At 44.3% G+C, this 72,089-nt stretch overlaps 2 protein-coding genes across 2 annotated transcripts; both read left to right on the forward strand.

The window, feature by feature from the left end:
* Positions 1–33,950: 33,950 nt before the first annotated feature.
* LOC143984160 (protein NYNRIN-like) lies at positions 33,951–37,574 on the forward strand. The gene has a single exon (XM_077484466.1). It carries the CDS (start codon positions 33,951–33,953, stop codon positions 37,572–37,574), a length of 3,624 nt encoding a protein of 1,207 aa, XP_077340592.1.
* On the forward strand, positions 34,926–40,713 carry LOC143982960 (uncharacterized). Its single transcript, XM_077482126.1, has 2 exons — positions 34,926–35,069; positions 37,600–40,713. The coding sequence occupies exon 2, from the start codon at positions 37,604–37,606 to the stop codon at positions 39,875–39,877; it is 2,274 nt and encodes a 757-aa protein (XP_077338252.1). The 5' UTR covers positions 34,926–35,069; positions 37,600–37,603; the 3' UTR covers positions 39,878–40,713.
* The last annotated feature ends 31,376 nt before the right edge of the window (positions 40,714–72,089 follow it).

The following is a 72,089-nucleotide window of genomic DNA, read 5'->3' on the forward strand; positions in this document are numbered from 1 at the left end:
CACACACAATCACACCAAAGTCCGACGGATTTGAACGTGATGACGTACGACTGGACTAGAATAAGAAAGTTCATAGCCAGTAGCCAATAGCTGCCCTCGCATCGGTTGTTGTCCGTCGGACTAGCATACACACGAGAGGATTTCTCGGTAGGAACTGGGTCCGGCGGAGTTCTGGCGGAAAAATTTGAAACATGTTCCATTTCTAAAGTCTGTCAGACTTTTGCAAATCAAAAGTCCGCTGCAGCCCACACACGATCGAATGGTCTGCCGGAATTGTTCCTCGGACTTTTGATGTTGAAAAGTCTGGTCGTGTGTACGCAGCATAACATATTAAAAAAAGATAAAAAATAAAATTGTTTTACCTTGTGTATTTCTACATTATCACTGATCTTTCTTGTTAATATTAAAGATAAGTGTTTAATAGGAGATAGGAGTTTTGCAAGGGAAAACAGTTGGTTACTTTAGAGAAAATATAGATTACAGCAGCAAAACTGAGGTTTGTTTACGACCTGAAAATATTTCAGTGATTTTATTTTAAAAAAATATTACTTTTATGCGATATATCAAATATTCAGACTAGACAATAAAATGGTTTTTGAAAGGCTCAGTCTGGTGGTGACAAATATGTTTTATGAGTTATTCAAAGGGCAATCAAACCTTTATACAGTACTTGCTTCCAAAGGAAATGGTAAAATCAGGTCAAGTGTGGGAATTTGAGATTCTGGTGGATTAAAGTTTATTAATGAAAGAAACTGTAACCTTAGGAATCTGTAACTCTAGCCAAACCTTCCTATCAATTTATGTACCATATGCATATAGATGTTTGCTCCAATTTAAATAGCAGAACAAGCTGTATCTTTTAGTTTTAATACATTGATATTTGTGCAATGAAGTATGCTATACTCCCTATTTAGTATACAAGCTTTACTAAAAATGCTTTGACTTTAGTGAAATAGTTTTGGATGAATGAATCTTGGCCCAGCTCACCTTTCCTATTTTCTCATTTCCTATCTATAACTATCAATGCATATATTACACAAAGATTGATATCTAAACAATCACTTTCTTCATAGAGATTATGTTAGAAGAAGTTAACGAAAACATTAATTTGATAATTGTCCAGATGACTTCAGTGCATCTTTTAAGCAGTGTAGAAGACACTTACTTAACCAGTTCCCGTCTGGCTCATAGACAAATTATGGCCAGGCAGGACATTCACTGTATCGGGTGGAAGTCATATGATGTCCTTCCGGAACGCGCCATGTGCGCACCTCACAGGCTGCGATGCAAGATGATCTGTCACCCGAAGTGCCCACCAGTATCATGTGATTGCTGTGACCAATTATGGCTGATCACATAACAATTGTACCCAATGGATGGCTTTCGTTCTTGCCATCCATTATGTACTATTGTGTTGATCTCTGTGAGTGTGTACAATAGTAAACACTAAATGAATTGATTTCTTTCAGTAAAAATGATTGCTTATAACAGTAAAATTCACTGGTATAAGCAATCATAACATGTTAAAAAAAAAGAATCCTGATCACTTCCCCAGAGTAGTACAGTGTTACTATGGTAACACCATATTGCTCTGGTCACAGTGTGTTAAAAAAAGAAAAAAAATGCAATAAAAAGACAATTTTTTTGCTAAATTTTCGTTTATTTAGCAAAAAATAAAAAAACCAAGTGGTGATTAAATACCACTAAAACAACGCTCTATTTGTGTGAAAAAAATCTAAAAATGTATATGGGTATAGTGTTGCATGACTGCAAAATTGTCACTCAAAGTGCGACAGCAATGAAAGCTGGAAATTAGCCAGGAAGGGGGTGAAAGTGCAGGTATTGAAGTGGTTAATCTACACCTCAGGAAATAGAGTATGATAAAGAATAAATAAGCAGCAGAAAAGTATGATTGTGCTATTTATGGATTAGGATAAGTGTGTACTTATATAGGACAATGCAAGCAGGCTGCCTGTTAAGAGATACCCAATATAAACCGAGCTCTAAACTGGATATGTAATAAATTGCATGTGTTATTTTCATATGGTAAGTGTTAACTTTTTGGCCATATTTTTATTCAAAATCAATTAAAAAGCATACTGTCTGGGCTTCATGAAGTGATTTCTTCGCCATTTGGCCTCAACCTCATGGCATGATTTGTGTTTGCAAATATAATAAGTATGAACTTTTAGGTACTATCCTGTGAACAGTGCAGCCTAAAAGCTTTCTGAGTATATCTATCTTGAATTAAAATATATTCAAAGGTGATACCATTGGCTATACTTTCTCCTAGAAAACAACCTCACTGTATTGTTCTACATGAGTTTATGAATGCTAAAGTCCTTGCCCTGATATCATTTTGAGTTGAGGCATTACATGGTATACCCCACTGCCCACAACAATGTTATACTTGTTCTAGGGAAATAATTGGCCTGCTTACATTCTTTGAATTTACCATTATAACAGGTGACAGGGTAAATAGATATAATCTAACAACCCTCCTTTCCTAGAACTCTGCTTTGCTTTCACACCTTTCCACAAAACACCATTGCAAATTACTTTCAAACCCCTTGGAGCATGGCCTTCTATAGTGAGGATTGCTGGCTGCCTAGGCTGTGACCAGGCTAAGGACATCAAAGCATTTACATATTCTTAACAAGAAGTTAATGAGCTTTAAAAGAAAAATTCCTTGACGTCTGTAGGTTCAGGCACTGTGGAGCAATTCATCCTGCAGAAGCTCTGAAGTTGTTCAAGTCCTTTTCCCTGTAGCTTAGCCTCTCCCTTGCATTCCCTCCCAGCAGTGACCCAGCAACATTTCAACTCTCTAATCTCCAATGTAAACCCAGAACTGGTACTCTGAGAAGGAGAGCAGGGTAAAGCTTAGTACACATAGCCCAAATATCGAGTGACATCGGCCGGTAAAAAAAAAAAAAACGCCGACATTTGGCCTGTGTGTACTAGGCTTTACTTTTACTTGAGCAAGTGCTTCTGTTGTAAACATAACCAATTGCTTGCCGTAGACAGTGCCTGCAGTGCCTGCAAATATTCCAGTCCAGTATATATATATATATATATATATATATATTTGCCTTTATGTTTCTGTGTACAATATATTTACATTTTACAAGGCTATCTCTGTGCTGAAAAGATATGATGTGTCAATTCTTCTAAATAAAAAAATAATAAAAAAAATATGTTGTGTCAGGTTTTCCAGAATCATGTTACATTTCTCAAATAATAAGGTGTTCTGGCACATTGGAGTATTTTACTGCTTAGTTTGTGTATTTCTCCTGTTTTCTTGTTTCAAAACAATTATGTGAATTTAATTAATTGCCCTCCCCCCCCCCCCCCCCCCGTGGATATGGCATCTGACCAGGAATAGAACCAAATTGTCACTGAATAAAATCAAAAGGGAAACTTCTATAGTATCTGCACATTGGAAAGTGTGCAAGCCTTTAAAATGGTTGAGTTGCAGAGTCTAAGCTTACACATTAGATCTTCACCAGACCACCCTGCAGAGATTGATGGACTTTCCAGGTTGGCGTTGCAGGTTGTGACCCTAAGAGACAGTTTTGCAGATGTCAGCTCACCAGGAATAAAACCAGAGTGTGGTACATAGTCAACAAGCAATATCAGAAACAGAGACAGGCAAAATGTCAAGGCAGGCTGCAAACAAACATAGTCAGCTACAAGCTGAAGTTGGTAAAGGGAGAAACAGTAATGCAGGAAATATTATATACTGGAGCCTGGGGCAAGGAAATTAACATAATGCACAAGTAACAGGTGTTAGTCTGAGTACACCTAAATAGTGAGTTTGACTAGCGGGCTGGGTGGGGACTTGTAGGCATTGTATAAAATTTCAGATGAGTTCTGGCGAAGCCTAGCCTCCCAGTTCTGGAAAAAAAACATGCTGTAGCAAGGAAAGATAGACCACAGGTTAGTAGAACCAAAAGTAGTAGATCTGCTTTGCTGTTGGCACAGATTAGGTCTTATTAAATAGCCTGAGAGGAACAACGGACAAGGACAAGATAGAAAAGACAGAAACTTGACCTTTGCTTGTGGTGAGAGCCAAACGCTGGTCCAGACCAAAGCATTTTCCCATCCTCTACTACGTGTATACCTATGGAATGATCTTGCTATGGCTCTGCATTGATAACAAAGATACTCCACAAAGATATTCTCCCAGCACCCGCTGTCAGAATTTAAAAACAGTGTGGCCATGCAGGGCCCTGCTTACATGGCCAAATCATTTATTTACAGATTTGTGTGAATGAATGAACTGCAAGTAGTGTCGGCCTCTGTCAGCCTTTTTACCACTTCAATACCAGGCACTTATACACCTGCCTGCCCAAGCCAATTTTCAGCTGTCGCAATTTGAATGACAATTGCATGGTCATGCTACACTGTAACCAAACACATTTTTTTATCATTTTGTTCCCACAAATAGAGCTTTATTTTGGTAGTATTTGATCACCTCTGTGATTTTCATTTTTTGCGCAACAAATAAAAAAAGACCGTAAATTTTGGCAAAAAATCCCTTTTCTTTGTTTTCGTAATATTTTTTGTAAATAAGTAAGTTTTTTTCTTCAATGACGAGCACTGATATGACTGCATTGATGGGCACCGATAAGGCAGCACCAATGGGCACTAATTAGGTGGCACTGATGGGCACTGATGATGGGCACTGATAGGTGGCACTGATGGGCACTGATATGCGGAACTGATGGGATCCTAAAGCACCCTGCCATGTTGAGGGCATGTGGCCTTGTACCAGGAGGGGGGGTGTTTTCTCTCCCCCCTTTTCCTGCAGCCTGCCAGGTTGCATTCTAGGATAAGGGTCTGGTATGGATTTGGGGGGGGGGGGGTTCCCACATAATTTTTTTTTGGCGCAGGGTTCCCCTTAACCACTTCAATACACTGTGTTATATAAACTACACTGCCTGCATTGACTGAATATAGAGTCTACAGTGAATATATAGGCTACACTGAATGCAGATTGTATATATGTTGAGCTGGACGGTGAGCCCTGGTCTGCTGGGCAATATGCCAAGAGAAGGGCGCATACCTTAAGAAAGTAAATGGATGTTTCTGTAGAGAAGCGTGTTTTAAGAGAAGTACTCTGAGAAGGGAAATGGGTGGGTGGGTATCTTGCACTGGAACCGACACAGACCGCTGTGGGTGGTCTGGTTAAATACCCTCCAGGCTCCTCCCATAATTACAGGCCACCATACTGGCCCTCTTATTTATGGTCGGAGCCCTCCGCTCTAAGAGATATGAAAGAATACATAAACACGTCACAAGACTAACAACATAAAATAGACCTGAAGCGTGCCCTGGCCTGCTGTAAGGTAAACCCTGGGGAGCTGGGTGGTGAGCCCTGGTCTGCTGGGCGATATGCCAAGAGAAGGGCACAAAAGACTTGGTTAGGGAGGTAATTATTAATTTATGTACAATAAGACACTACAGGGCAAGGTTGCTGAAGGCTCATGACATTTCCACTTGTGGATTGGGGATGTATCGAGTAAAGCAGGTGGATTCCCGCCTGCCCATCTTTTGACCACGTGGTCTGGGACCCCATTTCGTGAGGCTGCTGATGCTGCTACAATGTGAAAGAATGTCCAAGAAAATGGCCAGGGTCAAAGCCTAATTTGCTCAAAAGGATCCTGACGTGACTAATGAACTGGTTGCTGCTTAGGGTACTTAATCGGGAATGGTAGTAATGGGCTGTCCTGCGAGGGATCAGAAAGGTGAGCTAATAACTGATCTAGAATGGACATGGGGCAACAGGCTTCGAGAGTTTGGAAAGGTTTGATATCAACCCCTGGACCGGACTGTTGTGTTTTGGACACCCTGAGGTGCAAGATGAAGTAAGTCTGATGGCGTGTGAGGTGGCGTCTACGTAACACCTTACAACTGGGACGGTGACTGAATTCACTGGGGCGTGAGAAGCCGTAGAAAGCCAAGTAGATGGCTGCTTGAATGACTAGGCTGAAATTAACCAAAGGGGAATGTGACAGGATGAAAGACACGTCTTGGAATATGGCGCTGGTGACGGGTAGCCGTTTGATACTGGTTTGGGGTCATTGCCTGTGAAAACCACACAACATAGTCTTGACCGTATGGGCAGCAAACAAGACGGTTTGTTAGGATCTCGTAAGGGGATGAAATACTGGATGTCAGCGAAGTAGAGTCTAATGTTATTGTGTGACAATGCCAACTGTGTGTGGCGGCATGATATGAAGGCCAGGATGTGATGGAGATCTCCTGGTATTGCCCTGGGGTTTGAGGCTAGTAACCTGTCATAGATCTTCTAGGCTGTACAGTAGGCCTTAAGGGTGTTGTGAGATAATGATAGATTAATAAGGCAGGTAGCGTCATGAAAGTGTTGTTTGAATCCGAGGTTAGCTACGACCAATGTGGGATAAGAGATATGGTCGGGTCGGTTCCAGGTTCCTGCAAAAATAATGAAGCAAAGTTAACGGGTAGTGCATCGGCCAGATTATTGCGTTTGTCTGGGATGTAGACACAGAGGACGTTAGAATGGTGCTGTGGGGATAGTGGCACCAGCCTGCATAGGAAGGCCATGATGGCCAGCGACTTGGACCTCCTTTATTTATAATACTGGCTGTGGCTTGGTTGTCTGTGGTAAACGTCACTCTTTGTCCTGCCCAGTTGTTGCACCAGACTTGAGCTGCTGTGACAATGGGGTAGAGGTCAAACAAAGAGGAGGACTAACTGAACCCAGGAATCAAGAGGATTTCTGACGGCCGTGGCCCTGTAAACCCAAGATGGCCAAAAATTGAGGCGAGAACCTGTGGAGGCTGTGGTGTCCATGACTACCTGAGGTGAAGAGGGAGATGCTGAGGGAATGAACATTGGCATGCCATTCTAATTTGTGAGAAATTTGTCTCCCATGGGCAGATCCGCTATAGCTGGCACATCTAATTTAAGGATTTAGTCAGGGTCTTGTACCTGGGAGAGAAACACTAAAAGGTGGAAGATAAAGAATCACCTTGAGTCTGGCTGCTGCCTTGGCTGAAAATGAGCGGTGATAGTCAAAGGATGAGCACCCTGCGCACTTGTGACCTAGATCCAATGCTGCATGCAGATATGGGTCCAATTCTACCCTCCTGTTGGGGTTGCCCTGCATAGCACGTCTCTGACTGTCCCCAAGGCTAGCACAAACTCTGTGACAGTGAGCCTGCGATTGAGTAAAGGGTCTCTGGCCTTCAGGATGACGGAGACATCTCCCCACGAATATGACTTGTTCTAGGCCAAGTTGTGTACTGCTATGGGGAGGGATGCTAAGTTAAGGTCATTGTCGTCCAAGATGTCCTCCTTGATGCCCTGCTAGGACAAGGTGTGTAGGGAAGACAGTGGTGCAGATGTTGGGCGTACCTGTAAGTGAAGGTACGGGAATGACGGTGGTGACTGGAGCTGGTAGGGGCACGGCTGGGCGTACCTCCAGGGCTGTCACTCTGCTTGGACTTCGGTGACTGCTGTTGACAGTGTGGTCACCCAGGAGTGCAGCTGAGTAGTCGCAAAGAAGATAGACTGAAGTGGTGCCTGGAAGGGCTGCCACTGGCGGTGGAAACAGTAATTAATTATTTCTTTTCTTTTTTTTTTTGGTGTTTTTTTAACGGTCCAAGCTCTTGTGAGACTGTAAGCCGCTACTTGCTGAGCCCGCAAAGGGTGACGGCAGGGCTGAGGCAAAGTCCTCGCTGTCTGCCTGCGACATGGTGTCAGCTAAAAGCAAGGAAATGCATATGTTTAAGGTAAGTTGCAAAGGTAGGAGGGAAAGATGCGTTTGGGTAGATAAGATGAAAGGCGGAAGGAAAACAGGAAGAACAGGACAAGGAACGACAGTCACAGTGACAGTTCTTTGCGCTTAAGCGCTGTTGAGTGTGACTTTAGAAAACTCAAAAGAATGCGTGACAACCGAGGTGAGCCAGGAGGTGACTGGCTAGGTAACCGATAGCTCGGGTGTCCGTCTGTGCTCGGCACAGACTAGAGAACCAGAGCCCCCAGGGTGGACTGGGGAGGGTAGCTGAAGTCTGGTATGCTAAGTAGGAATGTTGCGATCTGTAGCAAATTGAGGTGTGTTTTATATATATTTTTTTTTTTTAACTACGCGTCTGACTTGAAGCCCTAGTAGTGAAGTCTCGGTTGGGAGACTGGTCGACCAAGAACCTGTAGTAGGGTGACATGGAAATAGTTTGAGAAGGGGGATTGCAAAGAGCTGTTTTGGGGCCATAGCTGACCCCCTGGTGAAGAAATGCAAGCCCTCGACAAAAATTATAAAAAAATGTTTTTTTGAGTGAAAGACTGTCCAAGCCTGGCGTAGGATGGACCAACTGGCAACCTTACTGACCTGAAAGGGGAAAAGGGATAGAGAAAACGTATGAGTAGCCATGTTGCTACTGGAGACGTTGGCCGTTTTTAAGCCAAATGCAGAAAGACTTGCAGTGATTGCAAGAATGCAACCTTGTTGAAAGGCGAAAGAAAAGGTTTTAGCGGAAATGTGATTATGTAGGAATGACCGTGCGCAACACTGAGCAAATTGGTGGAGAGAATTGTGAATGATCATGCATGGATAGACTAACAAAGTGAACGTAAGTACTGCTGAATTCGTACTGTCGATGTGACTAGTTCGAACTGGGCTGGGTGCGAGCACTGGTGGAATAGTCTGTGAAAGATTTGACTCATTTAAGTCGGTGGTGCAACAGGACTCGGCTCGGTTTGCGTTTGGCGAGGACTCGAATCATTGTGCCGATGCTGCGACTAGATTCGAATGGGCCGTAGATGCGAGGTGACTGAGGGGCTCGTATGTTGGATCCGAACCGTATCACTGGGTTTGGATTGACTGAATGGTGATGGGGGTTGAAGGGGCTTGTGATTGGCGAGGATCCGAAACTGTAGAAGCAAGGTTTGCGACTAGATTCGAATCGGCTGATTGGTGAGTGTTTGCTATTCAGTAAGAGGTGTAGGGGGCAGGGTCATCTTTAACCACTTGCCGACCGCCGCAAGACGATGTACGTCCTATTTTTGAAGAGGGATATCTCGGTAACGGCAGCAGCTGTTGCCACAACCGAGATATCCATCTCTTCAGGTGGCGGTCGGCTGTACGATAACGGTGGTCTCCGTGGCGGTTTTGCCGCGAGATCACCGCTATCGGCGGCGGGAGAGGTGCCACCCCCCCTCCCGCCGCCCTCCCGCACCTTCCGCCGCTTACCGGAGCCGTCGGTAGCGGCGGAGGCGATCGGGTCCTCTTCCTAGCTGGGCATAGAGACAAGTGAGGCTAAGATGGCCCCCACTCGTCTCTATACCATAGGAGGGCGGAAGCGGCGTCAAAACGTCACTTCCGCCCATACCTCTTAAAGGTATATTTTTTTTAAATGTCATTTTTTCTTTCTTTTTTTTTTTTTGTTGCATTTTAGCCCAAATATGAGATCTGAGGACTTTTTGACCCCAGATCTCATATTTAAGAGGACCTGTCATGCTTTTTTCTATTACAAGGGATGTTTACATTCCTTGTAATAGGAATAAAAGTGATCCATTTTTTTTTTTTTAAAACAGCGTAAAAATAAATAAAATCAATTAAAATAAATAAGAAAAAAAAAGTTTTTTAAAAACACCCCGTCACGACGAGCTTGCGCACAGAAGCGAGCGCATACGCATATGAAAACGGTGGTCAAACCACACATGTGAGGTATTGCTGCGATCGGTAGAGTGAGAGCAATAATTCTAGCCCTAGACCTCCTCTGTAACACAAAAAATGCAACCTGTAGAATTTTTTACATGTCGCTTATGGAGATTTTTGAGGCTAAAAGTTTGACGCCATTCCACGAGCGGGCGCAATTTTGAAGCGTGACATGTTGGGTATCAATTTACTCAGCGTACCATTATCTTTCACAATATAAAAAAAAATTGGGCTAATTTTACTGTTGTCTTATTTTTTTATTCAAAAAAAGTGAATTTTTTCCAAAAAAAGTGCGCTTGTAAGACCGCTGAGCAAATACGGTGTGAAAAAAAGTATTTCAATGACTGCTATTTTATTCTCTAGGGTGTTAGAAAAAAAACAATATAAAATGTTTGGGGGTTCTAAGTAATTTTCTACCAAAAAAAACTGTTTTAAACATGTAAACACCAAGTCTGAAAAAGAGGCCTGGTCCTTAAGTGGTTAAGGCAGGGCAAAAGGGGCATCTGCCCTGGGCCCTGTCATTGTTGTGGGGCCCAAAACAGCTGCATCGTACTTGCCAACTATCTAGGTTTAAATTCCCTCGTCCCTTGAAGTTTTATTCCTGTGCTGTGTCCCAATATCTCAGTGTGAAGTGCTGGTACTAATGCTGCCCAGCTCTGCCCGATTGTTGTGTACAGATGACTCACCTGCAGACCCTGTGTTTACATGTAAATAACCAGCATTCATATGTAAATAGTGACGACAATACTAAGTAAATAGCTGCAGCTGGCGGCATTGATATGTAAATAAAGGTGGCATTCCTATGTATATCATGCTCCCCTGCTGTGAGGAGGTGATGTGCTGCAACCTCTAGCAACTAGTCAGTAAGCAGTAATGATATGCTGTAACTGCTGGCAACCAATCGCAATTGCTGTCTGATCTGATACAGAAAACTGATTTTAGGTCTAGCTGCTATTTATTGTATGTCTCAGAGTAGGTGGAGAGGGAAATTGCATGGGGGGGGGGGGGCCAAGAATTTTTTTGCCCAGGGCCCAATCTATATATAGACGGCCCTGGTAGGGGGTCAGTTAGGTGAAGTGAATGTTTCGTAAGAGGTGTAGGGTTTGCAACTGGCTCGAGTAAACCTGCGTTGGGTAGAAAGTATGAAATACATGAAAGATGACATAGAAAGACTTTCGGAGCCGTAAGTGCGACTTTTGCAAAACGAACATGATAACGTAACAATTAGAGTTCAGTAGGAGTGGTAACGTCAAAATCCTACCTGCGGCAGCGATTGTGTATCAGTCCGAGTGTGGGACAATCGATGAAAATACATGACCGATCTCAAAAGCACAACTGCATGGACATGCAGTGAGTTGGCAGAGACAGCCTCTGCAATGCATCTGATACGAATCAGTTTGAAAAAGGTATGAGATGAATTGGTAGTAGGGAGTATCTGATACAAATTGGTTGTAGGGTTTATGCCATCTCTTATTGTGAAACCGAACCCTATCAAACCACCCATCCCCCAGGCTAGTCAAGTGCAGAAAAGGCACCAGGTGGGTTTAATTGCACCTCAATCAGCCACAGGAGCCGTACAAACAACACATGCTTAGCGACAGAAACAGGGGTCAAGTCCTGGGGAAAAAAGTGTGGGAACTCCCACCCAAGATCCACTCGCCAACCAAAAAAAAAAAAATGATACGCTCATATGCACGAATGCTTCAAAAGTGGTATTTTTCATCCAATTTTCACATTCTGTGTATAAAGCTTAACTGTTAGTACATAAAAAAAAAAAACAATCCTCAATAAACATAAATACGGTAAGTCTCTGAATAATCAGCATTCATTCAATTGTGCTTCCATACAAATGTGAACATCATGTTCTCATCTTTATTGGGGAATTTTATTTTATAGAGTGTTTATGTGGTGAGGTTACACTTTTCATTGAACATAGTTTGGATAACACAGGGTTAAACGGAAAGGTCATAAATGAATTGCACATTATCTGGACAGAATTCTTGGGGAGATAGTGATGTGCTCCTGCTTAGGAGATGTATGTTAGCTTGGGGGAGCTGCAAACTCTGCAGGGCTCCAACCAACACTCACTGCTATTCCAACTCTTCCCTCCTTTCATTAAACTTTGCCAGGTATTGTGCTCAGCTTACCACCCCAAACTGATGTTCCTCCCTCAGCTCACCTCTCTCCCTGCATGTTCTATGAGCAGAATAGCTGTGCTCCTCCTCTGGGTTCTCTCAGCATATGGCACTGAAGATAGAGGAGGGGGGGGGGGGATTCAGCGGGACACACAGAGCAAGTATGCAGGAGATTGGGGGGGGGGGGATGAGGAGACAGAAAATCAGGAGGGGCCGGCGGGGAGGAGCGCATCACGAGAAGTCTGACTAAATACAATCTCTTAGCAGCAGGGACCTGATCTACCCGTCAACTAGCTATGATTGACAGGTAGATCGAAGCGGAAGCTGTCATGGGGCCCCCTACAGGCAATGCCTGAATGGTCAGGTGTGCGGCACTTACTATTGCGAGCTGTGTCAGCAGCTGCTGGTGTAGCACCTGCCACACAGCTCGCATACTTCAAAGTCATGCAGGACACGGCTGCTAACGGGAACTGAGTTCCTGTTGTGAAAAAAGTACAGGAACTCCATTCCCATGCGTTCCCGCAGGACTTGAGCCCTGGACAGAAACCCATACAAACAACACATTCTTATCTCAAAAAATGGATGAAATGGCAACCCCATGGATAGTGAATTTTGTAACCAGTGAATCCTATGGCGAGTCATATCGGAGATGGGCCGACAGCGGCTTGGAGGCTTGGAGCTATGAATGAATCGTATGTTTGGTAGAAGGAACTTACAAATGTACTACGCCTGTGCCGAAAGATGTCGGGACATGAGTGTCAATAACTCAGAGGTAGGTTTTGCAAAAGGGGTGCAGGATAGTAAGCATGATAAGCCGCAAGTTTGCACATGATATGAAAAGATTCAGATACTACTTATCTGCGACCATGAGCGGGAACCGCCGGCGAAGACAACGAATGAAGAAGCCGAAGGGTTATTAGGGGTGCCACGGATCGGCACCGATCCGAATGGGTCACCCCGCTTGGATCGGCACACGGTCTCAGCCTTAGGAAAGGCTGCGGCTTTGGCCTAGTTCCGGAGCGGATCTTGATACACCCGTCAGTGTTTATAATGTGATCTCTCCGTCAAATGACGGAGCGATCACCTGTAAACAAACCGTTTCTCTCTCCCCTCTCTGTAGTGATCTGATTAGTAGAGGGGAGAAATCGGATGGCAGCCACAGCCATCCCAGCAATACCCTGCCAATACTCTGCATTACTTACCCTGCCAATACTCTGCAATACATACCCTGCCAATACTCTGCAATACATACCCCGCCTATACTCTGCAATACATACCCCGCCAATACTCTGCAATACATACCCCGCCAATACTCTGCAATACATACTTACCCCGCCAATACTCTGCCAATACTTACCCCGCTAATACCCTGCCAATACTTACTCTGCCAATACCCTGCCAATACTTACTCTGCAATACCCTGCCAATACTCTGCAATACTTACCCTGCCAATACTCTGCAATACTTACCCTGCCAATACTCTGCAATACCCTGCCAATACTCTGCAATACCCTGCCAATACTCTGCAATACTTACCCTGACAATACTCTGCAATACTTACTCTGCAATACCCTACCAATACTTACTCTGCTATACTCTGCCAATACTTACTCAGCAATACCCTGCCAATACTTACCATGCAATACCCTGCCAATACTTACTCTGCAATACTTACCCTGCCAATACTCTGCAATACTTACCCTGCCAATACTTACTCTGCAATACCTACCCTGCCAATACTTACTCTGCAATACTTACCCTGCCAATACTTACTCTGCAATACTTACCCTGCCAATACTTACTCTGCAATACTTACCCTGCCAATACTCTGCAATACTTACCCTGCCAATACTCTGCAATACCCAGCAATGCCCTGCCAATAATTTGCAATAATCTGCAATACCTAGCAATAATCTGCAATACCCTGCCAATACTCTGCCAATACCCTGCCAATACTCTGCAATACCCTGCCATTACCCTGCAATACGCTGCCAATACCTTGCCAATACTCTGCAATACCCTGCCAATACTCTGCCAATACTTACCCTGCCAATACTTACTCTGCCAATACCCAGCCATACCCATCCATGCTCAGCCAATATTACATTGGGGGAGATGACGTGGATATTACAGTGGGGGAGATGTATATTACAGTGGGGCAGATGTATATTGCAGTGGGGACTATATGGTGGTGGCATTTTCACAGGTTTTTGCAAATTCAGTTATTTGCTGATCCGAAAAATGATCCGATCCATGACTCTGATCCGAGGAACAATCCGATCCATGAGTTTTTTTATCTGTTGCACCCCTAATAAATATATATATTGTGGCAGCACGCAGGTAAAATCACCTGGTTGTATCCAGGATGGGAAATATGTGTGTCCTAGATTCAGGCTTTATGCAGACTTTTACAATTAGAGGGGAAGAGTTAATGAGCCCAGCTGTAGTAAGTGGGCTCATTAAGACCTCTACAAAAAACCCCAGCATGCATAGGGAGATGCTCCATCCTGGAACCAGTTTTGTGTTGTATAGACTGGGGAGTGTGTCACCTGTACTGTGCGGTGAGTTAACGCCTGTGTGGCAAAACCTTTACAACAAAGGCAGGGACTGGTACAGCACAAGGCTGCACCCAGTTGTTAGACAGGGAGTCTACGTGTGTAGTTAGAGGTCAAGCTGACCAGGATTTATTTTCTTGTTTTATTTTGTTTGGCTGTTATATGTATCACTGCATGTAGCATAAACAAACCGGATCTTTTGTTTTTTTTAACCTACACCGCTGTCTGCTGTGCCTGACTTTGTGTTGTGAACCCATCCAGGGGGTCACACACACCCGCTGCCGAGCTAACCCCTCACAGTAGGTGGAGAATTTTGGCACTTTTTTTTTTTTTGTTAAGGCCAGCATGGAGGAGATACTGAGACAGCTGGCTCTAGCAAATGCAAACCAGCAACAAACAAATGAAGGTTTACAAAAGAGCCTTGCAGCCCAGCAGCAGATAAATGCAACTTTGCAGCAGAGTTTGGAAAATCAGCAGAAGGCTCACCAGCAGAGTTTGGAAGCTCAGCAACAAGCCCAGCAGCGATCTGAAGCCCGCTTCATAGACCTGTTGCAGAAGCAAGAGCAGAATTTTCAACAGAAAATAGAGACATTAATACAGCAACGTCCGCAGACCAATGAAGCAAGTGGTTACAATAATACCGCATCCTTTGGTGTGAGCCGTTTACTGACAAAAATGACTGGAGAGGATATTCCAGAGGTGTTTTTGACCACATTTGAAAGGACTGCTGAAAGGGAAAAGTGGCCTAAGGAGCAATGGGCTGGACTGGTGGCCCCTCTGTTAACTGGGGAATCGCAGAAAGCTTATTATGACCTAGAGCCTGACCAAGCAAAAGACTATGTGGTGCTAAAAGCAGAAATATTGGCACGGCTGGGTGTCACCCTGGCCGTCCGGGCTCAGCGTGTGCATAACTGGACTTTTCAGGTTGGAAAACCTCCCAGGTCTCAAATGTATGATCTCATTCACCTGAGCAGGAAGTGGCTGCAGCCAGAGACTTTGACTGCACCAAACATTGTGGAACGTGTTGTTATGGATCGTTTCCTGAGAGCTCTTCCTACTGCCATCCAAAAATGGGTAAGCCATGGAGACCCAGAAAATGCAGATAAACTTGTGGATCTGGTTGAGAGGTACTTGGCTACAGAGAACCTGACCACATCTTCCAGGGACTCACGGACTTTCCCCCCTAAGACCAGATCATCCCCAGTGGCGGGTAAGATGACTCCAAGGGGTGAGGGTGGAGAGAGTGAGAGGGTGGGAGTTCTACCTAAGGTCTGGCGGGAGCAGCCCAGGAAGCCCATGCTGCAAGAGGCAGCGAAAAAGATTATTTGCTACCGCTGCCGGCAAGAGGGACATATTGCAGCCAATTGCCCAGTTGTGGATGAGCCTATGCAATGTGACTTTATAAGGGAGAGACGTCAGTCGCTGTTTGCGACAGTTGCATGCACTGCCATTCGGGGACCTGAGAGACATTTATGTAAAATGTGTATTAATGGTAGACATGTTGATGTGTTGCTAGATTCAGGTAGCCTGGTAACATTGATAAAAGCTGAATTAGTTACTACAGAGGTCTCTGGGAAAAACAGGGTGGCTGTTATTTGTGTGCATGGGGACACCCGAGAGTATCCTGTAACTTCAGTGTTTTTTGAGACCCCCAAAGGTAACCTCTCTCATCAGGTGGGGTTAGTGTCTCACTTACCACATGATGCTATTGTGGGAAGGGATTTTTCAAAATTCTGGGAACTCTGGGATTGTCCTGAGCCCCCCACTGGTGCCCCTATAAACCAGGAAGATGACCAGAATTCCTCTGGGGGTGGTGAGGACTCTCCTGAATTTCCCTTGTCGGTATTGGCGGGGGAAACTCGAGAAACTGGGGAGGAGCCAACATCCTCAGTTGAAAACATGCCGTCTGTGGAGTTTTCGGATCTTGAGGTTCACAGGGAAAATTTTGCCACAGAACAGTTAAAAGACCCCACCCTAATAAAGGCACGGGAAAATGTGGTGAAAATAGATGGCGAGTTAGTGAACCCAGATAAGACTTGCACTTACCCGTACTTCACTGTGGAAAGGGACCTGCTGTATCGAGTGGCTCAAAGGGCAGAAGAAACCATTGAGCAACTTGTGGTGCCCAAACCTTACAGGAAGTTGGTGTTAGAATTGGCCCATGGGCACATTCTGGGAGGTCATCTGGGGACCGAAAAAAACAGAGAGAGGGTATTGCAGAGATTCTATTGGCCTGGGGTCATGAAGGAAACAGAAAATTATTGTTCCTCCTGCCCTGTGTGTCAGAAGTCGGCACCTATGCCACATTTCCGTAACCCGCTGGTACCTCTTCCTATCATTGAGGTCCCCTTTGAAAGGATCGCAATGGATTTGGTAGGTCCGATAATGAAGTCCGCTAGGGGCCATCAGTACATTTTGGTTATATTGGACTATGCCACCCGATATCCGGAAGCAATTCCTCTTCGAAATACCTCGGCCAAAACCATAGCCAAAGAGCCATCTCTTGTTTTTAGCCGCGTGGGTATTTGTAAGGAACTGCTTACGGACCAAGGTACACCCTTTATGTCCCGGGTTATGAAAGAATTATGCAAGTTGTACAAAGTGAAGCAATTGCGTACATCTGTGTATCACCCCCAAACAGATGGGTTGGTTGAAAGATTCAACAAAACCCTAAAACAAATGTTAAAGAAGGTGGTGGATAGAGATGGAAAGAATTGGGATTGTCTAATACCCTATCTGATGTTTGCCATTAGGAAGGTACCCCAATCCTCTACGGGTTTCTCACCCTTCGAGTTGCTCTATGGGAGACACCCAAGAGGGCTGCTGGATATCGCCAAGGAAACCTGGGAAAATGAGAGTTCTCCTCACAGAGTGAGATTGAGCATGTGTGATTGAGCATGTCGCCCTGATGCAAGATAGAATTGCACAGGTAATGCCAATTGTAAAGGAACATTTAACCCAAGCGCAGTTAGCACAGCAGAGAGTGTACAACCGTGGGGCCAAGACACGTACTTTTTCCCCGGGGGATAGGGTCTTGGTGCTAGTCCCTACGGTTGAAAGAAAATTTCTGGCCAAATGGCAAGGTCCATATGAAGTAATTGAAAAAATTAGTGAGGTGAACTACAGGGTTAGACAGCCAGGAAGGCGAAAGCCGGAGCAGATCTATCACGTCAATCTGCTGAAAGCCTGGAGGGATAGGGAATCCCTAGTAGCAGAGACTTTGTCACAAGTACAGCCTGATTGCTTAGTTCCTGAGGTTGGAATAGCAGACACCTTATCGAAAGCCCAACAACAGGAGGTTAAAGAGTTTGTACTTCGTAACAAAGAGATTTTCTCTGAGCTGCCGGGACAAACATCTGGCGTAGAGCATGACATTATCACCCCGCCAGGAGAAAGGGTAAAACTAAAAACTTATAGAATACCAGAGGCCCGACGGGAGGCAATACGTGGGGAGGTTCAAAGGATGCTGGAATTGGGTGTGATAGAGGAGTCCCAGAGTGACTGGTCCGTCCAGTCCTATCGTACTAGTGCCCAATCCTGATGGGAGCTGGCGGTTTTGTAACAATTTTCGACAATTAAATAAAGTTACAAAATTTGACACCCGGCTGGGAACAGCCCGATATAAGACAACTCTTGATCTCACCAAAGGGTATTGGCAAATTCCCCTGGCCGAGTCGGCCAAGGAGAAAACTGCGTTTGTAACCCCAGATGGGGCATTCCAATATAAGAGAATGCCGTTTGGGTTACAGAATGCACCGGCAACATTCCAGCGGAAAATGGATACGATTCTGAGGCCCCATCAGAAATATGCTGCAGCTTACCTGGATGATGTGATTATTCATAGCACAGACTGGGTCTCACATTTACCAAAAGTACAAGCAGTCCTAGACTCTATCCGGGAAGCTGGGTTTACGGCCAATCCAAAGAAGTGTACCATTGGACAGGAGGAGGCCAAATATCTTGGGTACACTATTGGGAGGGGGGTGATAAAACCCCAAGTCAATAAAGTCGAGGCCATACAGAGTTGGCCACGTCCCAACAACAAGAAACAGGTACGAGCCTTTCTGGGAATCGCTGGCTGTTATCGACGATTCATTCCCCATTTTGCTTCTCAGGCTGTGCCCCTCACCAACCTGACGAAAGGGAAAGAGTCGGTCATGGTTAAATGGTCCCCAGAGGCTGAAGAAGCATTTCAGTCCTTAAAAACAGCCTTATGTAGCCAGCCAGTGTTGTACTCACCAGACTTCTCTAAGGACTTCGTGGTACAAACTGATGCATCAGACGTTGGGTTAGGAGCAGTGTTATCCCAGGTCTGGAACGGGGAAGAGCACCCAGTCATTTACCTCAGCAGGAAGTTGAAGTCCCATGAGGTAAATTACTCCACGATTGAGAAGGAATGTTTAGCAGTGAAGTGGGCTCTAGATTCCCTTCGGTACTATCTGCTAGGTAGGCACTTTGACCTGGTGACTGATCACGCTCCTTTAAAGTGGATGGCTCAAAACAAGGAGACCAATAGAAGGGTAAATAGGTGGTTCCTGGCCCTACAGGAATTTAACTTTACAGTTAAGCATCGCCCTGGTGTTAAAATGGGGAATGTGGATGCTTTGTCTCGGATACATGTGTGTCTGGCTGCTTGTGTTACAACCCCAAGGTTGAAACAAGAGGGGGGGGGGGGGGTATGTGGCAGCACGCAGGTAAAATCACCTGGTTGTATCCAGGATGGGAAATATGTGTGTCCTAGATTCAGGCTTTATGCAGACTTTTACAATTAGAGGGGAAGAGTTAATGAGCCCAGCTGTAGTAAGTGGGCTCATTAAGACCTCTACAAAAAACCCCAGCATGCATAGGGAGATGCTCCATCCTGGAACCAGTTTTGTGTTGTATAGACTGGGGAGTGTGTCACCTGTACTGTGCGGTGAGTTAACGCCTGTGTGGCAAAACCTTTACAACAAAGGCAGGGACTGGTACAGCACAAGGCTGCACCCAGTTGTTAGACAGGGAGTCTACGTGTGTAGTTAGAGGTCAAGCTGACCAGGATTTATTTTCTTGTTTTATTTTGTTTGGCTGTTATATGTATCACTGCATGTAGCATAAACAAACCGGATCTTTTGTTTTTTTTAACCTACACCGCTGTCTGCTGTGCCTGACTTTGTGTTGTGAACCCATCCAGGGGGTCACACACACCCGCTGCCGAGCTAACCCCTCACAGTAGGTGGAGAATTTTGGCACTTTTTTTTTTTTTGTTAAGGCCAGCATGGAGGAGATACTGAGACAGCTGGCTCTAGCAAATGCAAACCAGCAACAAACAAATGAAGGTTTACAAAAGAGCCTTGCAGCCCAGCAGCAGATAAATGCAACTTTGCAGCAGAGTTTGGAAAATCAGCAGAAGGCTCACCAGCAGAGTTTGGAAGCTCAGCAACAAGCCCAGCAGCGATCTGAAGCCCGCTTCATAGACCTGTTGCAGAAGCAAGAGCAGAATTTTCAACAGAAAATAGAGACATTAATACAGCAACGTCCGCAGACCAATGAAGCAAGTGGTTACAATAATACCGCATCCTTTGGTGTGAGCCGTTTACTGACAAAAATGACTGGAGAGGATATTCCGGAGGTGTTTTTGACCACATTTGAAAGGACTGCTGAAAGGGAAAAGTGGCCTAAGGAGCAATGGGCTGGACTGGTGGCCCCTCTGTTAACTGGGGAATCGCAGAAAGCTTATTATGACCTAGAGCCTGACCAAGCAAAAGACTATGTGGTGCTAAAAGCAGAAATATTGGCACGGCTGGGTGTCACCCTGGCCGTCCGGGCTCAGCGTGTGCATAACTGGACTTTTCAGGTTGGAAAACCTCCCAGGTCTCAAATGTATGATCTCATTCACCTGAGCAGGAAGTGGCTGCAGCCAGAGACTTTGACTGCACCAAACATTGTGGAACGTGTTGTTATGGATCGTTTCCTGAGAGCTCTTCCTACTGCCATCCAAAAATGGGTAAGCCATGGAGACCCAGAAAATGCAGATAAACTTGTGGATCTGGTTGAGAGGTACTTGGCTACAGAGAACCTGACCACATCTTCCAGGGACTCACGGACTTTCCCCCCTAAGACCAGATCATCCCCAGTGGCGGGTAAGATGACTCCAAGGGGTGAGGGTGGAGAGAGTGAGAGGGTGGGAGTTCTACCTAAGGTCTGGCGGGAGCAGCCCAGGAAGCCCATGCTGCAAGAGGCAGCGAAAAAGATTATTTGCTACCGCTGCCGGCAAGAGGGACATATTGCAGCCAATTGCCCAGTTGTGGATGAGCCTATGCAATGTGACTTTATAAGGGAGAGACGTCAGTCGCTGTTTGCGACAGTTGCATGCACTGCCATTCGGGGACCTGAGAGACATTTATGTAAAATGTGTATTAATGGTAGACATGTTGATGTGTTGCTAGATTCAGGTAGCCTGGTAACATTGATAAAAGCTGAATTAGTTACTACAGAGGTCTCTGGGAAAAACAGGGTGGCTGTTATTTGTGTGCATGGGGACACCCGAGAGTATCCTGTAACTTCAGTGTTTTTTGAGACCCCCAAAGGTAACCTCTCTCATCAGGTGGGGTTAGTGTCTCACTTACCACATGATGCTATTGTGGGAAGGGATTTTTCAAAATTCTGGGAACTCTGGGATTGTCCTGAGCCCCCCACTGGTGCCCCTATAAACCAGGAAGATGACCAGAATTCCTCTGGGGGTGGTGAGGACTCTCCTGAATTTCCCTTGTCGGTATTGGCGGGGGAAACTCGAGAAACTGGGGAGGAGCCAACATCCTCAGTTGAAAACATGCCGTCTGTGGAGTTTTCGGATCTTGAGGTTCACAGGGAAAATTTTGCCACAGAACAGTTAAAAGACCCCACCCTAATAAAGGCACGGGAAAATGTGGTGAAAATAGATGGCGAGTTAGTGAACCCAGATAAGACTTGCACTTACCCGTACTTCACTGTGGAAAGGGACCTGCTGTATCGAGTGGCTCAAAGGGCAGAAGAAACCATTGAGCAACTTGTGGTGCCCAAACCTTACAGGAAGTTGGTGTTAGAATTGGCCCATGGGCACATTCTGGGAGGTCATCTGGGGACCGAAAAAAACAGAGAGAGGGTATTGCAGAGATTCTATTGGCCTGGGGTCATGAAGGAAACAGAAAATTATTGTTCCTCCTGCCCTGTGTGTCAGAAGTCGGCACCTATGCCACATTTCCGTAACCCGCTGGTACCTCTTCCTATCATTGAGGTCCCCTTTGAAAGGATCGCAATGGATTTGGTAGGTCCGATAATGAAGTCCGCTAGGGGCCATCAGTACATTTTGGTTATATTGGACTATGCCACCCGATATCCGGAAGCAATTCCTCTTCGAAATACCTCGGCCAAAACCATAGCCAAAGAGCCATCTCTTGTTTTTAGCCGCGTGGGTATTTGTAAGGAACTGCTTACGGACCAAGGTACACCCTTTATGTCCCGGGTTATGAAAGAATTATGCAAGTTGTACAAAGTGAAGCAATTGCGTACATCTGTGTATCACCCCCAAACAGATGGGTTGGTTGAAAGATTCAACAAAACCCTAAAACAAATGTTAAAGAAGGTGGTGGATAGAGATGGAAAGAATTGGGATTGTCTAATACCCTATCTGATGTTTGCCATTAGGAAGGTACCCCAATCCTCTACGGGTTTCTCACCCTTCGAGTTGCTCTATGGGAGACACCCAAGAGGGCTGCTGGATATCGCCAAGGAAACCTGGGAAAATGAGAGTTCTCCTCACAGAGTGAGATTGAGCATGTGTGATTGAGCATGTCGCCCTGATGCAAGATAGAATTGCACAGGTAATGCCAATTGTAAAGGAACATTTAACCCAAGCGCAGTTAGCACAGCAGAGAGTGTACAACCGTGGGGCCAAGACACGTACTTTTTCCCCGGGGGATAGGGTCTTGGTGCTAGTCCCTACGGTTGAAAGAAAATTTCTGGCCAAATGGCAAGGTCCATATGAAGTAATTGAAAAAATTAGTGAGGTGAACTACAGGGTTAGACAGCCAGGAAGGCGAAAGCCGGAGCAGATCTATCACGTCAATCTGCTGAAAGCCTGGAGGGATAGGGAATCCCTAGTAGCAGAGACTTTGTCACAAGTACAGCCTGATTGCTTAGTTCCTGAGGTTGGAATAGCAGACACCTTATCGAAAGCCCAACAACAGGAGGTTAAAGAGTTTGTACTTCGTAACAAAGAGATTTTCTCTGAGCTGCCGGGACAAACATCTGGCGTAGAGCATGACATTATCACCCCGCCAGGAGAAAGGGTAAAACTAAAAACTTATAGAATACCAGAGGCCCGACGGGAGGCAATACGTGGGGAGGTTCAAAGGATGCTGGAATTGGGTGTGATAGAGGAGTCCCAGAGTGACTGGTCCGTCCAGTCCTATCGTACTAGTGCCCAATCCTGATGGGAGCTGGCGGTTTTGTAACAATTTTCGACAATTAAATAAAGTTACAAAATTTGACACCCGGCTGGGAACAGCCCGATATAAGACAACTCTTGATCTCACCAAAGGGTATTGGCAAATTCCCCTGGCCGAGTCGGCCAAGGAGAAAACTGCGTTTGTAACCCCAGATGGGGCATTCCAATATAAGAGAATGCCGTTTGGGTTACAGAATGCACCGGCAACATTCCAGCGGAAAATGGATACGATTCTGAGGCCCCATCAGAAATATGCTGCAGCTTACCTGGATGATGTGATTATTCATAGCACAGACTGGGTCTCACATTTACCAAAAGTACAAGCAGTCCTAGACTCTATCCGGGAAGCTGGGTTTACGGCCAATCCAAAGAAGTGTACCATTGGACAGGAGGAGGCCAAATATCTTGGGTACACTATTGGGAGGGGGGTGATAAAACCCCAAGTCAATAAAGTCGAGGCCATACAGAGTTGGCCACGTCCCAACAACAAGAAACAGGTACGAGCCTTTCTGGGAATCGCTGGCTGTTATCGACGATTCATTCCCCATTTTGCTTCTCAGGCTGTGCCCCTCACCAACCTGACGAAAGGGAAAGAGTCGGTCATGGTTAAATGGTCCCCAGAGGCTGAAGAAGCATTTCAGTCCTTAAAAACAGCCTTATGTAGCCAGCCAGTGTTGTACTCACCAGACTTCTCTAAGGACTTCGTGGTACAAACTGATGCATCAGACGTTGGGTTAGGAGCAGTGTTATCCCAGGTCTGGAACGGGGAAGAGCACCCAGTCATTTACCTCAGCAGGAAGTTGAAGTCCCATGAGGTAAATTACTCCACGATTGAGAAGGAATGTTTAGCAGTGAAGTGGGCTCTAGATTCCCTTCGGTACTATCTGCTAGGTAGGCACTTTGACCTGGTGACTGATCACGCTCCTTTAAAGTGGATGGCTCAAAACAAGGAGACCAATAGAAGGGTAAATAGGTGGTTCCTGGCCCTACAGGAATTTAACTTTACAGTTAAGCATCGCCCTGGTGTTAAAATGGGGAATGTGGATGCTTTGTCTCGGATACATGTGTGTCTGGCTGCTTGTGTTACAACCCCAAGGTTGAAACAAGAGGGGGGGGGGGGTATGTGGCAGCACGCAGGTAAAATCACCTGGTTGTATCCAGGATGGGAAATATGTGTGTCCTAGATTCAGGCTTTATGCAGACTTTTACAATTAGAGGGGAAGAGTTAATGAGCCCAGCTGTAGTAAGTGGGCTCATTAAGACCTCTACAAAAAACCCCAGCATGCATAGGGAGATGCTCCATCCTGGAACCAGTTTTGTGTTGTATAGACTGGGGAGTGTGTCACCTGTACTGTGCGGTGAGTTAACGCCTGTGTGGCAAAACCTTTACAACAAAGGCAGGGACTGGTACAGCACAAGGCTGCACCCAGTTGTTAGACAGGGAGTCTACGTGTGTAGTTAGAGGTCAAGCTGACCAGGATTTATTTTCTTGTTTTATTTTGTTTGGCTGTTATATGTATCACTGCATGTAGCATAAATAAACCGGATCTTTTGTTTTTTTTAACCTACACCGCTGTCTGCTGTGCCTGACTTTGTGTTGTGAACCCATCCAGGGGGTCACACACACCCGCTGCCGAGCTAACCCCTCACAATATATATATATATTGTAGACATGTCACTGGAGAAGTGATCGAGGGGGTGTACATCTCACCTAGGTTGCTACACAGTGTGAGATGGTAAGTCCAGGATGGATCAGTTTCTCAGCAGCGATATGCTGCTGAGTTGTTATTTAATTTTGCCGGGCCTGGGTTTATATGGAATGGCAGGTAGGTTTGGTAGAGGGACCTGTCATTCCACATCCCCCGATCCAGTTCTGGGTTTGGGATCAGGTGAGCTTTGATCCTAATTAGCCTGGGAAGCTAAAGGCACTGCAGGGTCTGCAGGTGGTTGCTCTCAGCCAGGGTACGAACAATCTGTGTGTTGAAGGAAGCTTCAAGCACAGCCACTGCTGGAGCTAAAACTCACCCTGCGATATCCAGGCGAAAGACGCTGTGTTTGTAAGTGTCAGATAGGTGAGCAGAACCTGTTAGTAAGCGCCCAGCCGGGCTAGGACTTTTATTTTTGTTGTACTTAGAAAGCACGGTGTTGCTGTATATTTTGTTTGCTGGACTGTTTGTACCACGAATAAACGCCAAGATCTGCTTTATAAATTCCAAGTCTGCTGTGAACTGTGTCCAAACACACCCTACCCCGGGAAGATCCCTTACAATTGGTGGAGGTAGCGGGCAACGCGGTTGCTAGGGGCAACGGTGTGGACAGACTTGGCTACAGCTGCTGATGTCCTGGGTGAAAGCTGCAACTACACTCCAAAAACAGTCCAGCAACATGGAGGAGATGCTGAAGCAGTTTATGCAAGTGAGTTTGCAACAACAGCAGGCTCAGACAGAGGCCAATAGACGACATGAACAGTCCATGGCTGCACAACAGCAGATGATGGCTGCACAACAGCGGATGCATAAGGAAGAGTTGCAAGCTTTGCGCCAAAGCCAACAACAACTTATCGAGCACCTGATAGTAAATCGAGAGGCGCCTGTGGTTGCTAATCCACCCACAATGGAGGGAGCCGCTCCAGAGATTTTTTTTGGGAGAAGGACTGTGCAGAAAGCGCTGCAAAAGATGACTGCTGAGGACGATGTTGAGGCCTATCTAACAGTATTTGAGCGCGTGGCTGAGCGAGAGAAGTTACCAGCCGCTGAGTGGGCAGAGGTAATTGCGCCCTATTTAACAGGTGAACCTCAAAAGGCCTACTATGACCTCAGTGAGCAAGAGGTTAAGGACTATACTCGGCTAAAAGAGGAGATACTTGCCCGACTAGGAGTTACTACTGCAGTCCGTGCCCGGAGGGTACGCAACTGGAGCTACAGTCTGGACAAATCAGCGAGGTCCCAGATGTATGACCTAATCCATTTGGCAAGAAAGTGGTTGGAGCCAGACACTTCTACTCCTGCACAAATCCTAGAGAAGGTCGTGATGGATCGCTACCTCCGAGCGCTTCCTACTGACTTGCAACGCTGGGTGGGACAAGGTGATCCTAAGAATGCAAACGAACTTGTCAACCTTGTGGAGAGGTTCCAGGCGACTGAGGACTACCTCCGTGATGTTCCTGCAGCATCTTCACCTCCCCGGAGCGCCAGATCTGTGCCGTCAGCTGGTAAGAGACTTCCATCTATTGGGGGAGTGTGGAGGGGTGCTGATGGGGGGAAAAGGGCTCAAGTGGTGTCTCAGGGACAAAAGACTGGTGATGGTCCCGGGTGGCTAAGGGGCTCTGAAAAGGACTCCTTGCCAAAGAGACCAGGCCCTATCCAGTGTTGGAGATGCCATGAGGCGGGACACGTGTCTGCCCATTGCCCTCTTACCTCTGAACCCATGGAATGTGACGCTAGCCGGCGTCAGTCGCTATTTGCGGAACCATCTTGTGCTGCAGTTCCTGGACTAGAGACTGAACCGCAAATCTGCAACATCACAATCAATGACTTTCCTGTTAAAGCGTTAATGGACTCAGGAAGCCTTGTAACCTTGGTGCATGCTAGCCTGGTGACTGGGGACTTAGAGTCTAAAAAGCATATGAGTGTTGTGTGCATACATGGTGATACAAAAGTGTACCCTATAGTGCTGGCTAAAGTCGGGACTGAACAAGGCACCGTACAATATGAAGTGGGTGTGGTTAAAAACCTCATGCATAATGTAATATTGGGGCGCGATTTTCCATTATTCTGGGCTCTTTGGGAAAAAAGGAAAATCCCCAAAAGGAGTGAGGATACCTCTAAGGGGGTTGCCTTGTCCACTGTGAATGATAAAAATGTGCAGGATGAAAATGATTGTTTTCCTTTGCAGGTCCTGGCTGGGGAGGAGGAGGCTCCTCCCACTGAGCAAAATATACTAGACTTAGAGGTGTCTAGCGATAATTTTGGGACTGCACAATTACAGGACCCCACTCTCAAAAATGCGAGAGAGCAGGTTGCTGTTATGAACGGGGTACCTCAGGAACCAGATGCTGAAAAAAGATTTCCACATTTTTCGGTGACTAATGATCTTTTCTATAGAGTCAATAAGGTTAAAGATGAGATTGTGGAACAGCTTCTGGTACCTAAGCCGTACCGGCGTCAGGTGCTTGACATGGCACATAACCATGTTCTTGGGGGACACTTGGGGACTGACAAAACGCGAGAGAGGGTTCTCCAGAGGTTTTTTTGGCCGGCCATATATGATGACATTAAAAAATACTGTGAGTCGTGCCCCACATGTCAGGTTAGTGCCCCAGTGTCACATTTTCGCAGTCCTTTGGTTTCGCTCCCTATTATAGAGGTGCCTTTTGAGCGTATTGCCATGGATTTAGTGGGTCCCATTGTAAAGTCAGCTAGAGGACACCAGTATATTTTGGTAGTCCTGGATTATGCGACCCGCTATCCTGAGGCTGTACCCTTAAGAAACACTGCATCTAAAACAATTGCACGTGAGTTGTTTTATATGTTCTCTAGGACTGGGATCCCCAAAGAAATCCTAACTGACCAAGGTACGCCATTTATGTCGAAAGTAATGAAGGAATTATGCAAACTATTTAAAATCTCACACATCCGTACCTCTGTGTACCACCCCCAGACGGACGGATTGGTGGAGAGATTTAATAAAACTTTGAAACATATGTTGAAGAAAGTGGTGGCAAAAGATGGTCGTGACTGGGATCATTTATTACCCTACCTCATGTTTGCTATTAGGGAGGTGCCCCAAGCGTCCACAGGGTTCTCACCATTCGAGTTGGTCTATGGTCATCACCCTAGGGGTCTACTGGACATTGCAAAAGAGACATGGGAGAATGAGTCCACCCCATACAAGAGTGTTATTGAGCATGTAGCACAAATGCAGGACCGTATAGCCACTGTAATGCCCCTGGTAAGGGAACACCTCCAGAGGGCTCAAGAGGCCCAAAGTAGAATTTACAACCGGTCCGCAAGAATCAGGACATTCAACCCAGGCGATAGGGTCCTTATACTAGTCCCCACTGTTGAGAGTAAATTCTTGGCGAAGTGGCAAGGTCCTTATGAAATTGTTGAAAAGATCAGTGAGGTGAACTACAAGGTGCACCAACCAGGTAGAAGGAAGCCTTTCCAAGTTTATCACATAAACTTGATCAAGCCCTGGAAAGACAGGGAATCCTTGGTGGCGACAAATACTGTTAATGATTTGTCACAACCAATCCCTCCAGTCAAGGTAGGTGATACTCTATCAGTGTCACAGAAACAGGAGGCTCAGGAATTTTTACAGAAAAACAAAAACAAGTTCTCTGACCTCCCAGGGCGTACACACCTCATCCATCATCACATTGAAACTGAGCCTAGAAGCAGAGTAAACCTTAAGCCCTATAGGATACCGGAGGCACGTAGGGAAGCCGTATCTGCCGAGGTAAAACGTATGCTTGCTCTGGGGGTAATTGAGGTGTCACAGAGTGAATGGTCCAGCCCAATTGTGCTAATCCCAAAGCCCAATGGAACTTGGAGGTTCTGTAACGATTTCAGAAAGTTGAATGAGATCTCCAAGTTCGATGCGTATCCTATGCCCAGGGTAGATGAGTTGATTGAGAAGTTGGGTAACGCCAGGTACATAACCACTCTCGATCTCACAAAGGGCTACTGGCAGATTCCACTTTCTGGTGAGGCTAAAGAGAAAACTGCATTCTCCACCCCTGATGGGCTATTCCAGTATGTAGTGATGCCATTCGGGTTACATGGAGCGCCTGCAACTTTCCAGAGGTTGATGGACTTGATTCTGCGACCACATCGTGATTACTCAGCTGCCTACCTCGATGATGTGGTCATTTTTAGCCCTGATTGGGAAAGTCACCTCTGTAAGGTACAGGCCGTGTTGGGTGCCATAAGTGATGCGGGGTTGACCATAAATGCCGAGAAGTGTGCTCTAGCCCTAGAAGAGGCCAAATATCTGGGCTACATTATTGGGAGAGGGTTGATTAAGCCACAGCTAAATAAAATTGAGGCAATACAGAATTGGCCTAGACCCCTGACAAGGAAACAGGTTAGAGCTTTCCTGGGTATTACGGGGTATTACCGTAGATTTGTGCCGAACTTTGCCTCAGTTGCTGCTCCACTAACTGACTTGACAAAGGGCGGAAAGACATCAATGGTCACGTGGACCCCAGAGGCCGAGAAGGCTTTCCAAAGCCTTAAGTCTGCCTTGTGCCAACCACCTGTGTTAGTTACCCCCGATTTCAGGCGAGAATTTCTGGTCCAGACAGATGCCTCTAACACAGGCTTAGGTGCAGTACTCTCACAAGTAGTGAATGGTGAGGAGCATCCAGTGACGTACTTGAGTAGAAAACTAACCCCGGCCGAGAAAAATTATGCCATTGTGGAGCGAGAATGTTTGGCAATAAAGTGGGCCCTAGAATCGTTAAAGTATTACTTGCTAGGCAGGAAATTCAAGTTGGTGACAGACCATGCCCCCCTAACATGGATGAAGTTAAACAAGGAGAGAAATGCAAGAGTGACTAGATGGTTTCTCTCCCTACAAAACTTTAATTTCACGGTGGAACACAGGCCAGGGAAATTACAGGCAAATGCTGACGCATTGTCAAGGGGTGAGTTGTCTGTGGGGACAAAAGGCTCAGCCCTCCGGTCTGAAAAAGAGGGGGGGGATATGTAGACATGTCACTGGAGAAGTGATCGAGGGGGTGTACATCTCACCTAGGTTGCTACACAGTGTGAGATGGTAAGTCCAGGATGGATCAGTTTCTCAGCAGCGATATGCTGCTGAGTTGTTATTTAATTTTGCCGGGCCTGGGTTTATATGGAATGGCAGGTAGGTTTGGTAGAGGGACCTGTCATTCCACATCCCCCGATCCAGTTCTGGGTTTGGGATCAGGTGAGCTTTGATCCTAATTAGCCTGGGAAGCTAAAGGCACTGCAGGGTCTGCAGGTGGTTGCTCTCAGCCAGGGAACGAACAATCTGTGTGTTGAAGGAAGCTGCAAGCACAGCCACTGCTGGAGCTAAAACTCACCCTGCGATATCCAGGCGAAAGACGCTGTGTTTTGTTGCCTTATGAGGAGTTTATGAGTAATCTCCATTAGCAACTGGGAATATTTGTATTATAGATGTAGATATTAGTAGTAGTTTAGCTTAACCGGCACAGATGGTTTGATGTACAGGAACAGACGTCTGGTCAGCGTATATAATTCAATTAACAATACCTTTGTCTCACAGGTATGCCAAGTGTGGGTGTGAGGGAGATGTCCTGCTGTTTACCTAATGTAATAATCAAAACCCACGAACAGATACCATTTGGGGTGTGTAGTCGGTACGGAGCCGAATTCATTTGCTAGATAAAGGCTTGTGTATTCTTCCGTGCTAATCCACCATTTATCCATTTCAAAGGGTGGTTGATATGCTTAAAATATTTCTTTGATCTGTTCAGGAATGGACAATTTACCCCGGCTGGGACTATGCATAGTTAAGTGTCCTATTCAAGAGCAAACTTCCTCTTTAATTAAGTGGGCTTCAGACTAATTATCGCTAACCAATCAGTGTGGTCCTATGCAAGTCAATGAGAGAGGGCCCTTTTTAAGGGAACCCAACCCTAGGGTAATGGCAGATGAGAACTGACCAGAGCTATGGACCAATATTAGGTAACATATCAGATCATCTCCCAGCACTTACAAGGTATACCGAATTGTCATATGTCCTGTTTTGTATTGTAATGAATGTATTGTACTCTTGTTGTATTTTAAACTAATATTTTACTCCCTCACTTAGACTATAGATATTTTCTGTGTATTAGATAAACCTGTAACGTACTCTAATAAATGGTGTTATGTTAAACCTCCCTTTCCTTTGTCAATAAGAATTCTCTTTTCAACCCATATCATATCTTCTGATTAATAAATCAGAAATATAGATTTTGAAGGTTAACAGTGGCGACCACGAAGTTGAGTACAGGACTGAAAGTATTTAATATAATACCACAATTTGTTTATTAGAGATTAAGGTTATTAGGGGGAATTTAAGCTGAGTCAGCTTATCCAATCTATACAGGGAAAAATATAGGTAAATGTTTTTTTTTATTATATGTTTTTATTATTAAGTGAGTATTAGATTAACTCTAAGGAGAGAATATACACCACAAGTTATTATTATTGTTTTTTTTATGTTTTGGATTTTTTTTTTAATAATTTTTTTTATTATTATTTTTTTATTTTTTTTAATATCCCAAAATTATAATTGAAAAAGTTCTTTGGATGTACCCTTATATACCGGTCGATGTAAGGGGGAGGAAGTAACTTTGCGGGAAAAGTGTTATTAATTTTTTTTTTTTTTTTATTGCATTCTTTGGTGCTCACCAAGCTTCATTGCTGTCTCTAACAATTGCTTGAGAGTCCTGCATGGTGAGTACATTTATTTTATTGAAAAGACGCCAATTGAGTGTGATCTTGGTTTTGTTGAAAAGGTTCAACAAATGTTTGTTTTAATTGAAATGGTCTATCCACTAAATGCATAACATAGCTTTAAGAAAGTAGTTTGTTTGTTTTTACGGTGGAATTTTATAAGCAGTAATATTCTCATTGTTGTCAGTTAAAGTACAGAGCTGTGGAAGTGTTGTTGCTGAATACTGAAGCTAATCTTTGAGAAAGATTATTAGTAGTGTATTAGTGTGAAATAAGGTGCACTGAGCATAGTATAATAGACCTTCCAAAAGTTTTTGTTGTTGGTTTTTGTTTGTATTACTGAATTGAGTTACAAATACTAGTGTAAACACGGCTGCGTTTACATTACTATTGTCAGCATATAGATCCTTGGGGGCTTACAGTACACATTCTCAAAGCTCTTGGTTCTATTGTCCCCTGGGTCAATTGTTGTATTGAAGGCTCAATGTTATGGTGAGCATAATTAGTGTTCCCCCACTAATATAAAAGAGGGTTTTATTGTGAGCTGAAATATTGTTTTATTTTTACTGTATTTTCTGCATTTTTATTTGAGTCTGTTTATGTTTTTTTTTTAATTATTATTTTTAAAGTGTTTTCCTTCCCTCCTTCTATACGGTAATCTCAAAGTGGCTGTATAGTACAGGGGAAGTTAACATAATTTAGCTTACAAATTTTGCATTGTATAGATTGGTAATGGCTACCATGTCCGGTCTAGAAAGTTTTGTAGCAACGTATACTCGTAAACATAAGAACAATGAATTTGCCTGTGATGCCAAGTTAAAAGTATCTCCTTGGACTTATGTCCAGGAGTTATTTGAGAAAGAAGTTAAAACAACCAAAAAAAATCAGCATAAAAGTCTAGCCTTAGCAGGTATGTATGCAGCTTGCATGGCTATGAATACTAAAATGCAGAAATTAGAAGATATAGTCTATAATAAAAATATTACAATTTCTGAGAAGGAAAAAGAGAATACAGCTTTACAGAACCAGGTACAAACATTAACTACCCTTAATCAATTAGTTAATGCCTCACAGGAGGAAAATGTTAAAAGTGTAAATTTGGCCCAGAAAGAAGTGGTACAATATAAAAGCATGCTAACTAAAGTTGAGACTGAGCTGGACCACATAACTACTGCATACAAAGTAGTCCAAAATCAGTTACATGAAGCTAAGAAAGGAACATTTATAGATCACACACACTGCACGCAAACCGAGTCACAGTTGCTACAAACAATTTCTATCCTTAAAGGACAGGCGGCTGTGGCCAACAGATGCGAACAAGGTAATGCTACGGCACCTACTTGTGCCTATGAAATTGGGGACACAGAGGAATATGAAGAGTATTGGGGAGAGGAAGATATGGGTTCCGATTCCACATTTCCTGTGGCGATGGGAGAAATCGCAGAGCCACAGGAAAATCGAGAATGCACCATTGTCATAGACCCACCAGACAACGGGGACCAGCTATCTACAAATGAGGAGCATGACAAGTTCCCCATCATGGGTAGGACCCAGATTTCCTCCTCTACTGAAGGAAATCAAACATTTTTGGGCTTTGATAGTGAAGGAAATGAGGTGATTTCCAATGTATATCCAATTCAACCTGTAAAAACCCTTATGAGTGTAGCGGATTTCATTGGCAAAATTAAAACGAATGAACACATTACTTCACATGCAACCAATGTACAACAGAGGTGTGAGCTCTTAGGTGTGCGAAATCCTAGTGACCAAGTTAAGGTGTTACAATTAACCCTTGACGCCCACACCTGGAATGCACTCCCAGATCAAATTAAGGAAGGCAAAGGGAGCTACAAAGTAACCGTGGCCGAATTGCAAAAAGTCATAAACCCCTCAGCTATAGGTTTGATGGTGGCCTATCAAATCAAACAAAGTAATGAGGAAAATCCTTTAGTTTATGCCAATAGATTGTGGGCAGCATATAACACTAACAATGGTAAAACCACTAGAGAGGACATGGAATATAAGAACCTACTGATACACAATGCCCATCCCGCTATTCGAATAAAATGTGAGCATTTAATAGATCCTAGAAAACATAGCTATGAGGAGGTGATTGGATTAATACATAGATCATTCCATGCCATCCAAGCCTATAAACAGCACAGGCTTAAGGAAAGAGAAGAGAAACAGCTGTTTAGGAAGGTGGCTGCAGTACAATGCAGGACTACCACCGTAGAAGGCCCCCATGCCCCAGGAGAAGCCAATCCTCCATACAACCCTAACTGGGACAAAAGTTTACAAGGGAGGGGGAGGGGATATAGGGGGAAATCAGGTTATAGAGGCAGAGGCAGAGGAAGAGAAAACTCTCATAGCCACCTATCACAGGGCAAGCATGTCAGTGACACAGAAAGAGCTCCTACTTATGCAGAGTTGCGACAACAATTACAGGCCTTTCAAGTAGGCCCTGGAAAGGAAGTACAGGTAGCTTCCCAGACAGAGGCTAACCGTCATCAATGGTGACAACTACAAGGCCCCAAAATCTTAGCACCTATTTCTCTGGATAGGTGTGGGCGCCCTGTAGTGTCAGCGTTGATTAGGGGCCGTCAATGTGCCATGTTAATCGACACAGGGGCGGCGATATCAATTATGCATGACAAAGATCCCTTAAACTCAACACTATCTTCAGGAAAGCCACTGAAGCTCCAGAGCTTTGCTGGACATAATGTTGAGTCTGCCTTGTCCAAGCCCCTAACAATCCAAATTGGTGAGTTAACCCTAAAACAGCCATTAGCATTAATGTGTTTGCCAAATGAAACCAGCCTGCTGGGTTCAGACTTCTTAATTCCCAATGGATGTATGTTGGATCTGACCAACCTGTTATTATTGCAAGGGGTTCCAACTGATCAGAATAGCACCATTGTGATACCTGATTCTCACACAATTGCAGCCATCAAACGCAATGATTTAAAATATGACATACTGGAGATCATTACAGATCACCCAGAACATCAGCTTCTGCACCCTGTGATAGAAAGACATCAGGAATCCTTTGCAAAACACAAACATGACTGTGGAAAGGTAAATACGGTAATACACATCAGTGGGCCAGACCCAGTTCCGCAGAAACAATACCCCTTTCCAAAGGAAGCTATCAGCTACATACAGGAAACCATAGAGTCACTGCTTGACCAAAAGGTCATCAGACCATGTGTATCAACAACAAATGCGCCAATATGGCCGATTCGCAAAAGTACTGACAATTCGTGGAGATTAACAATCGATTACCGCAAATTGAACAGTATTACAAACAATTGCGCCCCCACCGTTGCATCTGTCCCGGATGTGTTGAGCATGTTAAATCCCAAACACAAATATTTCACAGTGCTGGACATATCAAATGGTTTTTGGTCATTACCGTTGTCAGAAGAATGTCAATACAAATTTGCATTTACATTTCTCGGAAAACAGTATACTTTCAATTCTGTCCCTCAAGGATTTCATAACTCTCCTACGTTATTTCATGCAACCATGAGAGATATTTTAATTGATTTTTCTTCTCCAAAGAATCTTTTCCAGTACGTGGACGATTTGTTGCTAGCCACATGCGACAAAGAAGAACATTTGCGGCTATTGGAGGAACTTCTGCAGATCCTAGGAAAGGCGGGACTGAAGTGTAATCCCATTAAGGCACAATTGTTGAAGGAATCTGTGTCTTTTCTTGGGATTACAGTGACAGCAAACGGACGTAAGATAGCAACGGAAAAGGTAAAAGCCATTCTACAATTACCGCTGCCAGTGAGCATCCCGACTCTGAGATCTTTTTTAGGATTGGTAAATTATTCACGGGCTTTCATCCCTGAATTTGCACAAAAATCTGCACCACTGTATGATTTGTTGAAAAAGGATACCCAATGGCAATGGACTGAGCAACACACCAAGGCAGTGCAGGAGCTTAAAGAAGCTTTAGCGCAAGCGCCAGCATTAGCCAACCCAGAGTACCAACTGCCCTTTCACATTGAGACTGCCATATCAGAGACAGCCATGTCAGCTGTTCTGTCACAGGAAATCCATGGGCAACAGAGACCCATTTCATATGCGTCTAAATTATTATCTCCTGTGGAAATGAAGTACTCTCTATGTGAAAAACACCTCCTAGTTACGTTTTGGGCAGTGAAATACTTCACATACATCATAGGACTTAACCCAGTCATCCTGCACACAACGCACACTCCCACTAAATTTTTACTCACAGACCGAGTGAAGGATGGCAATGTATCCAATGCCAGATTGGCCCATTGGGCTTTGTTGCTTCAAGACAGAGACATTAAAGTTCAACACACAAATAATCCGTCCACTAGAGCCCATGGCCTCCTTTACCAGGGAGTACCACATGAATGTGATATCACCCCACAATCATCGGCACAACAATTCTTTAGACCTTTGTCAGTAAAGGAAACAGTCCCTGAAAACGCAGGCCAAATTTTCACAGATGGATCATGTTTTTACGTGGAGGGTTCTCCATGTGCAGGATTTGGAATATACTATATCAATCCACAAGCAAAGACCCAAACATCAATCTTTCGGTCATGTAAAGTCAAATCAGCACAATTTGCGGAAGTGGCTGCAATCGCTCATGCCCTAGAACTGATGAAAGGGGACCAAGAAATTGTTTTATACTCAGATTCTGCGTGGGTCTGTAATGCTCTTACAGAATTTCTGCCCTTCTGGCACACCCACCAGTACATGTCCTCAGATGGGTCTCCACTTAAACATGCATCCCTGTTGAAATATATTGTATCATTGGTGCAAAAGTTGCCAGTCAAACCATGGGTGTGCAAAGTTAAAGGTCATTCAGGTACTGCCCCATACTGGGAACAAAATGAGGCGGCGGATTGCTTGGCCAAACAAGGAGCACAGGGAGGGGAGATCTGGGAAATTCCGTCGAATTTACCGGACCTAGTCTTGTGCCCCAGTGTTTGTGCCCTCACAAAATCCTGCATAGTAGTTCCGGATATTTCGGACATACAATGCCAGGATGACAACATTAAGGAAATAATGCAAAAACTGCAAAATGAGACTGGAGAACTCTCTGAGGGGAATACTTTGGCAAAATATATAAAACACCTCACATTGTCAGAAGATAAAAAGGTATTGTTACATCATGGAGATGAAGTAACTTGGGTGGTTCCTGAAAAATACCAAAATGAAATGATTTACATAGTGCATGACCTACCTACTGGGGGTCATCAAGGGTCAGAGAAAACAGGTGAGCGGCTCAAGAACATAGGTTGGTGGCCTTCCATGATGGCAGATGTGAAGCAGTATTGTGACAATTGTATTGTCTGTGCACAGGTTAACCCCGCACCAAGGAAGATCAATGCCCCTTTACGAATTAGACTGAAAGAAGGGCCATGGAATGCCTTACAAATGGATTACATGGGACCCTTGCCAGTCACTTCTAGAAACAACAGATTCATCTTCGTAGTCACAGATTTATTTTCTAAATGGGCAGAGATCTTCCCAACCAAAAGTAACACTGCACAAAATACGGCTAAGATTTTAGTGGAACAGGTGTTCAGTAGATGGGGGCTCCCAGGATCAATAGAGTCAGATCAGGGGACCCATTTTACTGGAAAGGTGGTAAAAACCTGCCTACAGATGTTAGGGGTGGAGCAAAAATTTCACATTCCATATCACCCAGAATCTTCAGGTCAGGTTGAAAGAGCCAATCGGCAGATTAAGACAATGCTAAAAAAATTTGTACACATCAATGGTAAGAACTGGGATAATCTGCTGCCATTACTGGCCATGGCCATCCGAGCAACCCCCTCATATGCTACCCGGCTGACACCCTTTGAAGTGCTGACAGGTAGACAGATGAGACTCCCTGAACATCTCTGGCTAGAGATGCATACACCTACCATAGACAGACTGTCAATGGACCAATACCTCCTTAAACTCCAAAAAGCGGTAAAAGAGATCCATGTATTTGCCGCAGCACAAATGGGTAAAAGTCAAAAGAAAGCCAAGGCGTATTTTGACAAAGGGGTTCGAGAATGCACTTGGGCCATAGGAGACCGAGTTATGTTCTTGGAACTACGTCCCCTGGATCACAGTCTAAGTCAAAAATGGAGAGGTCCATTTTCTATTATTGATAAATTAAGTCCTTCTGTATATAAAATCAGAATAGAGGCGGGCAAAAAGACACAAGATAAATGGGTTCATGCGAACCAACTGAAACAGTTCCATGGAGCCAAAGAAATCAACTAAAATGTGCTGCTTTCTTTCCTTTTAGAGCCATGAAGTCGATGTGGATCGTTATCCTGCTCCAGCTGATCACAACTACCAAGGAAGAGGAGACTGGACCACTCATCAGCGTGATCGTTGACAAGAATCCTGTCTACTGCCTAGAGGGGGAATCCATTTTATTACCTGTGGCCATTGTAGGGACTGTGGGGAAGCAAGTATATTGGTGGAGTCCCATTGATAATCATCTCGTCTGGGGTAACGGCGTCGCAGGGAATATCACTGACTACCGGGATAGAGTCATGAGTTTTCAGAATGGATCCTTGTTGATTCAAGAGACACGGTTGAGTGATGCCGGAGAGTGGAAATATTATTTTGTTATCTCCATCCCCTTGTCCAGCAACACACAGGCATCCACTCTTCAGTACGTCCCAGGAAAAGTCACCTTGCACGTGTCCCCAAAGACTAACACCCCTGCTCCTACCATTTTGCCCAAAAATACAGCTGCAATCCCCTACTATGAACCAACATCCTTGGAATGCCCATCACTGCAAGAGGGACCACCTAGTGGCCTAACGGCAACATCAATCCCTGGAATTCTGTTCAATAACGTTAAGTTCATTCATGTACCCGTGGTACTTAATTTGTCCCAGTGGAACATGGCTGAATTCGGCTCATGTGCCCGGACAAATGTGTCTCTGTTTTACTCCTCCTTGCTGGTAGATTTGATTGCCTCCCATGCAAGCCGAACTCAGGACCCATTTGCAGAACCAAACCTCACTCCCCATAGGGGCATTTTCAGATCCAGAAAGTTAAAGGGGTTGGACAGCATACTTGGGTCCATCCCAGGACTTTTTGGATCTGGCATGTCAATTTGGAACCGAGCCGATTTGTCAGCGATTCGCAGGCATATCGGAAATTTTGAACAAAAAGAGGGTCGGCAAGTGCTGAAACCAGTTCTGCAGGGTGTTGAGGGGCTTGCAGAGGAGGAAAGGTTTACGGTGTATAACATGAAAGATATTGCCCAGTTGTTTGAAAAGACACAACAGAAAATCAACGAAATCATAAACATAAATAATCAGAAAGCTAGAGAGGATGGTATGGGGAAAGAGGTAATATGCACTGCGTATGGAAATTTTGTTTTAACCAAGGTCACTAATATCATCCGAGATATCCAAGCAGGTAAAATCCCTGATATATTAAGAGATACCGACCTTACCCAATGGTATTGTACTCACACTAATAATAGTGGTGGAATGAATGTACATTCTGGAGACAAGTGCAAACCTCTGCCAGTTTCCACAATTCGAAATATAGGGATAGTAACACCACACCCAAATAGAGGGCCATTTGCTTGCAAGAAGAGCCCGTCCCTGTGCGCCTACCGGGACCTAATGTATGTTTCCTTCACCATGTCGCTGCCAGTGTTCCATCCACAAGATGACTACTTTAACACGATGGCGTCCATACACTCCCTCGGGTACCTTGAAAACGACGTGTACAAGGAAAGGTTGCACCTCCCCGAAATGCTCATTCAAGTTCAAGGGCGATGGAAAGCACCACACACTGCCTGCTGCACTGTCAAAGACAATAGGTACTTATGCCGTTGTGATGTGTTTGAAATTGACACTCCAGTCTGTGGTCTAAGCAATGACCCGGATCCCACCGCCAAAGTAGCGAGGGACCCCCAACTGGAAAGTCCACGCCACCCACCTCAAGAAACCAGCACAAGTGAGATGGAAGCTAACTGCCCAGTGAAGCTGTCAAAATGGAGAACACCTAGCACAAAGGTCACCTACCACATGGATGGACTGTACTGTGTCGTTACAAATCACCAGACATTTCTCTATGGGGGTCAGTCGTGTCCCATACCCTATCCAAATTTTTGCTTCATTCCACACGAGTACACTATTATTGGGCAAACTGTAGTAGCCCCCATACCAGTGTTAACAGAAGACTATATCATTGAGAGTCCCCCTGATGTCCCAGATCCTATAACCTATCTACCCCATTTTGATGTAAAAATTGATACTCTGTCAGTAAACCTTCACAATCTGCTCGCAAGGAAGGATACCCATATAATTCAAATTAGTAATGATATGGAGAAAACAGGGAAAAGGTTGAATGAACTTTTACATGATGGGGATTTCAGTTTGGTCACCACCAGGACCTGGGTAGAAATGGGAATAAAAGGTCTTCTCATATTGCAGTGTGGGGTACTGTTATTTATGACGGGTATGGTGATATATCTCGGCCGACTTCTAAGATGGCAGAGAGAGAAACTGAACTCACTAATGGAGATTAGACATAAACAATTACTCACTTAAGTGTGGCGTCGTTTCATTGGACTCAACTTGCCACAAGGGGTCATCTGTTGCCTTATGAGGAGTTTATGAGTAATCTCCATTAGCAACTGGGAATATTTGTATTATAGATGTAGATATTAGTAGTAGTTTAGCTTAACCGGCACAGATGGTTTGATGTACAGGAACAGACGTCTGGTCAGCGTATATAATTCAATTAACAATACCTTTGTCTCACAGGTATGCCAAGTGTGGGTGTGAGGGAGATGTCCTGCTGTTTACCTAATGTAATAATCAAAACCCACGAACAGATACCATTTGGGGTGTGTAGTCGGTACGGAGCCGAATTCATTTGCTAGATAAAGGCTTGTGTATTCTTCCGTGCTAATCCACCATTTATCCATTTCAAAGGGTGGTTGATATGCTTAAAATATTTCTTTGATCTGTTCAGGAATGGACAATTTACCCCGGCTGGGACTATGCATAGTTAAGTGTCCTATTCAAGAGCAAACTTCCTCTTTAATTAAGTGGGCTTCAGACTAATTATCGCTAACCAATCAGTGTGGTCCTATGCAAGTCAATGAGAGAGGGCCCTTTTTAAGGGAACCCAACCCTAGGGTAATGGCAGATGAGAACTGACCAGAGCTATGGACCAATATTAGGTAACATATCAGATCATCTCCCAGCACTTACAAGGTATACCGAATTGTCATATGTCCTGTTTTGTATTGTAATGAATGTATTGTACTCTTGTTGTATTTTAAACTAATATTTTACTCCCTCACTTAGACTATAGATATTTTCTGTGTATTAGATAAACCTGTAACGTACTCTAATAAATGGTGTTATGTTAAACCTCCCTTTCCTTTGTCAATAAGAATTCTCTTTTCAACCCATATCATATCTTCTGATTAATAAATCAGAAATATAGATTTTGAAGGTTAACAGTTTGTAAGTGTCAGATAGGTGAGCAGAACCTGTTAGTAAGCGCCCAGCCAGGCTAGGACTTTTATTTTTGTTGTACTTAGAAAGCACGGTGTTGCTGTATATTTTGTTTGCTGGACTGTTTGTACCACGAATAAACGCCAAGATCTGCTTTATAAATTCCAAGTCTGCTGTGAACTGTGTCCAAACACACCCTACCCCGGGAAGATCCCTTACAATATATATATATATATATATATATATATATAACAAATAATACACTGCCGTATTACTAACCTGCCTAGCTCAAACTTTCTCCGTCCACACACTATACACGAGCGCTATGTAAGCAGCCTTATATAATGTGGGGTGTGGACTTAGTCCCCCTGAGCCATGATTGGCCAAAGGCACCCTGCCTTTGGCCAATTATGGCTCTCTTTGCAGAGTGTGCTGTGATTGGCCAAAACAGGCAGGCCAGGTGCATGCTTTGGGCAATCATCATACAGCAATGCACTGTAATCTCGCAGTGCATTATGGAGTGTTCCACAGTGCTTGAATTTCCTGCGGATGCCCCATAATTTTCGCTGTTCGGCGAACGGGCGAACACCTGATGTTCGAGTCAAACTTATGTTTGATTCGAACATCGAGGTTATCCCTAATACTCATATTAAGATATTTGTTTGGGGGGCGTGGCCTGATGCAGCATGTGAGCAGACGTTTCTCACAGCAGCTCTGAGATCCCTCTGCACAATCCTATGCAATCCTCCTTACCTGCCACTCTAAAGTAACTGAAACTTCTCCCAGACACTCAAGGGAAACCCTGTGATCTATTTTCGGAGGAATCTGGTGGATGGGAAAGAGAATGGGGAAGAAACAGCCCCCGGCAAGGATAAGTATCACCACACGCTCCTACCAAGATGGCTGCCACTCCACCATACCACAAGCGCCCCTGACATCCACACCGGATCTCTTTGGAGAGGAGCCAGACCCATCACCACCACCATCCCCTGGGACCTCCACACCCTCAGCATCCTCGGCCCATCCTTCTCCCAGCGATGACGGCCTAGAGGACGGCCCGGAACCGGAGCCCACCATGCTGGATGTCCTCAAAATTATCAAAGAAAATCACTCTGTTATAATGGGCAAGGTGGAGGAATTAAAGTTGGACATTACTATAATGTGCCAGGACATGCATAAAGTGTGGGACCGGGTCTCTGACACGGAGCGCCAAATCAGTGATCTGGAAGACACTGTCGGCCCAATCCTACCTGTATTAAAAACCCACGGTAATAAAATTCAATCCCTGGAGGATAAAGTCGACGATTTGGAAAATCACCTATGCAGAAACAACCTGCGCCTGGTGGGCCTACCAGAACTGGTCGAGGGCGCTGAGCCAGTATCCTTTTTAGAATGCTGGTTCACCCAGGAAATTGGAAAGGACTGTTTATCCCCCTGCTTTGTACTGGAGCGCGCCCACAGTGTCCCTGGCAGACCTCTCCCTGCAGGCAACCCCCCTCGCACCATGGTGATCCGTCTCCTAAACTATAGGGACAGGGACGCTATCCTGCATGCTGCCCACATAAAAGGGAGCCTAAAAATGAATAATGCATCGGTGTCCCTCTTCTCGGATTACTTTCCAACAGTCCGTGCGGCGAGAGCCAAATATCAACACAATAAACAGAAGCTGAGGGAGAATACCATACAGTACTCCATGCAATTTCCCGCCACGCTGAGAGTGGTACACTAGGGCCAGGTGTACTTTTTCCAAACCTCTGCAAACGCCCTATCCTGGTATGAATCTCTGCACCAGCCTGGCCGCACATCTGACCAGGCACCTGCTACCTGATCGGGGTCTCCCCGCACCAGCTACAAATCTCTCTTGTTTTCTTTTTCTGCCCCAACCAAGGGGACCGTGCATTGTGGTAGGTACTCCATTGCTGTACAAGAGGATACAGATCTTTACAAGATGACTAAGCTGCTAAAAGTTTGTTCACCCCTGATCACTGACTGATCAAAGTTTTTTGCTGACTTGCCTGTATTGGCTATGTTCCTAGTGCCTACTAGAAGTTTGGGGTTTAAGCCAGCCCCTCGTTTTTGGGGTATGGCAGGGGTTAAAATGGAGAAAATCCCAGTTCCATTTGGACTTTTGTATCTCAAGGTATTGATGTATGATTGGATGTCTGTGGTGTGTCTGTGTGTGTATGTTCTCTCCCTCGCCCGCTTCCCCCCAGTCCAGGATTGCAGCCGTGAAGAAACCTACTTTTTTAACCATGTTAGCAATTGCTCACATTGGACTCTTTTTGGTCCCATTCTTAAAACCCCATCATGTCTATAGTCACATGCATCTCCTGGAATGTCAGAGGGTTAAACTCTAAAATTTAAAAGGGCTTCCCTATTCGATTTCCTTAAGGCACATGGGCCACATATACTGTGCTTACAGGAAACGCACCTTATGGGAACCAAAATACTTGCCTTAAAAAAATTGGGTAATGCACGGATACCACTCCGCATATTCTAACTATGCCAGGGGGGTCTCCATTCTCATAAAAAAGGGTCTCCCTTTTTCCTGCGATCGTGTGGCCCTGGATCCTAAGGGACGCTATATTTTGCTACAATGCACAATCCATGCCACGCCACTGCTGCTGGTAGTGGTGTATGCTCCCCCTCCGGTCACGGCTGCAGTCTTCACGGACTTGAGTACACAATTCTCCACCTTGCCAACGCTTCCTACCATTGTGCCGGGAGACTTTAATTCAGTTTTGAACCCAAGTTTGGACAGATTGAAGCCCCTCAAGTATGAATCTAAACTGTTTGGTCAGTGGTGTGCCTCCTTTGGATACGTTGAGCTTTGGCGACGTAGCCATACAGCGGCAAGTGAATACTCCTGCCAATCCTGGACATACTGTACTCTTTCCAGGTTGGACTATGCTCTAGGGACCCCAGACCTGGTCCCTTATGTCCAAACAATCACATACCTTTCTCAGACGATATCAGACCACTCAGCCCTTAGGGTGGAACTACTACTGGGCCACCGGCCCTCCTTTCGGCAGTGGAGACACAGTCCCCTCTGGATTTCCACCCCTGAATTACAGGAATCGGTCTGGCAGGATATGTTCCACTATTGGGGGGAAAATGCCAGCTCGGCTTCCCCTGGCCCCACATGGGATGCCTTCAAGGCGACCATGCGGGGCTCTTACATTTCCAATATCGCCAAGCATAGGAAGACCTCTTGCGTTTCCCTTCTGGCCCTGGAATGCTCCCTGGAGACCGACAGGGCCCAATACTCTGGGACTCCCACTCCAGACTCCCATGGAGTCTTGGTGAGGGTGCACAGGGCCCTGGATCTCCATAGGGCAGATGCAACACGAAAGCAGCAGCTATATCTGTTGGCCAGACTGCATGAATATAGTGGCAAAAACAGCAAAATTTTGGCATACCTCTCCTGTACAGAATACGTTGACAGGACCATACCTGACGGTTCTATAACATCTGACCCCCTGACCATTAATCAAACATTCAAGTCCTTTTATGAAAACCTTTATTCATCCCCATCCCCTCCGGCCGAGCGGGAAACGTTGGGGTTTTTCGAATCCCTCCAGTTCCCCATACTAGAGGACTCACACAACACTATTCTAGATGAACCACTGACCATTGAAGAAATCACCAAAGCTATTTACTCACTCCCCTCTAACAAAACCCCAGGATTGGACGGGCTGCCTGCTGAATGGTATAAAAACTATGCCGAAGAATTGGCACAGAAATTACACTCTCAGTTTGGACAGGCACTGGAGGAAGGCAAACTCCCCTCCTCCATGTGCGAAGCCCTAATTGTTGTAATTCCCAAACCTGATAAGGACAGATTGAAATGTGGGTCCTACCATCCAATCTCTCTCCTAAACTGTGACAAAAATTTAGCACTGAGACTACAGAAGGTTATTCTACACCTTATCCATAGGGACCAGACCGGATTTATGCCTGGAAAGAGTACATATGACAACATTCGCCGTCTGTACCTGCACATTCACAGGGCTGACACTGAACAAAAAGTGGTCTAGTGTTATCTTAGCAGGTCCCTAAAGCTTTGGTTTTTTATTTTTTTATTTTCTCTATTCCTTTCTTCATGGTGTCACCTCTTTTTCTTTATATTTTGGGAGTGTTTGTTACACTTCCATCTTACTCACTATTCGCTCACTATTACAATTACTATCACCCTAGCTACCCTTCCGGACTCCGTGTCTACACTAATTTCTACAGAGCTATTCTTCAATCACCAATCCTATACGTGGTTCCTGTTCTGCTCCGCCGTGTTGCCGTTTGGTCATCTCCTCAGCTCCTGGGGTGACGTTTATCCTCCCCATGGCTGTTTCCCAACCAATGAACAGCAATTGTTTATGCCTCAATACCATCATATTACCTATCTAAGGGTAAGAGTGCTTGGACAAAGGTTTTTGTTCCTCCTCTTCCCGGTGTAATTAATTATCATTAATTACTAATCTATATTATGTTACATTTTAGGCACTTCCAATAAACAGCTCCTGATGAGTGGACCACCTTCCACGAAACGCGTCGAGCCTATACGCAAGCCTATTTACTTGCTGCCATGCCACAGCACTATTATATTTATCATGGCGTCTATTATTGGAGTCATTAACCCCATTTTGGTTTTATTTATCTATTTAATTGTTGGAGCAGTGTGTATTACTATTAATGATTAGGTGCTACATTATTTATTATGTTACTATTAATGTGATATAACTATATTATGTCCTACTGTATTATATATGTATGAATTATAATGTTTGTATCATCAAATGCACTATGCTGCCATAGGGTACTGAAAAATAAATGTTTATCCATCTTTTACCCTATGTCAATGACTCATTATGCCGTATTGTGTTGTTTCATATAAAGTCCCAATTGCCCCTCATGTCCCTATTTCCCATTTTGTTTTCTTATCTTTGGATGTGTTAAAAGCCTTTGACATGGTTAATTGGACCTTCCTTTGGGAAACTATGCATCATATGGGTTTCAGTCTTCAATTTATTAAGTGGATCCGCCTACTTTATACCAACCCTAAGGCTAGGATATGTACAAATATAGATATATCTGATGTGTTTCATTTGCATAGGGGCATCAGGCAGGGCTGCCCGCTCTCGCCACTTCTGTTTGCATTGGCCATAGAGCCTTTGGCTCCGGTGGGTGGCATCTGCTATGGCGAGCTGTCTGAAAAGTTCTCCCTATACGCTGATGATGCCCTGATTTACCTAGATCGCTCAGAACAATCCTTTATGTCCCTGATGGAAGTGGTGGAGGAGTTTGGGAGGGTCGCCAGACTAAAAGTAGGCTGGGAAAAGTCAGTTGCAAATTGACCATCAAACCCACATTTAAATACCTGGGGATCTTTATCAATGCGGACTTGTCCCTTTTTATTACTCCAATCATGACACACATGGAGACCAGGTTACACACCTGGGTCTCGCTACCACTAAATTGAATAGGGCGGGTGAACATCATTAAAATAATATACCTACCCAAATTCTTTATATCGTTAGGGCATCTCCTAATTTTTTGTACAAAAAACTTTTCAAAAAAATGTACTCTCTTCTATCCTCCTTCCTCTGGCAGGGGGCAAACCCGAGAATAGCGAAGGCCTCCCTGCAGGCCGCTAAGGTTGACAGGGGGTTGGCCTGTCCAAATCTATGACATTATTTCATAGCAGCTCAGCTTGCCTATGTTTATGACTGGTTTCTAGGGGTCTCCCCATCCTGCTCCACCGCTTTACTGAACGCCCTTGCTGGATCTGGAACGTCACTCATTGACATTTTACACAGATCCATACCAAAACGTTGCTCCCGTGGTTCCCAGATAGAAGTAAGCTGGCTAGCCTGGCCTGAAGGGAATAAGGTGATCACAGGCATGGGAGGGGTATCGCCCAAAGCTCCCCTATGGCACAACCCCATTTTTCTAGAGCTCCCGGGGTCACCCTGATTCACTGTGGTGGACACGGCTTGGTGTCACCCACGCCTCTCACATATTTGCCAATATCTCCTTTGAGGACCTGAAGGCAAGATGTGGAGTGACGAATAAATTATTTTTAAAGTATTTTTAAGTACCTCCTATTACGTCATGCCATCCGTGTGCAGTTTAATGGTCTGACCCAGGAGCTGACTGAATCACCCATGGAGGTGCTTTTGTCGTACCCAGATATTGCAAAATTAGTCACGTCCATCTACTCCCGTCTGCAGATGGCAGAGGTTAAACCCTTTTAGATTGTGCAACGGAAGTGGATGGTAGACATCCCTGAGCTATCCGAGGAGGGATGGGAGGAGGCCTCGGAAGGCTGTTTTTTGGACCTTTTGGGTCTAACGACCAATATATGCAATATATGCAGTTTAAATTTATACATATATATACTTGCCCACATGGGATATGACTCCTGCCCCAGGTGTGACTGCACTGATGCTGGATACATACACATGTTCTGGTCTTGTCTAGTCCTGTCGATGTTCTGGACAGGCGTATTCTCCTTTCTTGAAAACACCCTACACCTAGCGTTCCCCCGCACTCCAGATGTCAGGCTTTTGGGTGTCTTTAATGACTTCCTACACAAGACCCATAATCGAACTCTGGTTCGAATAATACTGTTTTATGCCAGAAAATTAATACTATTGCAATGGAAGACTGTATCCGCTCCAAGTGTTCAAATGTTGTTCTGTATGATTAATAAGGTTATGCCAATCTTTAAACTCATTTACCAGGGCAGGACCTGCCCCAAAAAGTTTACCAAGACCTGGCAGCCTTGGCTTGATATTGAAGACTCCTTTTGGAAAGACACCCCCGCTTTCCCAACAATAGGGGGTTTCACCCCCTTATTAGGGGCATAGAGAGCCTGTGGTACATAGCTACCCTAAATATGATCGCAATAATCCTGTTGTTTGGTTGGGGATCAGTGGAGGGGGCGAGGGTGAAGTATCACCCTGCCGTAATTCCGGCAGGCAAGTATGAATGGGTGTGAATGTATGTGTGGGTATCGATGTTTTAGTAGATGAATGCAAACTATTGTTTTCAGCACTGGGACTTACCAAAATGGACCATGTGTGGTCTACGTAAAGTAACCTGTAAAAATTTTAGACAAAGCTTTACTCCTCCGTTTAGGAATAAAGAAATAAGGAGATATGGTCACTATCAGTAAGCCCTGTTTGGCTAATGTTGTGAAAGTTTCAGTATGTACGATAAGTATTAGGGGGTCTGAGGGGACTGCTGCACACAGAATGCTTTTTATCTTTGAAAAAGTATTGAAACTATTGAAAAAGTATCCATTGAAATTTTCCACATTTTGTCATGTCATAACCAAAAATGTAAAATTTATTTTATTGGAATTTTATGTGATAGACCAACACAAAGCGGCACATAATTGTGAAGTGGAAGAAAAATGCTAAATGATTTTAATTTTTTTTTTACAATTAAATATCTGAAAAGCGGGGAACCAATTGCCTTCAGAAGTCACCTAATTAGTAAATAGGGTCCACCTGCGTGTAATTTATATGGCTGTTCTGTGAAGCCCTCAGAGTATGGTATAACTGCAAACCTACCAAGACATGGCCGTCCAGCTAAACTTACAGGCAAGGCAAGGCAAGGAGAGCATTAATCAGAGAAGCCGCCAGGAGGCCCATGGTAACTCTGGAGGAGCTGCAGAGATCTACAGTTCAGGTGGGAGAATCTATCCACAGGACAACTATTACTCCACAACTCTGGCCTATGGAAGAGTGGCAAGAAGAAGTGCTCTTGGTCAGAATTGACCAAAATTGAATTTTTTGGCCTAAAAGCAAAACGCTATGTGTGGCGGAATACTAACACTGCACATCACCCTGGACACACCACAGGGATAGGAAAGCTGGTCAGAGTTGATGGGAAGATGGATGGAGCCAAATACAGGTCAATCTTAGAAGAAAACCTGTTAGAGTGTGCAAAAGATTTGAGATTGGGGCAGGGGTTCACCTTCAAGCAGGACAATGACCCTACACATACAGCCAGAGCTACAATGGAATGATTTAGATCAAAGCATATTCATGAGTTAGAATGACCCAATCAAGGTCCTAAATCCTATTGAGAATCTGTGGCAGGACTTGAAAATTGCCATTCACAGAGTGATGCACTCCATCCAATATGACAGAGCTTGAGCTATTTTACAAAGAAGAATGGGCAAAAAGTTCACTCTCTAGATGTACAAAGAGCTAGTAGTGACATCCCCAAAAAGACTTGCAGCTGTAATTGCAGCAAAAGGTGGTTCTACAAAGTACTGGCTCAAAATTGTGAAAACCATTTATAATTTTCCTTCCACTTCACAATTATGTGCCACTTTGTGTTGGTCTATCACATAAAAGCCAAATAAAATACATTTACATTTTTGATTGTAATATGACAAAATGTGGAAAATTTCAAGGGGCATGAATACTTTTTCAAGACACTGTATAATGAAATTTTGAGCTTACATATGGTTGCTGTCTTTGTTCCTGGTGGCCAACTGGAGTTGTGGGGGAGTCAAATGAAGGACAGAAATATACAATGGTTAGGGCAATTTTTTGTCGGCTTGTTACATTTAGCCTGATCAAGAGACATTTCAAAACACTTCAGGAGAAGAAATAAAAAAGTCCATATGACTACTGAGGTGTTATATAAGGAATTGTGAAGACTGGGGTTTGAGGTATCACAGTCATATAGTTATGAAAAATATTCTGTACTAGTAATAAGCCCCAGAAATGTGAATCCTTCAAAGTACACCATTCAAGTCATATGCAGGTGACAAAGAACTATTGGGTTACAGTCAAGGATTTACAGACATGTCTTGCACCTTTTAAGCTCTGATTTATAACAAAATCACTGATCTAAGGTGTCTTAATGTGGAACCACTGCTTTCATAACTAGGGTGGAAATTGCTGCTATCCCCCCAAATATTTTCTGCTTGTCTCAGTTTTAAGAACAGCTGTATTTGCCACCGAACTACTGGAACAAACTTTTGCAGATAGATGATTCAACAGCTGAACATTTTGGCAAATGTATAAATAATACAATGCTGCTATGTTACTGCAAGGTCTTGATGTTTTTGCAATAATTAAAATAAATAAATAAATAAATAAATAAATTCCGGTATGTACTAAGAAATGTTACTGCATGTGTCTGTAATCTAAAACTCAAATTAATTCAGGTTATTCAGCATGCTGATGATTCAAAAAAGTAATCAGCCAAGGAGTGACTTAAATTGAACATTTTGAGTATTTAAAATGGCCACATCAATGTGGCATGATCTGACACAGGCTTTTCAGTAAAGGTATTCATGGCTGACCCCTGATTAGGGATGAGGCAAACACCCCCGGTTCAGTTTGCACCAGAACCTGCGAACGGACTGAAAATTCGCACAAACTTGAGAATCCCATGGGACTCGAACGTTCGAAATCAAAAGTGCTAATTTTAAAGGCTAATATGCAAGTTATTGTCCTAAAAAGGTTTTGGGTACCCGGCTCCTGCCCCAGGGGACATGTATCAATGCAAAAAAAGTTTTAAAAGCGGATGTTTTTTCGGGAGCACTGATTTTAATGATGCCTAAAGAGAAAAAAAAAGTGTAATATTCCTTAAAATATTTGGGGATAGCAATTGAGGTAGCTTCAGGTGTACACTGTGCAGGTGGCACAATACACCAACTGTAACTGTTGCAGCTGCCTGTGGTATAGGACCAGAACAACACCAGCAATTGGGGTAGCTTCAGGTGTACACTGTACAGGGGGCACAATACACTGACTGTAACTGCTGCAGCTGCCTGTGGTATAGGACCAGAACAACACCAGCAATTGGAGTAGCTTCAGGTGTACACTGTGCAGGGGGCACAATACACCGACTGTAATTGCAATAGCTTCAAAGGAAATTAAGACACTGTCTCTCCATTTATCTCTCTCTATGAGCCGCAACACACTACGCAAGGCCACCGCTCAGGCAGCATTATATAGTGTGGGGCGTGTACTAAACTCCCTGAGCCATAATTGGCCACAGGCAAGTATGGCTATCTTCGCTGACGGTGCTGTGATTGGCCAATCATCAGCCAGCAATGCACTGCGATGATGCAGTGTATTATGGGCTGTAAACGTCATTCGAATTTGGCGCGAACGGCCCATAACGTTCAGAATTTGCAGAACTGGCAAACAGCCGGCGTTCGAGTAGCACATGTGTTCGACTCGAACACCCAGCTCATCCCTACCCCTGATCTTGACAGAAAAATCTGGCCCAAACATGGAGGTGGCTACAGCAACTACCGTGGCTCCTTTTAGGCAGCAAATTGCAGAGCTACAAGAGTTTGGTGTTACCTATTAAGAAAATTTTTCCGGACTAAAAAGTGTAGTAAAAAGGCAACAGGAGGAATTCCATGCTCTGCAGAAACAATTGTTGGACTTATGTTCTAAAGATGATGCTAAAGCATATATGCTTCTACCACTCAAGTTCTATATAGACCGCCATCATTACAGAGGTTTCCTTAACCAATGTTGCATATATTTCCAGGAAGGTAATGTTTGTTATTACCGTATATACTCGAGTATAGGCCGACCCGAATATAAGCCGAGGCCCCCAATTTACCCCCAAAAAAACTGGCAAACTTATTGACTCGTGTATAAGCCGAGGGTGAGACATGCCTGTCCATCCCTGTGTGTGTGTCCGTCCATCCCTGTGTGTCCGTCCATCCCTGTGTGTCCGTCCATCCCTGTGTGTCCGTCCATCCATCCCTGTGTGTGTGTGTGTCCATCCATCCATCCATCCCTGTGTGTGTGTGTCTCCATCCATCCATCCATCCATCCCTGTGTGTGTGTGTCTCCATCCATCCATCCATCCCTGTGTGTGTCTCCATCCATCCACCCATCCCTGTGTGTGTCTCCATCCATCCACCCATCCCTGTGTGTGTGTGTATCCATGTGTGTGTGTGTGTGTGTGTGTGTGTGTGTGTGTGTGTGTGTGTGTGTGTGTGTGTGTGTGTCCAGCCTACCTTTGTCCCGAGCCTCCGTCCCGTGCCTTGCCTCCTTGCCTCCGTTCCGTCCCGTGCCTTGCCTCCTTGCCTCCGTTCCGTTCCGTCCCGTGCCGTCCCGTGCCGTGCCTTGCCGTCGTGTCGTGCCTTGCCTTGCCTCCGTCCCGTCCCGTCCCGTGCCGTGCCGTGCCTTGCCTTGCCTTGCCTTGCCTCCGTCCCGTGCCCTCTTCGGCGGCCATTGTAAAATTCAAAAGCCGCGCCTCCTCCTTCGCCTGTGATAGGCGGAACACTGAATTTCCCAGCAGCCTGTGTTCCGCCTATCACTGACGTCGTATCATCCTCGTCCGTAGTACGAGGATGATACGATGTCCGTGATAGGCGGAACACAGGCTGCTGGGAAATTCAGTGTTCCGCCTATCACAGGCGAAGGCGGAGCCGGAGGCGCGGCTTTTGAATAGAATGGCCGCTGTCTGTCTGCTCGACACGCTGATCGAGCGGGCAGACAGCGATGACTCGAGTATAAGCCGAGGGGGGCACTTTCAGCCTCAAAAAAGAGGCTGAAAATCTCGGCTTATACTCGAGTATATACGGTAACTTCCTGCCTCAGGAAGCTCAAGCTTGAACCTTCAGTTATATATAACTAGGCAGCAAAATTTTTAATAATTTCAAGTCTTTTGTGACTACAATGAATCAAATTTGCAGTGATCCCAACCACTGTGCTACTGCTGAAGCAAATTTTCATAGTCTGCAGTGGGTCTTTTGGAACCCAGCAGTGCAAAACAGCCCTATCTGCCAAGGACTCTCTGAATAGGTAAAAGATGAGCTTGCCAGAGTAGAGACTCCTAATGATCTCCTCCAATTATGTATCTGAATTGATCAGAGGCTTACAGAAAAGAAGGCGAGCCTAGGAATGTTTTGAAGTAATGGTGGCATGCATTTCTCTGCTAGTCAGTTTATTCAGAAGGATTGATGTTATTAAAAGATCCATTTCTACTTAGGAGAAAGAGAGAAGACAGTTAGAGGACTATGTCTATACTGTGGCAACGTTGGGCTTGATGCAGTTAATTGTCCCAACAAAAGTTAAAAGAATAATTGTCATGAGTAATGTTAGTGTGCCTAAATAAATAAATTCCATTACTCAGTCTGCCTCCCCATTGATTCAGGTAGAAAATAAAGTTAATTCTCCACTTTCTCATTACTCTCTACTTAATCATTTTTGCACCCCTATTAACACCCTTTCATGACTAAGCCTATTTGTGACATTTGGTGTTTACAAGTTAAAATCCGTATTTTTTGATAGAAAATGACTTAGAGGCCCCAAACATTTTATATATATATATATATATATATATATATATATATATATATATTAGAAGAGAATCTAGAGAACAAAATGGCGATAGTTGCAATATTTTATGTCACAAGGTATTTGTGCAGTGGTGTTTTAAATGCAACTTTTTGGGAAAAGGGACACTTTCATGAATTTAAAAAACGAAAGAGTAAAGTTAGCTCAATTTTTTTGAAAACATGTCACACTTTATAATTGCACGCACTCGTAGAATGGCGACAAACTATGGTACCTAAAAATCTCCATAGGCGATGCTTTACATTTTTTTTATGGTTACCAGGTTAGAGTTACAGTGGAGTGCTAGAATGATTTCTCTTGCTCTGACGATCGCGACAATACCTCACATGTGTGATTTGAACACTGTTTACATATGCGGGTGCGACTTCCGTATGCGTTTTTTTTGCTGCACAAGCTCACGGGGACGGGGATGCTTTCCTTTTTTTTCTTCTTATTTATATTATTTATTCTTATATTATTAAATTGTGTTTAAAAAAATTTTGATCACTTTTATTGCTGTCACAAGGAATGTAAACATCCCTTGTGACAGTAATAGGTGGTGACAGGTACTCTTTGCACTGCAGTTCTGGGACGTGATAAAAAAGAATGCCAATCAATTCATCACCCATATGATTGTGCCAATGAACCACTCCCAGGGGCAGAAATTCCTTTTGGTCGCATTTTAATATGTCAGAACCTTAATTAACCACTTGACCTCCATAAGATTTACCTCCCTTCCTGGCTAGTCCATTTTTTATGATACGGCACTGTTTTACTTTAACTGACAATTGTGCGGTTATGCGACACTGTACCCAAATATAATGTATGTCCCTTTTTTCCCACAAATAGAGCATTTTTTTGGTGGTATTTGATCACCTCTGCATTTTTTTCATTTTTTGTTTACTGATCTAACAGCGGGATCTGTTGAATCAGTTTGTTATCTCATACTTGGATGATATCCTTATCTTTTCTGACAATCTGCAGGAGCATTGCAGGCATATTTTCACTGTCTTCGAAAGATTAAGGGAGAATCATTTTTACATCAAAATGGACAAATGTGACTTTGAACAAACCCAGATCCAGTTCTTAGGATGCATCATTTTTCCTGAAAGAGTGAGTATGGATCCTGAAAAGATCAAAGCGGTGGTGGATCGGCCTGCCCCTAGAAATGTTAAGGAAATACAATTTGTTGAATTTGCCAACTTCTACAGAAAGTTCATAAGGAACTTCTCTATGGTAACAGCACCAATTACACACCAATAAAGACTCTTTTTACTTCTACACAAATATTGGTATATCCCGATCCTGAACTACCTTTTATCATGGAAGTGGTAGCTATCCTTTCTCAGCTAAGAGGAGAAAAAATCCAGCTTCATCCTTGTGCATATTTCTCTTGCTTAATGGCTGAAAATAATTCTGACCTTGGGAATAAGCAGTTGCTGGCAAATAAAAAAGAGTTTTTCCAAATGGAGGCATCTGCTGGAAGGGGCTATCATTCTGTAACTGTTCTCACAGATCATACACATCTAGAATTCATTCCTTCTGCCAAGAGATTGTCTTCTAGGCATTGATTGCTGTTTTTTCCAGGTTCAATTTTATGATCTCTCATTGACCTGGATCAAGGAATGGTAAGGCTGATGCCATATCGTGGATGTTGTCTGGGCCTCTCAAGAAAACAATAACCAACAATTTCTCCAGAAAAATAACTCTGACTGTACGATCCTGCCTCAAAAGAATTTCCTAGGGGGCCACAAGTTCTAAGACATTCTTGAAACTTCTCACAGAGTGGTATAATAATGACCCACTTCATAATCATCCTCCTAAGAACATTACACTTGGTTATAAAAAAGATTTTTGGATTCATGGGCATTGTCTCTATGTACCTGAATCTGATGGTGTTGAAACCCTCAGGTAGGTTTACGACTCAAAACTTGCTGGGCATTTTGGGTTTCTAAGACTGGAGAACTTTTATCACGTCTCATTCGGTGACGTGATTACAAAAAAGATGTCAAAAGCTTTGTGGCCTTGTACATGATTTGTGTATGCAATATGACACCACAATCTTCTCCTTGGGGTTTTCTTCAGCCACTCCCTGTTCCATTAAGACCACGGGTGTTATTTTCTTTGATTTGTGGTCGATCTACCTCCCTTAAAAAGAAATGACCACTATCTTGGTCGTTGTCAACTGCCTAACTAAGGTGGCTCCTTTTATACTGAATGCTGAACAAACTGCAGACTTGATGGCTCAAGAAGTCTATAAACTACATGGAATCCCTGACAATATAGCGTGAAACAGAAGAGTACAGTTTATTTCAAAATTCTGGAAAAGCTTTTGCTCAGCACAAGGTGTCTCAATTAATCTGTTCTCTTCTTTTCATCCCCAGTCTAATGGTTAGATTGAGAGGACCAATCAGACTCTGGAGCAGTACAATGTTTTGTCAGTTATCTTCAGGATGAATGGGTGGTCTATCTTCCTATGGCAGGATTCACTTATAAGAATTCTAAACATACAGTAGCTCTATTTCTCAAAGTCCTTTTTTTTAAGTTCAGCTTTACATAAAAATAATAAAAGCACATCTTTTTGCAGATAAAAATGTGCATTTATTATTTGTTAAGAACATAACACTGGAAAGTATTGCACCCGCACACATTGCCTATAGCTTAGTTGCTTGTACTTCTGTATGAGCTGGGCTGTCATTGTAGAGCTGCAGGCAGTGTGAATGAACTATGGGTGTACTGATCAGCATTCCCGCAGTTCATTGAGTACAAGAACATCTTCCACGATGACTATGATGATGGTACTTGTAGTTGTAAAACATTTCATGACCAAACATAGCACTTAAAGAGAAAAAATAAAAGCACGATTGTATGTTTTGGACATGGATTTTTTAACTCTGTTAATAGCAAATACTGGAATAAAACATGTTTGTGAATTGACGCCTTTGTATTGTAAGCCTCCAAGAGCTTCCATTTAAATGCAGTCTTTGTCTTTTGTTTTGTGTTGATGTTCTGTGTCCTGTGCAGTGATATATTTCATTGTTTGTTTTAAAAGTATTATAGCTTTTCCTCCTTTTTTTTTTCTTCCTAAACTTGCTCTTTGACAACTGTCAATCTTAAAAGTAAAGATTGTTAGCAGCAAGTATGTACAGTTCCCTTCTTTTGGAAGTGGGCACTTTAATCTAAAATGTTCTGTTCTCTTTTTATAGTATATCTGAATATAATAAATTGCACCTTTACTTACCTGTCACATACCGTTTTGCAGAGCCTGACACGTAGAAGGAGGCCTCTCGTATAGCCCCGGCTAAGTAATCATTGATGTTGTGACAGCAGCTGGTTACAAGTGCAGGAAGACTGGCAGCACACAACAGGTGAAGAACCAACAGAAACCAGGCAGTTTGCAGGGCAGGACAGATGGATAACTGGATGCAAGGTCAGACAAGCCAGGTCAGCAATGGATGGTACAGGCACAGACAGGAAACAGGGAATGATCAGAAAAAAAGCAGATGCCGGCAACACTTGGAGCAGGCAGATGAACAGAAGGCAGAGCAGGATCCAGAAACAAGCCAAGGTCAGGGAAGGTAATGTTCAAGTGAGATCAGGGCAAGCCAGGTCAATTACAGAAGTCAGACACAGGAACAGATGCAGGAACACAGGTAATAGCTGTAGATCATACAGCACTGGCTAGAACAGCTTTTGCAGTTTAAATAGTCTAATCGGTGGCAATGTTAGCAACGGGTGCCCATGTATGCGTAAGTGTATGTCTATGCACAACAAGGCAAGCACCCGTAGATCTGTGCCCAGTGATCGCTGTCATGCGACTAGTATCCCATCCCCCCACAGTTAGAATCCCTCCCTAGGACACACTTAACCCCTTCATCGCCCCCTAGAGGTTAACCCCTTCACTGCCAGTGTCATTTACACAGTAATCAGTGTCATTTACACAGTAATCAGTGCATTTTTATAGCACTGATCGCTGTATAAATAACAATGGTCCCAAAATAGTGTTAAAAGCAGCTCATGTGTCCGCCATAATGTCACAGTCCCGATAAAAATCACAGATCGCCGCCATTGCTAATAAAAAAAATTAATAATAAAAATGACAGAAAACTATCCCCTATATTGTAGACTCTATAACATTTGCGCAAACCAATCAATATACATTATTGTGATTTTTTTTTTACCAAAAATATGTAGAAGAATAGATATCGGCCTAAACTGAGGAAAAATATGTTTTTTTATGTATTTTTGAGGGATATTTATTAGGGCAAAAAGTAAAAAATAATGCGTTTTTTTTTCAAAATTGTTTGTTTTTTGTTTATAGTGCAAAAAATAAAAAACACAGATGTGATCAAATACCAGCAAAAGAAAGCTCTATTTGTGGGGAAAAAAAGGACGTCAATTTTGTTTGGGTGCAACGACGCACGACTGCGCAATTGTTAGTTAAAGAGACGCAGTGCCGAATTGCAAAAAGTGCTTTGGTCAGGAAGGGGGTAAAATCTTCCGAGGCTGAAGCAGTTAAATAAGGCACCTTTATGCTACAACGTTTATAAATTCAAAGATTTTGTTTTGTCTCTGCGCTTTAGTGACTGTTTCTTCCCTAAGATATATTGCTTACATTTTGTTGGCGTATCATGGTAATGAAACTCTTAAAGTGTATTTTCACTTTTGCAACCAAATTGCGATAACATTTACTTAAATTTTTTTAAATATAACATAGCAAATATTTAAAAATCACAGTTCACCTTTTTTGGATGATCTATTCTGGACCATCCAGCAAGGAAAACAACCTGGGTAGCGCTCTGTGTATGAGGGAGCTGTTTTCTATAATTAACCTTGTCTGTACTGTGCAGGCAGATCTTCATTATCAATTGTAAGAAGATTTGGACACTAGGGTTGATTGACTAAAACTGGAGAGTGCAAAATCTAGTGTAGCTATGCACGGTAGCCAATCAGCTTCTAACCTCAGCTTGTTCAAATAAGCTTTGACAAAACAAACAGGAAGCCATGACACCTGCTCCTGAGAATCATTTAAAAGATAAGAAATATGTTTACAAAAAATAAAAATAAAAATAGGCATGCTATGTGAATGGGAACACATAACAAACATACTGTAAAGTGGGGTTTTCTCAAATTTGACTGCAACAGTGGAAATACGTTTTAAGGTAAAGTTGAGGGTCTGATTGCCTTCAAGCTGTAGAATCAGCTGGTCAGACCATGGACATGAATGCTTTGCATGGCAGAATGTTCCTGTGAATTCAAAGGGGGTAGAAAATATGAACAACAGGGGCAAAGCACTTATCTAATTGCAAACAGAAATCTTGGCATGACTTTTATTCTAAGGCCGCGTACACACGGGCGGATTGTATGGCCTACTTAGTCCGTCATACAATCCGACGGACAGTCCATCCTACTTTCGAATGAACGGACTTGACCACACACGGATGCACAAACAGTCCGTCGAAAGCTTGCGCGATGACGTGTACAGCACGTACGACGGGACTAGAAATAGGAAGTCCAATACACAGCAATGCAACCTTTCGCCGTGTAAATCCTTTCTGAGCATGCGCCATTCTTAGTCCGTCGAACTAGCCTACTCACGAGCGGATTGTCCGCTGAAACCAAAGTATGACGGACAGAATTACGGAAATTTCGAAATACTTAGTACGCCAGACTGCACGCTGAAAAAGTCCGCTGAAGCCCACACACGAGCGGACTGTCCGCTGAAATGTGTTTCGACGGACTAAGTAGGCCATACAGTCCGCCCGTGTGTACGCGGCCTTAGAATCAAAAATGCCATTGCTAAAAGTATAATACAATATAACATTTGTTTTTTATTTTTTAAGCTGCATTACATACTTTTTGTGCTGGAGTTTATGATAATTAATATAAGTATATTTTACTAGTGTATTGTGAAGCTACTTAGAATTTGCTAATGCTTATTTCTTTGTACAAATTGTATTGCTAGCATGCAGATTGATGTGTTTATATTATTACTTTCAATCTGAATCAACAGTTGGCAGGTTAGGGTGAGGGCTACATTAATAGGTGTCATTCTGGGTTTTTATGGTAACACAAAGTGAATAACTTTTATTAGAATTTTGATGGCCTTTTATATATATTCAAAAGACAATCACTTCTTCTCAGTTAATTTAGTAATTTCTGGAAGTCCTCCATGTTTTATTATTAGTTATCCTCCTCTGCACTTTTTCCAGGTCCATGACATCATTTTGGTGAACTGGTGTCAATACTAAACTAAAACAGAAAATGAGGCCTTTATCTAGGGGGAAATGATTTATCTTTTTATTTTTTATGTCTCTTTTTAACACAAACATCTTGCTACCATTGGAAGATAGAGTTCCCATTATTTGTGTCGTGTGTATGCCCATCGGTCTTTTTCTGTTGCCATTTCAGAAAGTCTTTAGATTGAGAGCCTGTTCTTAATTTCTTAATTAACCTTTCTATCGGATTTTTCGATTGTGTGTATGCAATTCCAACATGCAAAATTCCGACGCATGCTTGGAAACAATTCAACGCATGCTCAGAAGCATTGTGTGTATGTGGCATTAAAGAACTCTGCCACACGATGAAGAAAAACAGGTCATTATTAATTAATAAACAAAGGAGAGAGGGCACCACCATCTAAGTGCAACCATTTATTAACCACTTACAGACCAGAAATGTTCCTGCTTAATGACCAGGCCATTTTTTGCATTACGGCACTGCATCACATTAACTGACAATTGTGCGGTCATGCAAAGCTTTACCCAAAAAAAAGCCCAATATGAATTACTTTTTGCTATAATAAATATCCGCAAATTTTTTTTTTTAAAACACATTTCTTCATCAGTTTAGGCCAATATATATTCTTCCACATACTTTTGGTAAAAAAATATTGCAATAAGCATATATTGATTGGTTTGCGCAAAATTTATGATATCTACAAACTATGGGAAAGATTTATGGCATTTTTATGGCATTATTATTAATTATTTTTTTGTTACTAGTGATGGCGGTGATCTGCAATTTTTAGCAGTACTGCGTCATTGTGGCAGACAGATCGGACACTTTTGACACATTTTGGGACCATTGACATTTATACAGATAAATGTAGGGGGCGATCAAGGGGTTAAATGTGTTCCCTAGTTAGTGTTTCTTACTGTGGGGATGTGACTGACTGGGGGAGGAGACATATCATTGTTCCTACTTACTAGGAACAAACGATCTGGCTCCTCTCCCTGACAGAACAGGGATTTGTTTACACACACAAATCCCCGTTCTGGCTCTCGTGCCCACGATCACGGGTGCCCAGCATACGTGCCCACCAGCCACGCGCATCGGGTCCCCTGCCGTTCATCGGGCGTGTGTACATGCCTCCATGGCTCTTAAAGGGAACAACGTACCCATATGTTATTTTGCAGGAAAGTGCCAATTTGCCAATGTATATTGGCGTGAGCTGTTCGGCAAGTGGTTAAAAAATATAAGATCATAAAAAAACTGTATACACTTGCAGAATTCTGTAAATGATCAGCGTGTCAATAGTAACCCTCATCCAGGAAGCTGCCAGGAGTATCAGAGTTCAGCAGGAAGACATCCAGTATATGCAGAGCTGTGTAGGGGAGGTCAGTGTATGCAGAGAAACCTCCTGGATAAAAGTGTCAGTTGGGGAACAATGCTGGAATGCAAGCTGTAAGAGATGGGGACTTCCAGGCTTGGCTTGGCTGGACTCTGATGATGCTGAAGCATTGATATTCTTTTCAAGGCTATGCCCACCCCTTTATCAAGCTGAACGGAGGTGAAAGGGAAAGACAGGAGGGAACTGGAGGTGGGACCAGTGAGGGTGATTAAATCTAGTACAAACTAAGACTAGGACCATGAATGGGTGATTGATTTGGGACAAGAATTGTTATAAACTATTATTCACATGCAACAGACAAATTGTAAATGAAGGCAGACTGGACTAGTCAGAGTAAAAAGAAAACTTTCCTCTCTCTAAGCCGGACATATCCCTTCTAAACAAAGATTTAAATTTTACATCTTTTTATACACCCAATCCATTTAAATTTCCAAAGATTTCAATTTATTAATTAGAAATCTCACAGTAAAACAGTTCTATCACAATAAAAACACACCTATTACTGGTCTGAGTTTAACACTAACATAGTCCTTGCAAAAGCTTTTTTTGACTCACAGGAGAAAGTGGAAACCTTTGAGAAAGTGGAGATTGCTTTATTCAAACCTGAGCGTTTTTAGCTTGTATAATGCCTGTGCATGCCCAAGCTGCGCATTCTGAATGGCCAGGCAATCTTCTGGGACCTGTGACGTGTCCCAGAAGATTGCAGGGAGGGAGGGAGGAGAGGTGATCTTCCTTCTGGCACCGCAGCACCAGCGGAGAAAGTGGGAGCTGGGTGCCTGTGAAAACAGGGTACCCACTCCCCTCCAAATGTGGCATGTCAGGGGGTCACCAACATTTAAAGCGGAAGTTCCATTTTTGGGTGGAACTCCGCTTTAAGCCAGTTTTTATTCCATTTTCATTATGTTTTTACAGTGGATTTTGCCTGTGTAAGGAAAGACGAAAGCTCTAAACTGTGTTCTTTGCTATCTTTCACACTTAATTTGTGTTGTTTTGTTTTTTTGTTAAACCTTTGGTCTTTCCAGGGTAATTTAATTATTATTTGGAATTACCTTAATTACGCAATGTTATTCATTATTGTTTATAAAGTGATGCCGTTTAAGGCTCGGTTTTATGTCACATGTTGTGCTGGTTGCTTGCATAAAAGCTGAATACAGCTGCAATTAAATATGAGCTTTACTCTATGTTTGCATTGTGTATTACTTGCTGCTGAGGTTTTAATGAACTGCACAACATTAATCCCTTGCTTTTGAGTGTATCTGAGAGTGCTTACAATTTTGACTAACAGACTATTATTTATGGAGGATGTGAATTATATATACAGTTATGTAATGGTTTGAACAGAAGGAATATAATTACATTTAATAAAATGTTAATAGATAAAATGTTATTAGCAGTTCTCAAACACAGTCATATTGTTCTTACTGAATCTAATATTTTAATTCACACAGCTAATAGGTGGCATTCACCGAATTAGAGTAAGAACAATTTATATAAATATGTGTTTTGTTTTAATGAAAGCTTAAATCAAATTAATACGATTATTTCTGCTTGTAATGTGCTAAAATGTGATATATTGTTAATTTATGTTGCAACTGATTAGTCTTTTTATATTGTTAAAATGAACGTCTTTTTCTTTTCTATATATGAGCCAGCTCTAATGCAAAGTTATGGTTGAAAACATTATACATACGGTTCAGAAACACAAGGTAGGGTACATGCTCATGCAATGTCGTAAATAGGGGTGTGTGAATTTTTATTTTTTTTTCACTATGGCAAAAAGGTTTTAACAGTAATTTGGCCAAACCTCAGGGCTCAAAATTGTAAAGGGGCAAGACATTCTAATTAATAACCAATGAAATGGATTTTACAGTTTTTTTTTTTTGAGAAAATCACATTGGGGGGTAGAGTCTATATTACAAAGAATTTATGGAGCGCTAAGTATGACTGGAATTTGTAGACTATGTTAATGCACTGTTTATACAAAAAAAGAGCTAAGAAATAGGACTTTACTCGGTCAACTTTTTATTTAATATAATGTACTGTAGCTGTTTATTAATGCCCCATTTGCATGTTAAAACTACCTGATTGGGTAAGCTCTATTTATAATAGGCACACCACTAGTTTTGTTGTATTTTAGCATGCACAGTTATAGTTCTATGTCTCTGGAATTTAAAGGTTTCTCTTTCTATACTTTGCAGCCATGAGGGGGGATGTATGACATTACATCAAATGACCAAGGTAGCTTCTTCAGTGTTCTCATACTTGTCTGCTATTTGAGAGGAGAGGCTGGTACGCAGCTGTTACTTGCTTTCTACTGTATGGGTGGCTGATATCAGCCCTGTTTTAAGGCAGTTAGTTAGTTTACTACAAAATTATAGCAGTACAGCTGTCCTAGACACATTAGAAAATTGGGTGAAAAATACCGCTTTCTAAGCAATAGTACGATAATTGACAAAATAAAGCTCCACATAGTGTATTACCATTGATAAAATCAGTTCCACTGATGACATCATTTGTGATGAAACGAATAGGGTGGAACCACATACACACGCAACCGCGCAGTCATGATTGATCGTCGGCCATCTTGGTCATTGGAGGAAGTGCTGCCTTATGCCACGTACACACGATTGGAATTTTGGTCGGAAAAATTTCTTATGGTTTTCCTGACGGAATTTAGACGGGATTTCGCTTAAGCTGTCTTGTATACACGCGGTAACATACAACACGTACAACAGGACTAGAAAAGGGAAGTTCAATAGCCAGCAGCCAATAGCTTCCATCTCATAGTTGAATCTGAGCATGCCTGAGTTTTTGCACGTTGGAATTGCATACACACAATCACATTTTCAGACGAAAAGCTCTTTGCTTGCCGAAATTCCGATCAAGTGTACGCGGCATTAGTGTTGTTATGCCTGTTTGTGATCTACCTATGTGAGTACAATCTTTATTAAACTACTTTTTTTTTTCAAATAACATTTTATTTATTTTCAGTGGTTGCATAGGAGAATAAGCAGTACAGGAGTACAGTGGCAACAGTGTGTCTACAAAACTTTGCAAGGTCAAGGATAAACATGCTATATGTAGTAACGGTAGCGTCATTGTTATCAAGGCGTGGTCGGACCAGGAGATGGGTAGTATGTGCGCGGCTCGGACGACCCTCAATGTGTTGTTGTTCACGAAAAAAGTGATCGATACGCGAGTGAGTATGGTGGGGGGCCGAGTAAAAGGTGTATTGGCGGTCCTGTGGGTGCAGAGTGCGCCATGCGTCAAAGAGGACCCGTCTTCTGTTGAGCTGGCGGAACAGCTTAGAGTCCCTCAGGACTCTGGTTGGAGACGCCTGTGGGTTCACCACAAGGCGGTCATATGGAACAGATGGAATGAGATTGAAGTCCCCCCCTATCACCAGAAGCTCGGAGGGTGACCTAAAGAGGCGGGATAGCACTCCAGACAAAAAGCGGTGCTGGCGGACGTTTGGAGCATAAAGGTCGCATAAGGTCATGGCCTGTGTCCGCCAAGTACCGCGGAGGATGACATAATGGTCCTTTGGATCTAAGTAGGTCTATGTGCACGTAAAGGGGGAGACCTTCCTGAAAAGTATGGCCACCCCCGCCCTTTTGCGCAAGCTGAAAGCCTGGTATACCTGGGGGAAATGTCTAAAGGCAAACTTAAAGGAGTCCCCACGATTAAAATGTGTTTCCTGGACCATCACTATGTCCGCTCTGGATTGCCTAAATTCCCAGAGCGTGAGATGACGTTTTTTATTGGAGTTTAGACCATGTACATTAAGTGATAATATCTTAGCCATAGTCGGGGGGATGGTCGGGGGTAGTCATACTTAGCTTCAGCCGTTGGAGAGATGCGTGTCCCGAGGAGAGAGGCGACTGCTGGAGAAGGGCTGGTGACCAACAGGACCACTGACAGGGGCCCGCACAGGGGGCGGAGTAGAGAAAGAATCTAGAAAAGAGAGAGAGAGTAGAAACATAGACAAAATACAGAACCAATATTAGCTGTAACATGAGCCAGGTCCAGATGTCCTATAGGGACACTGAGCCTATACGGTTCCTATAGGTCTCCTGATCCAGGCGTCTCCCAACCCAAAAAAAAAAAAAAAGGGACAGGAAGGGGGGAGAAAGCCAGGTCACGTAGACACCAACAGTTTATAAACTTTGAAGGAACCAACAGGGGGAAAACCACGAGGGCGGGGGGGGGGGGTCAGTAACCCTGGAGTCGATCCGTCCTCGAACTCTACCTGGACCAGCCCTGGGTGGAAAAACAGTTCCAAAAAAAGAAAAAGAAACCTTGTTAAGCTCAGTCCATCGGGGGGGCCCCAAACATGAAAAAATGAGAGAGAGCACAAACAAAAGGCAGGAAGTCCCGCTGATGGGGGAAGTTATAAACTTAAGGTTGCGAATAGAGCGGGATTTGTGCATGATGTCTTCCTTAAGGGGGAAGGAATGGATCCTGCAGATAACATCTCTCGGTTTGGAGGCAGGACCTTTGGGTCGGAGGGCTCGATGGGCTCTGTCCATCTCGATGTGTTTAGCCGGGTCCTCTCCTAGCATTTCGTTAAACATTGCTTGCAGTGAAGTCTGCAGGTCCTCGGATCCCTCGGTCTCAGGGAGGCCGCGAACGCGGATGTTGTTCCTCCGGCCTCTGTTGTCGAGGTCTTCCACATGGCGCTGCATGTCCCGTAGAAGGAGTCGGTGGTCCGAGTTCTCCACCTGGGTACGGTGCACAGCCAGCTTAGTCTCCTGGATCTCCTCCTCCGCCATCTTGACCCATTCAGCTAGGTGTTTAAGGCCGGCGTGCAGGGACTGGATTTCAGCACGGCAGGTGGCTTTCACGTCTGCCACAAGTTGTTTGAAGGTTGGTTGGGATGGCTGTCAGATAGGAGTGCCAGGGGGGATATCCACCCCCATGTTGCCCCAGGGAGGAGTGGGGAGGCGGTGGGTGTTGGGGAGAGTCTCCCTGCTGTGACCCCACGGCAAGAGAGGGGGGCCAGGGCGGTGGGGGGTTCAAGTGGTCCGACCACGAGGTGGCATGGGGAGAGCCAGTTGAGGGGTCCGGCTGGACATCCAGTAGGCGTGGAGAGCGGGGACGGACCACCTGGGTGTAGGAGGGATGTCTGGCTGCTTGGGCTCTGGGTAAACTGGGGTCTCTGGAACGAGGCTTCCTCTGGGCCTTGGGGGAAGCAGGTGGCTGCCATGTAAGTCGGGCCCTCCTCTCAGTCAAGGGGGGTGCAGCGGCAGTGGTGTAAGGTCCCGCCGCAGCGTGGCCAGGCCGTCCGGCGCCATCTTGCGGCCTCCGCCCGGCGACACTCCAGGCAGCTGGAAAAAAGATTTCAGGGAGGATGAGGAGCCCAGGGGCGGTTGGGACGACCCCCGGGTTGAAAAGGACCTGGTTGCTCTCCATCTCCCCATCTTTTGTAGGTTAAATGCCCCCGCTAAAGGCCGTGGTAGCGCTGGGCTGGAGGAGAGTTCTCACTCACAGCGTCCTTCCAGCTCGGCGTCCGGTCACGCCCCCCTTTATTAAACTACTTTTATCAAGGGTAATACACTATGTGGAGCATTGTTTTGTTTTCATGTCAATGGATTGCCATCATGCTGGGATGCCTGACTCACTTTGAAGAGGGATCACCGTTATCGGCGGCGGGAGAGGTGCCACCCCCCTCCCGCTGCTCTCCCGCGCCCTCCGCTACTTACCGGAGCCATCGTAGCGGTGGAGGCGATTGGGACCTGTCATGTCCTGGGTATGGAGACGAGTGAGACTAAGATGGCCCCCACCTGTCTCCATACCATAAGAGGGGAAAGCGACGTCAAAACGGCACTTACATCCATACTTCTGAAGGGAACATTTTTCTGTTGTCATTTTTTCAAATGACAATTTTTTTTTTTTTTTTTTTGCATTTTAGTCCAAATATGAGATCTGAGGACTTTTTGACCCCAGATCTCATATTTAAGAGGACCTGCCATGCTTTTTTCTATTACAAGGGATGTTTACATTCCTTGTAATAGGAATAAAAGTGACCCAATTTTTTTTTTTTTAAAGCACCCCGTCCGATGAGCTCACGCGCTGAAGCTAACGCATACGTGAGTAGCGCCCGCATATGAAAACGGTGGTCAAACCACACATGTGAGGTATCGGCACGATCGGTAGAGCGATATCAATAATTCTAGCCCTATACCTCCTCTGTAACGCAAAACATGCAACCTGTAGAATTTTTTAAACGTCACCTTGATGGAGATTTTTGAGGGTAAAAGTTTGACGCCATTCTACGAGCGGGCACAATTTTGAAGGGTGACATGTTGGGTACCAGTTTACTTGGCGTAATATTATCTTTCACAATATAAGAATAAATTGGACTAAAATTTACTGCTGTCTTATTTTATTATTTAAAAAAGTGCATGTTTTCCAAAAAAAAAAAGTGCGCTTGTAAGGCCGCGTACACACGGGCGGACTATCCGTCCAACTAAGTCCGTCAGACAATCCGACAGACAGTCCGTCCTACTTTTGAATGAACGGACTTGACCACACACGACGAACAGACAGTCCGCTGAAAGCTTGCGCGATGACGTGTACAGCACGTACGACGGGACTAGAAATACGACGTCCAATACACTGCAATGCAACCTTCGGCCGTGTAAATCCTTTCTGAGCATGCGCCATACTTAGACCGTCGAACTAGCCTACTCACGAGCGGACTGTCCGCTGAAACCAAGTTTGGACGGACAATATTACGGAAATTCCGAAAGACTTAGTCCGCCAGACTGTCCGCTGAAAAAGTCTGCTGAAGCCCACACACGAGCGGATTGTCCGCTGAAACACGTTTCAGCGGACCAAGTCCGTCAGACAGTCCGCCCGTGTGTACGCGGCCTAAGACAGCTGCGCAAATACGGTGTGAAAATAAGTATTGCAATGGCCGCCATTTTTTTCTGTAGGGTGTTTGAAAAAAGTCCTTAAGTGGTTAAAGTGAAACAAAACATTCCTATATAGTGCCGGGGGGGGGGGGTTGTTCCCTTAGTCTGCCTGTAGGCACATCCGCACCGTGTATAGACCCTGCTGCGGAAAAACTGACATTTATAAAGAAAAAAAAATTACGTTTAAATTGTTTTTTCCTGTAAACTTTCTTTATTTGGACAAGCTGGAATTTAGATGCTGGGCATGTGGGTGGCAGGGAGTGTATTTTTTTTTTTTTAATGCAACAGCTGGGGCAGAGAAATTTGCCTGCTATACTCTACAGCTGGTGATGTGCTGCTAGCAGACATACTCTGAGGATCTGTGACACCCTTTGCTATACCGTAATCCCTGTCAGTAGAGGCTGCGAGAAGTGAGAAGGAGAAGAATTGTGTCCCTTGTGTGTGGCTTTCAGGTGCTTTTGTCAATGGGCTGAGTGATGGATGTTAAATGCCTTGTTAATGCCTTGTTAAGCATGTGAAACCCAAATGGCTGGTGTTTTTGCCACACTTGATCTGCTTGTAGCAGAGATTGCAAATGGCAACAGTGCGATCGCCTGCACATGTGCTAAAAAAGGCCCACACAGCTGAGCTGTTGGAAGTGGGCCGGCAGATAACAGCTCCACAGTCTGATGGAATAGCATGGCTGCTCTCTACTCTTCCATGATAGCTGCCTCTGGAGGACATCCTACCTTGTTGGGGTTGTGCCTCCCCCTCCCTTTCTTTCTCTGATCTATTCAGCACCCAAGTCACATCAATGACCTCATCATTCCCTCCATCCTCATCATCACTGGAGCCAACTTGGCAATACGCTGTGGCTGGTGGAACATGACTGCCAATTTGTTGTTTTTGTCAGTGTTCTCCCCTCTCTGTAGGCCCATGTTACTCTCTTCCTCTACCTCAGAACCAACCTCAGGATCAAGTAATGTCTGTGCATCTTCAAGAAGCAAGTGCCTGATGCTGTGTTCACATTATTCAGCTGACACTTCCATGCATGATGCTGGGGCTATGGCAGGAGTAGCTGTGGACAAGGAGGCAGAATAAGCTGCTCTGACAGCTTCATTGGACTGCACACTAGTCTTAGCTTGGGTGATAAGGAGGATGAGGATGATTTAGTAAGCCAATCCACCACCTATTTTGCCTGAGGACAGACCATGTCCACCTTTGCCTGTGGATACAGATGTTGCTGGCCCCCTCATAGTGGCATGGGAATGTCTGCCTCTCCTTGTCGGCCTCCCAGACATGAAGGGGGAGGGCTATTACCCAAATATAATAGAAACTGGGAAATATGTGATTGACTTTATTGAACGAAAAGAGATGTTTGGTACACTTTAAATTGAGGACTGATGCTGACAAAAATGTAAAAACTATAAAAAAAATAAAAAAGGGGGTAAACCAGTGTCATAGTCAGAAAAACTGTGCCTGACAATTAAAAAAAATGGGGCAGGCAGGGAACAAAAGAAAAAAAGACAAAAAAAAAATTATGTAATGCTGTATTAAACACTGCACTACACTAACACACTATGCTATACTCACACTATACTGACGCACTTTACATAGGGATGCACCGAATGGGTTTTTTGGTGCCAAAACCGATACCGAAAATGAAAAATACAATAGGCCGAAAACCGAAACCGATACCGAAACAGCACCGATACCGAAAATGACTGTTTTTAAAAAATATTTTTATACAGGAGATGGTCAGAGACTGGGGACATGGTACAGGATGTGGTCAGAGACTGGGGACATGGTTTAGGAGGTGGTCAGAGACTGGGGACATGGCACAGGAGGTGGTCAGAGACTGGGGACATGGCACAGGAGGTGGTCAGAGACTGGGGACATGGTAAAGGAGGTGGTCAGAGACTGGGGACATGGTTCAGGAGGTGGTCAGAAACTGGGGACATGGTACAGGAGGTGGTCAGAGACTGGGGACATGGTACAGGAGGTGGTCAGAGACTGTGGACATGGTACAGGAGGTAGTCAGAGACTGGCGATATGGTACAGGAGGTGGTCAGAGACTGGCGAAATGGTACAGGAGGTGGTCAGAGACTGGCGGCATGGTACAGGAGGTGGTCAGAGACTGGCGGCATGGTACAGAAGGTGGTCAGAGACTGGCGGCATGGTACAGGAGGTGGTCAGAGACTGGCGGCATGGTACAGGAGGTAGTCAGAGACTGGCGGCATGGTACAGAAGGTGGTCAGAGACTGGCGGCATGGTACAGGAGGTGGCCAGAGACTGGCGGCATGGTACAGGAGGTGGTCAGAGACTGGCGGCATGGTACAGGAGGTGGTCAGAGACTGGCGGCATGGTACAGGAGGTGGTCAGAGACTGGCGACATGGTACAGGAGAGGGTTAGAGACTGGCAACATGGTACAGTAGGTGGTCAGATACTGGCGACATGATAAAAGAGATAAGTGCGTTGTCCCCTGTGCAGCCAGTGTTGTCCCCGTGCAGCCAGTGTTGTCCCCGTGCAGTCAGTGTTGTCCCCGTGCAGCCAATGTTGTCCCCGTGCAGCCAATGTTGTCCCCGTGCAGCCAGTGATGCCCCTGTGCAGCCAGTGTTGTCCCCGTGCAGCCAGTGATGCCCCCGTGCAGCCAATGTTGTCCCCGTGCAGCCAGTGATGCCCCTGTGCAGCCAGTGATGCCCCGTGCAGCCAGTGTTGTCCCCGTGCAGCCAGTGTTGTCCCCGTGCAGCCAGTGATGCCCCCGTGCAGCCAGTGTTGTCCCCGTGCAGCCAGGGATGCCCCCGTGCAGCCAGTGATGCAGCGAAGAGAGAGGAGAGCTGGACGGGTGATCTGTCTATGACAGTTCCCCGGACAAGGGGGAGGGGCTGTATGCCTCGGCGCGCTACGGGGGAACACACAGCTATTGAAATTAAAGCTGTGATGTTTCCGGCGCTCTATTGACCAGACGGCGGAGGCGGCTCTCCTGCGTTATAGATCTCCCATGATGGCCGCCACCAGGGGTGGGGGCGGGCTCCGCCCCGCCCAGGCCCCGCCCCATTTTCGGCTCAATTATCGGCCGTTTTTTCCTTTCGGCATATTGCCAAAAAGGCCATTTTCGGCCGATATGTTTCGGCGGCCAAAATGTCAGTGCATCCCTACTTTACTATACACTATATTCACACTACATTATACTGACACACTATACTCACACTATACTAACACTACACTAACACTCTATACTCACAATGTCACAATAAGTGAAAACACTAACTTGCTAGTAACAAACGGAGCCCTGCTCTATTTCCACTGCAACACAATGCAAAAGCTTCCTGTGGGAAGGAACATTTTATAGTGTGGGGTGGGACTATGAGTACTGAGCCGTGATTGGACAAAGTCATCATCACTTTGTCCAATCAGGGCTCTGACAGTGCTCTGTGCCCTAACTGGCAAAGCCTTGCACCTGACTGACTTCATCCAATTAGGGCCCTAGAATGCACTGTGCAGTGCGCAGTGCATTATTGGGCACTCGGCAGGCTTACATCCCACCAAGTGCCCCCGCAAAATTTTCGGGCCAAACTTTTGCTCAGCCTGAACAGTTCACCCAACTCTAGTGCTAAGCCTATTACTTTGTTTATTAATAAAGCCATGTGATCACTACTGTATGTCTGTTTTGATAGGGGTATCTCATGGCTTTGTTGCTAATAAAATGTCAATGCTGATAGGGGGACCACATAATTTTGTTGATAAACTAGGGGTTACAGTTAGCACTAGGGTTAGGGCTTACAGCAGGGTTCCTATAACAATATGTTCCCAGCTAACCAGGGGCAATCTTTTGACTCAAAAGTACATTATGGTTTGTTGAAAAGAAGTTTCAGAATCCTAAAGCCATTTATAGCTAATTAAACCCTTAAAAACACATTAGCTCAATTTTCCCCATTTATTCCAGTGCATTACACCAAATTGTTGCATTTTTTTCACCAATATTTTCACAAAACAAACATTCCCAATTTGCTTATCACTACTTTTGACCTTCTCACAAACTAGGATGTGCACAGTTAGGGCTTTTTTTTCAGCAGGAACACGGAGGGAATGCAGTTCCAGCACCTCCAACACTTTATGTAATGGCAAATGTTGCTGGGGTGCGCTAGAAAGTCTATTGATGCTGGCTGCGTGGGGATCAATTGTCATTAGAGGTGATATATTTATCAAGGTGGTCTATTGCTGCTGGTGGGAGGAAACTATTGTTGCTGAAAGTGGGGCTTATGTTGCTGGGGGGGTCAATTGTTACTGGGAGGAATCTACTGTTGGGAACGGGTTTCATTGTTACTGGCTGCTGGAGGGTCTATTGATGCTGACTGCAGAAAGTTCTGCTGTTGCTGCAGGGGGTCTATTGTTGCTGAGTGGATTTTTTTTGTGGATGGTCCATTGTTTT

Source organism: Lithobates pipiens, unplaced genomic scaffold, assembly GCF_037356315.1.
Source record: "Lithobates pipiens isolate NorthernLeopardFrog02 unplaced genomic scaffold, aLitPip1_a1.2 Scaffold_16, whole genome shotgun sequence".
Classification (NCBI taxonomy): domain Eukaryota; kingdom Metazoa; phylum Chordata; class Amphibia; order Anura; family Ranidae; genus Lithobates; species Lithobates pipiens.

Excerpts from the sequence above, each read along its gene's own strand:
- LOC143982960 (XM_077482126.1), top strand. The coding sequence starts at position 37,604 with ATGAAGTCGATGTGGATCGTTATCCTGCTCCAGCTGATCACAACTACC.
- LOC143984160 (XM_077484466.1), top strand. The coding sequence starts at position 33,951 with ATGCATGACAAAGATCCCTTAAACTCAACACTATCTTCAGGAAAGCCA.